The sequence below is a fragment of the Aristolochia californica genome, unplaced genomic scaffold, assembly GCF_029961685.1.
Source record: "Aristolochia californica isolate CCGP_79_NKW_82.1479 unplaced genomic scaffold, dmAriCali1.0.hap1 SCAF_5, whole genome shotgun sequence".
In the NCBI taxonomy this organism is placed as follows: domain Eukaryota; kingdom Viridiplantae; phylum Streptophyta; class Magnoliopsida; order Piperales; family Aristolochiaceae; genus Aristolochia; species Aristolochia californica.
In genome coordinates, this window is record NW_027182214.1 from 40,632,723 (window position 1) to 40,703,819 (window position 71,097).

Sequence of the window (71,097 nt, forward strand, 5' to 3'; positions counted from 1 at the left end):
CTTCAAAAAGACAAAAAAAGTCTCATGTGTGGTTGGAATTCAAAGAAGTATCACTTAATGGTACAAAAAAGGCTCAATGTGTTCATTATAAAATTAATTTGAGTGTTATTAGTAGTGGAGTGACCACACATATGAGTCGACATTTGAAACGTTGCACTAGTAGAAAAGTGGCAATGAGAAAACAAAAAACCTTAAACTTTCAACCAGTGGGAGCGGGATCTAATGTTGATCAGAGTCCATCTGGACTTCCTTTTATGGATTTTGGAGGAAAATATGATCAAGCTAAAATGAGAGTACTCATTGCTCATTGGATTCTTATGCATGAGCATCCATTCATGATAGTAGAAGAGGAGGGATTTAATTTTGTAATGAAGATGGCAAATATGAATTATGAGAAAATATCCCGTAAGACCATTAAGAAGGAGTGTATGGAGGTGTATGAGGCAGAAAAAAAGAAATTGAAATTTTTTTTAAAAGAGATTAACAAGATTAGTCTTACCACGGATCTTTGGAAGTCCCAAAATCAAAAGATTGAATACATGGTTATTACTGCGCATTTTATCGACAGTAATTGGAAGCTACAAAAACGAGTCTTGAGTTTTGTGCATGTTCCTCCTCCTCCTCGTGGCGTTGATATAGCAGATGTTATTTACAAGTGTTTGAAAGAGTGGGAGATCGAAAATAAAGTTTTTAGTATTTCAGTTGAAAATGTTGCATATAATGATGTTTGTATCAGAGTTTTGAAACAAGATTTTTCAAAAATTTGGTGTGTGGTGGAAAGTTGTTTCATGTGCGTTGTTGTGCTCATATTTTGAACTTATTAGTCCAAGATGGTCTTGTTCAGATTAAGGATATCATTGATAATGTGCGTGAAAGTGTCAAATTCATAAATCTGTCTGAGGCTAGACTTCGCACTTTTTTCTGAAATTGTACAACAATTAGAACTTGGTTAAAAGAGGTTGGTTATTGATTGTCCAACTCGTTGGAACTCCACTTATGACATGTTGTCTTCTGCATTAAAATTCAAAGATACATTTTCTAGATTTAAAGTTAGAGAACCAACTTACGATTGTTTGCCAAGTTTTGATGAATGGGAAAAGGTTGACATGGCGTGTGAGATCCTAAAAGTTTTTAATGCAGTTACTAATATAATTTCTGGGAGTGACTACCCTACTTCTAATTTGTACCTTAGTGAGGTATATAGGGTAAAAGAAGTTCTGGATTTTCATTCTACAAATGAAAATGTTTTCATTAGGAAAATGGTTAGTAGAATGAAAGAGAAATTTGAGAAGTACTGGGGTGAATGCAATTTATTGATGGTTGTTGCTTCAGTTTTGGATCCAAGGGTCAAATTAAAGTTGATCAAAATGTGTTTTCCAGTGATATATTCTAAGGAGGAAGCTACAATGAATATAAATGTAGTTCAACGCACCTTATATGAGATCTATGATGAATGTGTATCTTTTTATAATGTGGATATTAGAAATGAAGAGATTGTTTCAAGTACTAGCTCTATGGGTGTTTCCACAAGTCGTAGGCCTTCATCAAGTTCAGGTTGGTCAAAGTTAATGAGTTATATGAAACAAAAGGATATAGTTAATTCACCAAGGTCATAATTGGAAATTTATCTTGAAGAAGGTGTATATAGTTGTGAGGAAACTTCATAATATGATTTTGATGTTTTAGAATGGTGGAAAGTGAATCATATGAAATTTCGGGTATTATCTAAGATGGCAGCAGACATCCTTGTAATTCTCATATCCACAGTAGCTTCAGAGTCTACATTTTGTGCTAGTGGTAGAGTAATAGACTCATATCGTTCTTCCTTGGCACCAAATACAGTTCAAGTTTTGATTTGTGGCAGTGATTGGGTTCGGGTTCTTCACGGTGTAAAGAAAAATCAAAAGGTAAATTTCTTTGATTAATTATTTATAATAAAAAAATTTAGTTTATTTTTTAGTTTTATTTATTAAAATTTTGTTTTATGATTACAGCCTGAGAAGAAGAGTGTAGAGATAATGCTACCAGCTACATGATTTTTCATGTTCCTCTCATCATGGTAATTTTAATATTTTTAACGACATTAAGTTACTAGTAGTGGAACAATATTTTTTTTATCTAACAGTAACTAATTTTATTTTTTTTGTTTTTGTCATAGGTGGAGATTTTGCTCATGCAGGAACGCATATTATTTTCTAGCATTAAGAGAAACAACTATAGTTTGTAATTTTATAATGGATTTATAGTTTTTATTTGGGTGATTGTAAATTGATAGTGATATTTCATTTAATTTTGTTGTGTTTGATTATTGTATGGAGCTTATTTATAATGTTATACAATGTATGAAGTGTTTAGACTAGTTTATGCAGTGTATAAATAATTTCATGAAGTGTTTATGGAATGTATAAATAATTTGATGGAGTGTTTATGGAATGTATAGATAATTTGATGAAGTTTTTATGGAGTGTTTATGGAATGTATAGATAATTTGATGGAGTGTTTATGGAGTGTTTATGCAGGTATTATGCAGGTTGTATGTATATTGATTATGCCCAATTTTAAGTAGAGGTCATGCCGAATTTTATACTGGTATTATGTACATAGATTATTCTCAATTTTAAGAAAAAGTTATGCCTAATCTTATATATGTATTATATATATAGGTTATGCTTAATTTTATATAGAGGTTATGCCCAATTTTATGTAAAATGTATGTATAATTTTATATATAATTTATTTGATATATATTTTTTGAAAATTTTTAAATGTATGTTGAGGCTCGAGTTCGGCTCGAAGCTCGGCTCGAGCTCGGTTAAAATTTTTGGGCTCGAGCTCGATAACAATTTTAGGCTCGAGACGAGGCTCGGCTCGAAGCTCGGCTCGAAATATTTAAATCAAGCTCGGCTCGAACATAGGCAGGTTCGGGCTCAGCTCGGCTCGATGCCACCCCTAGCTCTAGCCATTTCGATTAAGGTTTGATTTCTTCTCTCAACAATATTTTTTTGAGGAGTTTGAGGAAGTGAGAATGTATGATCTATACAATGCTTTGTGCAATATTCCTCGAAATGTGAATTTTCAAATTCTCCTTCATGGTCGCTCCTAATTTTGTTGAGAAGTGACTTTATCCCAACTCGGTTAATAATATAACATGTAGTGTTTACAGCTTCAGACCAAGACCTATGTGGCATGTTGTATGCATGAAGCATAGTTCTAGCCATTTCGATTAAGGTTTGATTTCTTCTCTCAACAACATATTTTTTAGGAGTTCGAGGAGGTGAGAATGTATGATCTATACAATGCTTTGTGCAATATTCCTCAAAATGTGAATTTTCAAATTCTCCTTCATGGTCACTCTTAATTTTGATAATGTTATAGCCTTACTCTTTTTGAACTTTTTCACATAATTTAACGAAGGTTGGAAAATCATCATCCTTATGGGCTAGGAAATCTACCCATGTCAACCTTGAATAGTTGTCTACCACTACTAGGGTAAACTGCTTCCCATTTAGGCTCAAGGTTCAGGTAGGTCCAATTAAGTCTATGTAGATTAGTTGAAGAGGAAGAGAGGTTGAAACTACGTTCTTAGCAGTGAAAGAAGTTTTGTGTTGTTTTCCAAGTTGGCAAGCATCACAAGGTCTCTTTCTTACAAAATTTTTGATCTAGTAGTCCTCTCAATAGGTTCTTTTTCACTAATTTGTTCAAGGAATCTATTCCTATATGTTCACTGTTATAACCAAGATTCATCAATTTTGGACCCAAACAGATGGCACTAGTTGAGGTTATATTGACTATGTTAGCTACATTGAGATTTCTATTTCTATGTCCCTCTAGAACTAGTTCATTATTCTCATTCTTTACGAAGCATTTTTCCTTTTCATATAAAACTTTATTTTCTTTATCATATAATTAACTAATGCTAAGTAAATCATGCATCAATCCTTCTATGTAATACACATCGGATACGAAAGAGATTGAGGGACCGATTTTACCAATTCCTTTTATGGTACCTTAGTTATTGTCTCCAAAAGTTACATGACCTCCATCTTTGGGATTGATTTCGATGAACTTCTTCTTGTCACCTGTCATATGCCTTGAGCAACCACTATCCAAAATCCAAATATTTTTCGGTACCTTGGCTAGAAGACATACCTACACCGTGAGAGATTTAACCCTTTGAGACCCATTTAAGATTGGTTCCCTTTGGGATGAAATTTGAGGTGCTAGGTGACTTGGGTTTCCAAATTATTTTGTTCTTTTCAATTACCACAACCTTTTCGGTTGATTTGGGTACCCAAGTTTATTTTATGCCATTTTCATTCTTAACTTTGAAATATGGGCATAGTGACCCAATTCATTGCAATAGTGGCATCTAATCTGAGGAATGGGAGAGAACTTATTTTTCTTTGTGTTGTTCTTCCCAACTTTCCTCTTGGGTGTGGATTTGAGATATAGAAGTTTGACTTATTGTTCAAACTCTAAGCTCCTCATCTCAAAAGTAAGTCTTTCATGTGATAGCTTGTCTATCAATCCACTTTGTCTTGAGGCAATTGTTATATGATTTTCATTTCCTCATTCAAGACAATTAGCTATTCCTTGACCTTTGCAATCTCGTGTAGTTCAGCATCAAAATTTTATTTATACTTATTTATACTATGAATGGATTTTTCCAAAAGTAATTCAAGTTCATGTTCATAGTCTGAATCACATAAGTCTGAATCACATACCTATTCGGAAGTTTTCGACTCATTCTCAATGTCTTCAAAAGCCATGAGTCCAATATCACTTTCTTCTTCTTCCAAGTGGCTAGACTCTTCCTCTATTGCATGCCAAGTTGAGATGAAGATTTTCTTCTTTTTATCTTGGGATCTTTGCTTGAGGATGTTCTAATTTAGGACAGTTTTTCTTCAATGTCTCGGTTTACTACTCAAAACAAACATCGGTTTTCATTTAAAATTGTCATTTTGAGTTCTAAATTGGCCTTTTCTAAACTTCTTCTTCTTCCTATAGATTCTTTGAAGATGTCTTAAGAGCAATGTTCTTCTTTGTAGATTGCTCTTCCTCTACATCTTTTGGTTTTATCTCATATGTAAGAAGGATTTCTAGTAGCTCTTCTAAGTTTATAGTTCTAAAATTAGCATTCTCACGGATGGTTGTCTTCCTCATGTCCCATAACTTTAGAAGTGCCTTGAGAAACTTATCATTTTGCCTATACAAGGGAATCTTTTTCTCTTATGATATTCAACTCGTTGATTGTATGAGTAAACCTTGAGTTCATTTCAACAATTGACTCACCCGATTTTATTTTGAACTCATCATATTGGGCTATCAATAAACTGATTCTAGAGTCTTTAACTCTTGTGGTTCCTTCATGTGTGACCTCAAGTTTTTTCCCAAATTTCTTTAGTTTTCTTACAAGTGGAAACCCTATTGAACTCATTTGGTCCTAAGGCACATAACAAGAGGTTTATGTTTTGAACTGTTGCTTGTCTTCCCTAGTCAGCTCACTAAATTCTTTTGCAACCAGAATGACATTTTCAAGCTTTTGAGGCTCAAAAAGGCCATTCTTGGTTACATAGAAAATGCCTCAATCCATGGATTGAAGGAAGAATTCCATCCTTACTTTCCATTATCTATAATTTGTTACATTGACCAAAGGTGGACGGTTAACAGATTGTCTTTCGGGAAAGAGAAATTTATCTTGAGATCCTATTTTTTTTTTCCAGAATTAAGGGGATTTTTAATTCAATTATGTTTTTGGTTTACTCTTACCAATTGTTATCAACATACACACATCACAGGAACATATAGATTTTTTGTTATTGATGTTACCCTAGTGGTAGTCACTGCATAATAACCCTTGCTTGGGAAAACTCCACTATTATGCTCTAACAGCTAGAAAATTACAAAAGATATTATGGCTCTCTTTGGCCACGTGTAGCTCAATACACAATTTTACACAATGCCAATCTCCCTTAGAGATTATTGCTAGATTCTAACTCTATCTAGGTCTTTCTATCTAGATTAACAGGTTCCAAATGAACCTTTCACAAATATAAAAAAATAAAGGGAAAAAATTACACCCTTACTTGTAGAGTTGCTTCTCCTTGAGAGATTCAAACTACCTCCTCCTTTGTAGCACGTTGAAAAATGATCAAGGAGCATATACTATGATAAACACAAGGATTATTGAAAGAGAATAAGGTTTCAAAGTGTGTGACTCTCCCTTTTTCTCTCTAAAGCACTTCTGATGGAAATTTGCAAGATAAATGATAGTGGCTTGAACATATGCCAATAAATGCTCATTCACTCATTTGCTCACGGTTTAGTGGGGTATTTTTTGCTTCCCCAATTATAACTAGTCATTATTTGCTTGTTTGCAAAAATCAGTGCTTTGATTGATCGATAATTGTTAAGTGATTGATCGATCAATCGATCATAATGGTTACTTTTTTGTCGACAATAACTTATCGATTGATGGACTGGTCGATCAATATGTTACCATAGGTCCAAAAAAGTCAAGTTGATCGATCAATTGAGATTCCCACTGGTTGTGCAACACAAGTATGATCGATCAATGTATTTTCCTATAATCGATCATACTTTATGTCCCTTACTACGTTCTAAATGATCATTCAAGTAGGAGGGATGATCGATATAACATGAAATGGTCATGTCTAGGATGATCGATCAATCGACTATGGTTAATTGATCATGCTTTAAATTTTTGGCATGCACAGTTCTGGATGATTGAACATTACAAATGGTTGATCAATCATTTTCAATGGTTGATCGGACATTTTAATGCCCTCTTTAAAAATTTAAACTTTTTAAAGTATGGGAATTTTTCTCTGAGTGCTCTAACATGTTTCTAAATGATGCTTATGATGACCCTAAACATGTTTATATGCAACTTATAACTTAAAGCTCTGATTTCACAAATGTACTTAACGAATAAAAATTCGGAATGCTTTATTACAAAAGTGACTGAGTTTAAACATTTTTCTATTACATTTGAACTCTAGTCTTCCCGTTTTCTTCTTCCTTGTGGGTGCTTCTTTGAGAGATATTCTTCAATTGTGCTTGATTTCTTGAATATGTCTTTGACACTTTAGACCTTGAGATGCTCTTGAAGGTGAAATATCTGAAATAATTGGATTTTTAAGTTATTAGTTTATCATCAAAAGCTATGTGGGGGTCAACCTACAGTCAACAATATCAACAAGCTTCTCTCATAATGCTTGACCCATGGACTAGAGGATCATGCTATAAGTAGTCTTTCTCCCTTCTCAAAATAAAAAGTGCATCCATCTCTACAACCCCTTCCTTCTTTTGCACCCTTCTTTGTTCATTTGACAATTTTTATTCAACGTATTCTAGAGTGATGAATTTCAGACCTAAAAAGGCAAAACCTTCAATTCTAGCTAGCCGCTCATCAATGCTCCAACTAAAGAATGTGTAGTGCTTGAAAGAAATTAGCTCACTCGGAGGCTCAAAAAGTGGAGTTGGCTCTTATTCAAACTTCCATCCGAGCCTAGAAGACCAACAAGCAATTGTGTTGGTATCAAGACCTGCATTCTCATAGTTTTGATTATAACAAACAACATTAACTTAAAGAATAATAGGTGCTTTGGAGATTTTTAATACAAAAAATTACAAGAAAAAGCTTTGCAACACCATTGTTCGTGCATCTGGAAATATGTTTTAACAAGCTCCCAAAACAGAAAAGGCAAAGAGAAAAGCAATATTTGAACAAGGTGACATTGTTGAATAACATACACTGGGAAAAGTTCTAACAGAAGGAATGTTGTTCAAACAAGGGGACAAGGTGTATAAACATAGCTTCTTTTGATTATTATGATGCATCGATGATTACGAAAATGAAATAGCATTGATAGCCTCTACACATATCCTAGCTCGTCTAATAGCTAGATTCACCTCAATTATTTGTCTCTTGCCTTCGGCTTTACTCGAGTTAGCTTCAGCTATTTCAAGAGTTCATTGAGCTTCTTGCGGATCAATGTCACTACCCCTCTCACCGTCATTTACTAAAATGGTGATCTCATTATTGCCTATTCTAGTGAAACCACCCATCAGAACCATCGTTACATGTTGATCGTTAAGGCATATTCTCACAATACCTATATCTACTGTTGTGGTTTGTTCAAAGAATGAGGATCGGCAGAGAATTTCTGTTGGAGAGAATATTGTTTGACCAAGGGCATTGTTTGAACAATGTGAAGCATTTTTTTGAAGCAGTAGATGTTCATATGAACCAACAAAGACTTTTTTGGGTTAACAACAATAGAGTTCAAACAAATGCTCCTAGACTCTTGCATACATGTTCTTTAACACTCCCTTTCAAAATGACTCGAGCCCAGGAAAATACTTAGGAATTTGGATCCCCATCAAAAAGATGACTTGTAGCACCTATAATTGAGGGTATGAAAAAAAGATTAGAAGATTGATTCGGAAAAGTTATAAGCATGGCAGAGCATATAACTCTCATTAAATCAGTCCTCATGGTTATCCAAATTTATCAGATTAGCTATTTTGAGCTCAAAAATATTTTTTTTTATCAAATTGAGCTGATCATGAGATATTTTCTCTGGTCATACAAAGGTCAAACTAAACTCCAATGTGTTAGATGTTTGTAAATCTTTCAAAGAAGATAGTCTAGGATTAAAAAGTTTTTCTTCCTTAAACTAGGCCTTCATGACGAAGCTGGTTTGGAGGATGTTTACTAACTCAGACTCTCTCTCGGCAAGGATAATGCATGAAAAGTACTAAAATAACATTCACAACATCTCATGAAATAAAAAAAAAATGACTATTTCTTGTGGAAACAAATGAAGAAACCTTTTTGCCTTTAATTTTGAAACACAACAAACAAGGAATTGGCTAGAAAACTTCTTTATGGCTAGAAAATTGCATCCCTAAGTAAGGAGAACCTCTCATAGATCAACACTAGTGCCCTACTTACCAAAAATATAACAACCTAGAATCAAACTCACATCCATAGCCAATGGATGGACTCATATCCTAAACATCACCAATTCATCCAGACTCGCTTGAAGATGACCTTATCAGAAATCTTGAACCATTTGGATCTTTTTGAATTGAAGTTGCCTACAATGAAATTTATACATAGTCCCTCATCCGAAATCTAAAAATATGCTTATAGTCCCAAAGATATTATTTTGAAAAATCAATGTTTTCCTAAAAGTAAACTTTTTCTTTGGGTTCTCCTAAATCATAAGATTCCTCAAGTAGATCTTCTCATCATGCAAGGAATTCAAGTTCCAAATATTTGTTTTTTTTTGTCGAAACCATAATGAAGATATTCAACATTTTTTTTGTGATTAGTTACCCCTTCTCTACTCAAAATTGGAATTTAATCACCTGTTACTTCAAGAAAAAATATCGAAACTAAGTTCTAAAACTTGTTTTAAACTAGCTAAATGAACACTTCCTCCATATAAATATCACCATGGGTAAGAGTGGCACCAAGTCAAACCGGCTTGCAAACCATTAGAGGTCGACTCGAAAAAAGCTCGGATCAGTTCAATTTTTACTTGAGCTCGGCTCGAGCTAAAACTTGAAATAAGTCTCGTTAAGTATAACAAGCTAAGCACAAGATTTTCCAAGTTTGGCTTGTTAGCTCGTTAGCATAGATATTTTTTTACTAAAATACATTTTTCTCTAATTTCTCTCATCAATTCTCTCTCTAGTTGGTTGATAGTTACTCTTAGTTACCTCAAACCTCAAAGATAATTAATCATTCAACCCTTTTGGGTCCCTCGACATCTAATGTTGTTGTCTGCCAATGAAATAAATACTATTGATGGAGGCGTTTGTTCTTTCTTTTAGGTCTATTGAGTTGATTCTATTCATTAGTATACTCTGTTGCAAAATCATGGACTTCTCTATGATAGCTTGCAGTTCAATAGTATTAAGTTCATCAAAATATTCTCTTTATTTATTTTTGGTATTGTTTTATTTTTGTAGTTTAAATATAGGTTGGAGCTCAAACTCCGCTTGAGCTTGAGGTCAAACTTGGTTAAATTTTTTGGGCTCGAGTGCGATTCCAATTTTAGCCTCGAGGCTAAGTTCAAACTCGAGGTCGAATTCGAAGTATTCAGATCAAGTCAAGTTCGACCATATGTAAGTTCAAACTTGGCTCAGGTCGATGCCACCCCTAACCATGGGGAATTAGTACATGGGAAAGTGAATTACAAGATTTGCTTTCCCTAGCAAAAGTATTTTTCTTTGTGTTAGTCTACGCAATGGAAAGTGCAAAGAGAGGAGAGACAAGCGCAAGGTAGAACGACATGGTTGCGAGAGAGAAAGTGAACTCACTAGGAGACGAGAGGAATTTCATTTTCGCTCGTTTTTCATAAAAACAAGTAAAAGTGAATTCACCGGGCAATCCATTTTCACCGAAACATCCCTGTACACCAAGGAGTTTTTGTCACTTTCACTAGTGAAAATACTTTCACCATTAAAATTCCTTGCACACTAGCAGGATCCAATCTGGAAAATTATTCTACCCAATACCTTACCGAAGATTCTTGGATGCAGAGTCCAAAAGTCCAAGGATCATTATGAGGAGTATTCTGGATCAAACAAAAGGACATTGTCAATTTCAAAATCCTCCTCGCCGTCTTCGACCCAAACCAAGCTGTACTATAAGGGGTGGAAAGTCAGAATTTATGATAAACCATTAGTTGACTGAAGCCAGATATTCTGGAAACCCTGGGCTCAAGGGTACCTTTAAGCAAATTTTGATGGATCACACATTAATAAATATACAAATTGTGCTAGAGGTGGAGTTATTATTAGAAATTGGGAAGGTAAGTTCTCCTTTTGGCAGTCATCCCTCTCCAAAAGAACACATTTAGTGAAGGAGAAATAATTGCACTGAAGTTGGCACTCACTCTTCTTCTTCCTCCACAAGCAAACCAGGTTCTTTGCAAGGCCTTTCCAAATTGGGCTAGGGCCACGGTCCTTTGTAACCTCTAATGAAATCTCTTTTGGATAAAAAAATAAAAAAAGGTCGTAATTCCCACTCCATGAGGAGATTACATATGTACTGCTTTCCTTGTCTTTTTTCCAGTTGGATGTCTTGTTTTCCTTTTAATTTGGGACAAACATGAGGCTCTTTCTGTTCAATTAAATCTTTCTGGAAGAAAATATAGGTGATTAACAGAAGGAAACACTGCTCTTCAATTTATACAGCATCCTATTGAAAAGTTGGTATACAAAATACACTAATAAACACATGCGTGACATTTCTTGCCGTTTATCCTTTTTTTTTTTTTCATCATGTATACATGGATGTTGATAAAGGAGATCTTCATACACACTCCAGGTCATGCTGCTTGGTGCTATTCAAGCCCATAATCCTCCCCAAAGTATTTGTCAACTAAACCATTTGCCATAAGCCTCAGTTCGTCATTCTCATGAAACTGGAATCTTTCCATTGCATCGATCCCATCATCGTCCTCCACAAGCTTTACACCCTCCCCATTTGGAAGTCCTCTCATGACCTGCATACACAGTTTAATTTCATGCTAGAAATACGTGACCTTTTAGACAAATAAAACTTCATAAAACCCCCAAAGAAAAGTGTCGGAAAATACAGTCCATGTATAGCTGTGAATACATCATGTATAATATGTGAGAAAATACAGTCAGAATATAACTGTGAATACAACATGTGCAGCATGTAGGAAAATACAGTTCGTGTACAGGTGTGAATATTTGACTTTCTCTAGTGATTGTAATTCCTGATTTGTAGGGATTAGATTAGATTGGATTTTGATTTGAATCTGATTTGTATTTCCAAGATTAAGTAGTTACCTAATATAGTGACACTCCGCTGTACATATAAATCATTTTAATTCGTTATTCAGTTCAATACATTACCAAGTTCGATATATTTTGTCAAAAAAGGTAATGCATAAATGCTTGGAGAGAATTTAGATCTCAGAAGGCATGTTTAACTCCACCCTTTGGTCTCTTTGTACAGCAAAAAGGTCGTGCAAAGAGGTTTTTTAGGAAGCCACTCCTTTAAATACATAAATTTCACCTCTTTCAAGTAGCTACTTTTTCAAGAGAGTCGATTTTATTCCACTTATTTATAACTAAAACATGAAATATAAATTACTAATTGCTAAACCATTGAAGTCCTCCCAAAGAACTTAGCAAAATCCTAACCATTAATAGAAAAGAAGCCAAACAACTTATCCTACCACCAGAACAATGCCACCAACAAAGAGTGGCCAAAGATATGACCTACGAGACTCAAAATCTCTTTGAAAGGATAAAACCACACCATCCAACGTTTCCCCATGACACCTTCAATATAGGCTCAGCTGATGGTTGTACAGCAAAGTTATCCCCATGAGATCTTTTAACAGAGGCTAAGAACTTTGGTGTCACAATGTCATGTTTGGGTTATTTTCCTGTCTCGAGCATATTTATTTCCTGCTAAAACCAGCATTTATGGTCCATTTTTAAATAGAGGAGATTACAAACATGGTAGACACAGGGTTACGAATCTCTTAAAAATCAATTTTATTCATCAGGAAAAACAGAAGGAAACAAAAAAATAAAAGAAGAGAAAAGAATCACAAATGACAGAACAGAACCATAGCTCCATCAAAGAGAAATTCCATCAAGTGAACCAAGAATAATACCCAATAGAATCGTAGCTTCAATATCAAAGACAAATTCTATGAAGTGGTCAAGAATAATATCCAAAAAACAAAAGGCATCATAACAAAAAAGAAAAGAAACATTCACAAATGATATAATAGAATCATAGCTCCAATATCAAAGAGAAACTCCATCAAGTGAATCAAGAACAATATCCAACAATAAGGCATCATAACAGATTTCACTTACCAGTTCCAAAAACTGAAGTCCAAGTCTTGCTGCCTCAATATCAGGAGACTTGACCATACTTATGAACCCATGAAGGCATCCCTTGCGCACAATTGAGCTCAGGTGTTCCAAAATTACATCTGGAGGCCTGGCACCTTCTGTGGGAGCAACACAGAGATTTCCTAAGGCATATGCTACTTCCTTTTTAATGTCAAATGGTGCTGTAGAAAGAAGACGCAACAGTACTTGAGTAGCATTGCTAGAATAAACCAACTGCTTGTGGGCCAGGGATCCGGCTGCAATGTTAGACAGAACCCAAGCAGATTCCTACACCAATTTTAAAAAAAAGTTTTTCAGTAAGTTTGACAACAAAGATACAATGTATGATCATAGTAGACAGAAAAAATTACCTTCTTCAAGACTCGATGTTCACTTTTCAGACATTTTATCAGTGCCAATATGATGCTTTCTGAAATTTTAAGCATCAATAAATTTTAATTAAGAATTGAAATCAGTGCAGAAATTGTGCCAGATCCTTGTACAACTAAGAAAATGGTCATACCAGTGATACCATGTCCAGGAACAAGAATATCGGATGTTACTCGACCGTCACCAGCTACAAGATTACCTAAACTCCGTAGCATCTTGGATAAACAGAATGCAGAAAGAAAAATATCAGATAATACTCAGTGAAACAGCTGAATGAATGGGACATCCTTAAGAACCAGAAATCAGGATATAGTTAAGTAGAAACCCTTCTTCAGGATGCCTATGAATTACTAAGCCTATTGGGGAAAAATTTCGGTAATTCACTTTGGATATGATAAATCGTCTAGTCAATATTCTGGGACCATTGAATGTCAGAAGATATCCCTCAAATGGTTGGACTGCCACAATACCAACTGCCGATTGAAAGTTTTGGCCTGAATGCATACTTGTAGAGTAGTAGTAGGATTTACAATATGAACAAAGACGAATAAATACATGTACATGAGATTGGATGTTTTACCGGAATGAGCAATTGCAAACTGGATGACGTTTCTAGCCTTTCAACAAGCAGCTGAACACATTCACTTTTTACCAGCAAATCAGAAGCAGTATTTGACAGAGCTGACAGATAGACCACGACCCATGCTACCTCAGTAGCCAACTCCTCATCCCTGAAACAACTTCAGTAATTAAAGCTTATCCTTCTACCAGGACAAAGACAGCCATAATACTGAGTGGAACTGATCTCAAGTGGAAGCTCTGAAAGTACTCTACTAACTTATTTCACTTGAAATGACAGAGACAGATAGACTGTGATCCAAATATCTCCACACTGAGATATCCAAGCATTAGTCAGAGAGAATTAGCAAGCTGAAAAAGACATTATTGATTGGCTCACCAGAATCATGTGCTTCTTACAAAGGTAGAATTTTCTCTATTTTAAAATCATCAATACAAACCCAAGAAATCCTTTTTCCACAAATTTTGATCAAAGAAAAAAACTGAGAAACACTTACACATTTCTCAAATGTCGAACTATTGCATCCAGTGCACCTTCAATCCTGATCAGTTGGTTTGCAGCTTTCGGTTCAGGTCCCTACAGAGTAAAATACAACACATTCAAAATCAGCAGAGGATATATTATGCCATATGGGGAAAGGAAAGAAGAGATAGCATGAACCATTGGAAGAGACTACAACTATGGCAGGTGGAGTATACTATGTAACAGATGAAGTACAGACAAGCATCAAATGTTTCCAATCAACAGGACAATGAAAATAGTACAACTATTCAGGCTTTTCAGTGTACCACCAAAATTAGGAGAATATATACTTACTAAAAAGTGGAAAAAGAGGCTGGACCAAGGCTGGGTGCACCTAACTTTTCTTCTTTATATAGTTAACTTTATATACAGGAATGCCATTTACATCATCATATTTACAACAATGTCATTATCTCCATTTTATCATTAAAAATTAATAAAAATATCAAAATAACATAAATATGAATGCATAGGATAATTAATAAATGGTAGAATAAGAAAAATCAAGTTTTAAGTCATTAAATTCAATTTTGATAGTAAAAATGAAAATTGGGTGCACCTACGAGTATATGGACTTAGGTAATATTTCTTTTTTCCTATTAAAAAAACTCCCACAGGAAAAAGAAGACCATGGACCACTAATGGGCTGCACATCCCAGTAGAACATTCTAGCAATGTCATCATATAACAACTTTCCACAATTATGCTCAGACCAGAGCTGATTTTGTTAAAAAGCACTTATTTTGAGATGCAAGAAAATTGCAATTGGACCATCATAATAACAGAAAACAGAAATTTAGGAGTCTCTGAGAAAATTCTATTAGAAGCTCTCTGTTTTACAGTCCATCAGGATCAAGAAATCCTAAGAAAAATGTCAAAAATTGAAGCTTGTGCAGAAAGATTTATGAACCTAGTTCTGAGTAAAATTTTCTGGTCAAATTAGAGAATAAAAAGTATGACAATTTTGTTAGAACCATAACATAGTTGCTTTGAACATAACCTAGCAAAGGAAAATGATGTCACGTGCTCCCCCCATAACTCCATTTTTGGCAACATTACTTAGCAAGCTGCTTACTACACTCCAAAAGTTCAACAGTAATGATTTAATGAAAGAATGTTAGTGACAGAACTGATAGGAGAAACCTTGTTAAGAAGAGTGGTAGGTATAAATAAAAAATTTGCACAAACAACCAAGTCATCATCTTAGTAATGTTACATCCATGTACAATGAAATTCAATTCAACATATCTGACCTTAATTAGGTTTGACAAGCCCAAGCATCATCATAGTAATGCTACATCCACGTACAATGAAATTCAATTTGTTGAAGAACAAGTATGAAAGTGTCTTACATCACTCTCATAGCAAGAAGTTTCATAGAGCCAGAATTAATATGGTAGAGTCTAAGATGAGTATTATGGAAGGAGGTTTCATAGAAGAGTCTCGATTAAAGGTGTTTTAGTTATGTTAGGCTTATATTTATGTTAAGTTGTTTAATTGTATTAGGATTTTAAGTGCTAGACTTTCGATGTAAGTAAGACAAGGGTAGTTTAATTATAATTAGATTCTACTTTTTTTCTTTATTATAAATAGAGGCTCATTGTACTTAAATTACAACAAGTTAGTGTAGTATTTCTCTTTTTTAGAAATTCAACATGGTATTAGAGCGGGTTTTGTGAGTTGACTTGGTCAACCCATACAGATAGTGTGATCCTTTTTTTGTTTCATATTCTACCTTTTTCTTTTTTTCCTATCTCAGTGCCCATTTTTTCCTTGGTGTTTGCACCTCCATACTAAACTTTTCATATTGCAAATTATATATTGACAACAATATTTTTTTAGTCTACTTTCCAACTCGAGAAGAATTTTTGGCAATCAGAGTTTTTTACAAAAAGAAATTGATATTTGAAGCAGCAAAGGTCAGCCAACAAGAGAAGTTCAAGCAATAACAGAAATCTTCAATTTTCGAGGCATTTATGCCATCAAGAACAATATTTTATAAGGAGAATTATATATCAAAAGAAATATTTGTAAGTCTATTTTCTAATCTATCAAACAAATTCTCAATCTGAGTTTTCTAGAGGGAGATATCAATATCAAAAGAGTCAATGATCATGTTGGCCAAAGAAGAAAGAGCACTCAGTTCGACCAGAATGTAGAGTCTGAAATCTTTTGGATTCTTTCTCTCTAAAGAGGTATATTTCATGACGGAAAATATACTTGAATGAAAGATATTGAAGTCTAGTTTCAAAAGGAGTAACTTTCATGTCAATCTAATCTATATGTAAGGAGATATTTTCATCGGAAACGGGCAAGGTCATGCTACAAAATGAAGCAAATCAAACGGTCATAAAAGATTCAAGAACGAATCTTTTTATGTCAAATTAGGTATCAAATTAAAGCTCTTAGAGTTTAGTTTCTTGATCAACAAACCGTTTTTTATTATGAGTTATATTACGGGAGATATCAATATCAGAAGTACTAAATATCAGTTCTACTAAAAATCTCTCATTTTCCTATTTTCTCTCCTATTATCTCTCCATACGTTGATGTGATTTGTGTTTCTTTTTCTCCTAAAGTCCTAGTTTTTAAACAAATTTCTCTTCTAATTAGAGATTTTTAGTCAGTCTTAATCATTCATTCAAAGTATCGATATCCCGCTTTGATGTTTTTTTTTATTTTTTTTATTTTTGTTACTCGGTTGCGTATCTTCCGCATTGTCATCTGCGAAAAATTATGGTCAACCCCAAAATCATATTTGGTCAAAATTTTTTAAATTATTTCAGTTCTACCATTATAGTCTCCCTTAGATTTTGTTTTTGAAAATGTCATATTTTAGATTCATTTGGAAGTATAAGTGTTGCATAGTCACCTCCTTCCAATTAAAGTTGTTTTCCTCTAGCATTTCTTCAGTTTACCATCTTGTGTTTTTATCACTTCAGAGTAATGCCTAAACTCACTACCTAAAAAGTATAAAAGTATGCCCAATATCCAACTTGAGTCAAGTTTTTTATTCTTTACTCAAGAGATGATTTGTGTTTGAGCTACCCTTAAAAAGTAAAGTCTTTTTATTATGCCCTAAAGTTGGGCCGTTTTTTCGCCTTTGAAATTGAGCGAAGTGTGTTTCAAACTATGACCATTTTAATTGGTGTAAGGAGCTTTGTTATATGGCTATGAGTAGTTTCCTTCTCCCATCTAGTGTTTTATCCAAGTTGGGTCTCTATCTCTTTTTTATCCCCGTCTTGAGGGGGAGAAGTTGAAGAAGGAGTACACGAAAAGAGGTAATATTCAAGAAAATGGGAGAAATAAGATGAAGAATTAACATCTATGAAAAAAATTTAGCCAATAAAGATTGAAGACCAAGAATTTAAACTTTAGTTTGAAGGGGGAGTGTTGAAGAACAAATATGAAAGTATCTTATATGACTCTTGCAGCAAGATGTCTTATAGAGCCAAAATAAATATGGTGACTAAGAGGAGCCTCATGAAAGGAAGTCTCATAGAAATATCTCGGTTAAAGTGGCTTTGTTATGTTAGGCTTCTATTTATGTTAAGTTGTTTAATTGTGTTAGGATTTATTTTAAGTAATAGACTTTAGGTGTAACCGGGACAAAGGGTAGTTTAATTGTAATTGGATTCTACTTGTTTCCTCTACTATAAATAGAGGCTCATTGTATTCAATTTACAACAAGTTAGTGAAGTATTTCTTTTTTTTCAAAAATTCAACATGAAAAAGGTAATATTCTAGAAAAGGGGAGAACATAAGATAAAGAATTGACATCTACGAAAAAAATTTAGCCAATGAAGATTGAAGACCAATAATTTTTTATTGCAAGCTAAAGTTATAAACTTCAGCTTACGGGGGTGAAAAACAAACATGAAAGTGTTTTACATGACTCTCACAGCAAAAAGTCTCATAGAGCCAAAATTAATATGGTGGAATCTACAAGGAGTCTCGCGGAAGTAGGTCTCATTAAAGAGAAAAGAGTCTCGGTTAGAGGTGTTTTATTATGTTAGGCTTCTATAATTGTGTTAGAATTTATCTTTAAGTGTAATATTTAGGGTGTAACTGAGACGAGGGTAGTTTTATTGTAATTGGATTCTACTTATTTCCTCTATTATAAATAGAGAATCATTGTACTCAAATTACAACAATTAGTGAAGTATTTCTCTTTTTCAAAAATTCAACAAAGGAGACTGAAATTAATGTTCTTCACTCCTCCCTTTCTTCTCTTCTCAATTTCTCTCTTTCTCCTATTCAGTTTCAATATTTTTCACAATTCAAATGTATCTTACCTTAATTAGGTTTGACAAAGCCCAAGCAGCAGTTCTGGCAGTTGAACCTTTATTTGATTGCATCATTCGTGCAAGAGGTGGTAAGGCTCCCTGTGCTAATAAAATATTCCTCAGTTCCACACCTTCACCTGCAACATTACCCAAAGCCCATGCAGATTGCTCTGCAACAAGAGTGGAACTCTTCTCTGCCAATATTTACAAGATTGATACAGAAGTCAAATACTTGATAAGACCCCACATCAAGTAGCAAGAGAAAGAAAGAGAAATAAAACAAAATAGTTTTAGTTAAAGCATTGACTAACCATTTTTCAAGACGAGTATTTTGCCTAAGCTCCTATAAGTACTCCTACCACTAAATGACAAATTTCTTCACAGTTTATCCTTCATTCAATGGTATTGAATATTTTACAAAGCATATGATATGCTGTTTCAAGTATATCATACTCTTGGAAAAGCAACTTGACGGTATTCTGAAAAAATAAGTTTTCATTAAAATAATAGTAATAAAGTATGTTTTTATTTTGTTTAAATAATATAATTAGATTCTGAAAGAGTTTAGTTGGCAAATGAATGTTTTAAATGTTCTAACTACATGCCCAAACAGAAAGTAGGGAAGCCAACCTAATAATAAAAGACACAAATCAATCTAATTCGGCCACTGAATTGACAGAAAAAAAAATGTGAAATCAAACTTTAATCAGCAAAACTTGCATAAGTTGTGATTCCAGAGCACCCACAGGGCCTTCAAACTGAAGAGTTAAGCAAAAAAGAACAAATACCTCCAAGATGAGCTATAAGCAAAGGTAATGCAGGCAACAAAGCTTTAGTTTGCTCTGCTTTACCAGCTGCAATGTTTGTAAGGCACCAGGCTGCCTCAAGAATCTAAAAGAAAAATAAACAGTAGGATGAGATTCCTCGCAAAATATCCCATATCTCACATAATCAATATATGAAAACACCATAAGACCATCCGACTATATATCATTCACATGTCAATCCATCTTAGCAAGGCCAAGCATTTAAGCTGATTTTTCCCCTCCCTTTTTACTAACCAACATATTATAGAAAACATAGATTTGTACTTAGCATTTGATCTCTGACTTCAATATAAAGCTCCCACACAGAAAATAATATATCATGTATGGTGTTTACAGTGGTTCTTATCTTAACACCAAAGAGCATATCCACATTCCAGAAGAAGTTTTTAGATCAACTAAAGTAAACCGCCAAATCTACAAACACTAAAAGTCAGGGGAGTCAAACACTTGGTCTGCATTAAACATATATATATACATATATTTATATTGTCACAAGTCACTACACATCAAATAAGAAGTTCTTAGATAAACTAAAGTATATTGCTAAATTGATAAACACTAAACACTTAGTCTCCATTAACTTCCAACCTCAAAAACCTCCCACAATGCCACACAGGTACAAATAAAATTAATTAAAATATCGTCACATGCAAAGATAATTAAAGAGATGACTGGTAAAACAACATCAACCAAGGAAAAAGAAATTAACCAAAAGATACATGGAAAAACAAGAGAATAACATTTAAAAAAAATAGATACAATTGTGAAAATCTATTAACCTGTTCATCTGGGGATCCAAAAGAAAGACACTCAACAAGAAGGGGAACTACTCCGGCTTTAACTGCTGCTTCAACCGGAGGCACCTCAGATCTTGATAATATGCGTCTTAAGTCACGAAGTACTTCCACTTTCTTTTGACCAGAACCCTTCCCCCTAAATGTTTCAAAAAAAAAATCAGAAAAGAAAAGTGGCCTTTGCCAAAAAGAAAGCACACAAAGTACATATAGACCATGCAGTACAAGCAAATGTCACATATTAGGATTAGCAAAGAATTTTCACTGTCCCTTACACAAGAATGGCAATACAAACTTTCTCCAAAGCAGGTTGATAGTATGATAAGATAAACAACGTCAGCAAGTATGAGAATCAATAGCACAATAACAGTAAGTATAAACCAGAATGACCTTATATGCACCATATAAATCACATCACAGGCTACTTTAATAAAAGAAGGATATCAGAATGCTGACTGACTCTCCCTGAATTAGATAAAATCCTACATAAGTGACTGTGTATAATTATTACTGGGTTAAAACTACATAGCTATCCATGAAATATCATTCCTGCTAGAATGCAAAAGAATAATCAGACTATGATATTGTGCTTCAACATTCTTGGAGAAGCAACCGAGGATGCACACTGAATTTTAAAAAGTAAGGTCACTAGTTCAGTCAATAACAGAATGTCTATGTTGCACATGACTACTTTCCTTGCATTAAAGAACAATAGCAGCATAAATGAGAAAACTGCTGGTTACAAGACTCACAACCTTGTTTTGTAAACAGCAGTCACTCGAAACAGATAATGTCAATAGCCAGGGTGAGAAACAACATTATCCCACAAAGATTAAGAAGAAGAAAACATGCAGATATCATGTGAAAACTTTCTGAAGCAAGCTGATGTACCATTAGATAATTCCCAGCAACAGCATATACAAGGAAAAAACAGATAAAGACTTACTGAAGGAGAATTACACATTTCAATTCCTCAACAGTTTGAGAAGTTTGAGCATCCAACGCTGACTGTTTTTCATCAAGGTTCATATCTTGATCTTCTTCACTACCAAGCCCTTCTCTGCATAAGCGCTTGGTGCGCATCAAGGCTTCTCTTCGTTCTTTTCCAACATTAACTGCATACTGTCTCCGCCTACTCGCAGCCATGTTACCAACTGGAAACATGAATAGACATTGTTTACATAATTATCTAGAATGCAAACGGCTAAAACATAACAGATTGAACATTGTAAAGCACTTCTAAAAAGATCATGGAATACAAAAATTCACATATCAGCACCCCACCAATTCAGGTGGGCCTCCTTATTATTCCTACAGTTTTGAAGATAGCATCAGTTAAACAAGTTCACTATTAGGAGGCATATGACCAGGCTTGTCAAAGTTGCACACTTAGATTGATGTATCAACTGGCTTTGTACTTTCATAACCATGAATCACACAATATGCAGACAATCCGTTAATTGCGAAACTGTAGTCACATCAACAGTATACCGTACCGTATGGAAGATAGACACAGAGGATTTGCACTTGGCACTTGAACACAAAATAGGTATGTTAGAGACTTCAGCAAATCAAACTAACCATTTCCCTCCCAAATTGACAGTGGTTGTTTTTCTTGCATAAAAACTAACTCTATCAGAATAGTGCGCCCAGTTAAAAATTTGCTCATTCAAAAGCAAGCTTTGCTCAGGAGCTGACATGAGAGGCTCTATCTGGTCGAATCTGTAAGTTGATTCCAACAAACTCATGATTCCTTCTGGTTTTTAACTGTTTCTTCAGCGACGTTTTAAATTTGAAAAAATAAAAACAGGACTCTGTGAATTAAGAGGAGGAAAAAGTTCCAGAAATGCCTGAAGAAGATTAAGACATGTATAATAAATTCACATGCCTGCTGACTTGATGGGATCCCTTCTATGTGAGGCCAATCCTTCATCTGCCATTTTTCTTTATAACCCGAGATCGGCTCCAAGTCTCTGCAAGTTCGGATCTTTGTAAGAGAAACTCGAATAGAGAATCCAATAAACGGCTTCTGGAAGCAGAAAGGAAAACGAAACCCTTCAAAATTACAAAAATCGTTCTTCGTTTCCCTCTTTAGGAAGGATTTGGCGGCTGACTGGATTTTTCAATCTGCTTTTGTGGGCTCCAGCTCTATTGCGGTGAACCATGGGTGAAGTCCACGTCATGAAATTATGAGAAGAGCGAAACAAATGATTAGATATTTCAATGGGCTCACGCTGAGACCCACAATGTAATTGGCCCACTCAAAAGAAATTGAGCTGGTCCAAGGATTTACCTTCTATATCCTAAAATATGTCACAATGCTTACAATCCTTTTAGATATTGTGTATTTCTATATAATTTTTTTTTATATCATATTTTTACATTTGATGGTGAACTGAAAATTTATGAGAGAATTGCATAAAGTTGTTAATTTAAACTTTAATAATTGAAACAAATCTATTATTAAATTTTTTATATAAAAAATATAATAATCGACTCCCCTTTTGAAAAGCATCATCATTTTACGAAATGAGGTTCTATGAGCAAATCAAGTATATTACTAGGGGAAAAAACAAAGGGGTTTAGCCCATCTCGACCCTGGTTTAAGGGGTCTCATCAGTTTTCGCTCTTTTCTTTTTGTATCATGGAAGCGAGGGGAGGTGGAGGAACACACCTTGCTCGATGCTGGAAATAGGGTCCTACGTGCGAGAGTCTATTTATTATTTTTTATAAACCATATGTAAAAATTTTAAAAGAATGGCATATTTGAAAATTATACTTAAATTCACACCTAGTAATATTTATTATATCAATCAAAAATAGAAAGATATCCTTCTAGCTAATGTTGGTTAATTTTGATCAGTGAAAAAGTGCAAAAATCAACCCAAGCACCCACCCAACAAGGTGCCTAGGTTGGTTTGAGCATGCCAATGGACTTTGACCGTTAATTAACCTAAATGACATCACTTATCTATACAAAGATAAGAATAGATAATTAACGCAATATTTTAATTTTAAAATAATAGATAATTAAGATAACATTATTACTATGCTCAAAGAAAAATAAATTTTCACATTAATAATTTACTTAAAATTAATAAAAATAGCATATTAAAAACATGAGGGAAGGCCCACCTTGCTTCCTTGCATGTAGGGGTGAGTCGGCTCGAGCTCGGGTTGGTGTCGGCTCGGTTTGATTCGGTATCTCTAGATTTCGAGCTGAACTCGAGATCTGGGATCGACTCGTTTAAAGTAATGAACCGAGCTCGATCGAATCAAGGTTCGGCTCGACGGCTCGCGAGTCGGCTCATTAATGGGCCGAGTCAGAACCGGGAGAGGGGAGCGGAAGTGAGAGCGAGAGGGGAAAATTTTTTCCTCCCCTCGTCATTGTCGAGCCCCTCTTGTCCGTTGTTGTCGCCACCTCTATCGCCGTCGACAGCTGCTCGTCTGTCGCCTCTATAACTGTTCGTTCAATTTCTTCCTCCCCTCGCATTCGCTTCTGTTTTTGTCGCCACCGCATCCGACACTGCCACTTCCGTCGTCGCAGCCATCATCCCCGACGACAGGTCCTCGCGGGCACCGTAACCCCCTTCCCTCCATGTAGTCTCAGCGGAAAACTGAGATCATAAAGTGAAAAAAAAATTCTTTAAACTCTCCTTCCTCATGGCTCTTGAAGAAATTGAAAATACATTTAAGTACAAATAAGTTTCTAGGGACTATTAGTGTCTCATTGTTTTTGTAAACTTATTTCTAATTGAAAAATCTTACTTACAAAATCATATAATTTTCTAAGTAAGATTTTTTAGCCAATATTTCTGCCAATATAGGCTAGAAAACCATATAAAAATTTTTTGAATAAGTATTTGACAGTTGGTTCTGTAATGCTTTTAGCATGACGCAATTTTCATTGCAATTTTGTGTTTGATATTTTATTTGATTAAAAATTTATCTATAAGTATAGTAATATATTAATTTGATTATTAATTTTTATTTATTTCCCTAAAAGAGGCAATAAGTGGTCCATTTAACTTTCCTAAGAAAAATTTAAAATATTTCTTGTAATTTTCTAATAAGTCACTAATAGTAATAGGATTTTATTTAAAAAACTTTTTGGAAATATGTATCATAGGAAAAACATTTCTAGTTTTTCCTATAATATAAATTTTCAACCAGGGGCACTAAGGAGGCCATAATAGATTTATGGCCAGATTCAAAAATTACAAAACAAGCTAGACAACATTTGGAGTAAAACAGATTAATATTGGTGTGTTTTAATCTATTATTGAAATTCAATCTTAAACCTCCCCTATCATTTTTTTTTAAAATGTATGCATAATTTTATATATAATTTATTTGACATATATTTTATATAGAGTATTAAATGTAGGTTAAGCTTGAACTCGGCTAGAACTCGAGCTCGAGTTCAAAATATTTAAATCAAGCTCGGCTTGAACAAGGTTCAGATTCAGTTAGATTCGATGTCACCCTTATGTCCAATTTTAAGTAGAGGTCATTCCGAATTTTATGTAAAATGTATGCATAATTTTATATACAATTTATTTGACATGTATTTTTTGAAAAGTTTTAAATGAATGTTGGAGTACGAAGTCGATATATGTATTTTTTGAAAAGTTTTAAATGGATGTTGAAGGTCGAGCTCAGCTCGAACTCGGCTCGAACTCTATTAAAATTATTAGGCTCAAGCTCAATAACAATTTTAGGCTCGAGCTTGAGTTCGAAATATTTAAATCAAGCTCAGCTCGAATATAGGCAGGTTCGGGCTGGACTCGGCTCGGTTAGATGCCACCCCTACTTGCATGATGAGACTTTTGCGCCATGTGAAAAAAACGATAAAGTCACACTTCCCTACAAGTGACCCTTCTTTTATTGTTAATATTTTTTTAATAAATATATATTATCTATTAATAACTATTATACTCAAAATTTGGCCATAACGTCTCTCTCTCTCTCGCTCTCTCTCTCTCTCTCTCTCTCTATTTATCTATCTATCTATATATATATATAGGGTTGATCTAATACAAAAAGCCATTTGGTACGATGTGAAAACGACTATCTCAGTCGTCTGATCAATGATTATCTCCTTTCATATTAGATCAGTCGTGTATATATATACCATTTGATATGACATGTGCAAAATGACTATCTCAACCGTCCGATCAAAAGGTCTCAGCTGTCTAATCATGATCAGATGACTGAGAGAGTGGTTTCACATGTTTCGTATTGGATCAACCATCTATATATATGAGATATTTTTCCTTCTATTCCCTTTGAGGCTAGGGATAAAAAAAAAAGATATAGAGACCATACTTGGACAAAAAAAATACAAGAAAAGAAAATCACTCATAGCCATATGATAAAACTCCATCCACAAGTCAAAACAGCCACAGTCTAAAAAAACTCTAGTCGATTTCAAAGGCGAAAAAATGCCTAAATTGTCAAAACAACCACAGTCTAAAAAAACTCCGATGGATTTCAAAGGTGAAAAAATGCCTAAATTTAGACATGAAAAAGAGATTACTCACTTTTAAGAGTAGTTCAAACAAAAAACATCTCTTAGGTGAAGAGTAAAAGACTTGACTCACATGAGATGTTGGACACACTCCTATATTGTGTAGGTAGAGGATTTAGGCATTCTGAAATGATGAATTGAAGAAATACAAGAGGAACACTAGGATAGTAGCACATTATAATTCAGATGGAATGAGGCGACAATGCAACACTCTACTTCAAATCGAGTTTTTTTAATAAAATAATAAGAACTTTATTATCAAATTAATAATGAGTGTGGTTTTTTTTATAAAGAAATATAGGACTGTAACGATAGAATTGTAAAAATAACAAACAAATTGGACCATGTATAACCTGAAAGAAGTTTATGAGGGATGAGTATAATTTTTTAAGATGACGATCCACAATCGATGCGGATAAGCAAGATAACACTAGAGAAGAGACCCCATACCAAATTGCCTTGTGCAACTTCCCTTAAAATCAAATTAATAGATTCCAATATGGAGTGCTTAAATTTGACCAAAACTCTTTCTAAAAAAACTAGGACTATCAGAAAAGGAACTCAATTCACGTAAATGCATGGAGAAGTAATTGAAGAAAAAATAGGAAAAAAGAGATATTTTTTATAGAACTTACCTTTACTATTTCAAATATAGATTCCTCCCCAAAACATAACATAGAATTACAAATGACTTATTTCAAAAAAACTAGACTTAAAGATATTTTTTTAAAGATAAAATTATTTATATAAAGTCTCTTCTTTCTGATATAAAATGCCTCAAAAAATAAACCGTTCTACTATTGCTAAAACCTTTCCTGTTGTCTAATTTTTGCTACTTCAAATGTCTAATTTTCTTTAGAAAACTCCTATCGATAAAAAAATTATTTTGTGTTGGAAAGTAAACTCAAAATCCTTTTCATCAATATGCAATTTTTAGTATGGAAACAATATTATGGAGGTACTAACATCAAGGAGAAAATGGGTACTAGGACTTGAAAACATCGAAGACGAAGAAAAATAAGAACTCAAACCTAAACTAATAGAGATGAAAAGGGACAATATTATTTATGTGGGTTGACCAACTCAACTTAGAGAACCTGACTCTGACTCTGATACCATATTGAAAATCTAGAAAAGATAAATAATTCATGACTTGATTATAAGTCCTATAATTAAACAAATGAACATAAATAAAAGCCTAACATAACTAAAACACTTTTAAATAAGATTCTTTTGTGAGATTTCCTTCCCATGAGATTCCTTTTAGACTCTACTGTATTAATTTTGGTTCAGTAAGACTTGTTATTGTGAGAGTCACGTGAGATTTGGGTAAATGGATAGTAAATAAATGATTTTAATAAAATTTAAAATATAATACATAAAATTATGATAATAATTAAAAGTTAAACTATTGATAAAATATAAAAATATTAATTAAATATATAAATAAATTAAATTTAACTAAAAATTCTTTAAAAAAGTGTCAATGAGTAGGTTCATATCTGATTTTGAAATCCAAAAAAAATTGTTTATTTTTAAAATTATTAATTATTTTACTTCTAAACTTTATTGGTGTAATTAGATATATTTAAAATATATATTGGTAGAATATATGAGAGTCTCATATTTAAAAATCACTATACAATTAATTAAACAGAAGGAACATGAAGCTCTCTCACTTCTCAGGGAGAAATTTACTCTAAAAACCAAAATTCTGAATAGCTAGTTATTGTCAAAACTCGTGATGATCCTCTTGTCGATGGATAAAATTTTGGCTTCTCCGGCGTTCTTCTTCTCTTTTTCCGGTACGAAATAGCTATGGTTTTTGGAGGGCCTGATGCAAAAAACAAAACGGCCAAGGAAGTCTGAAGTCACAGCTGGGAAGCTACGTCAAATTTTACAATTTACAGAAGGACTTTGGGAGTTGCGGTAGAGAATCAAAACTCAAATCAATCAATGGAAGCTTTTATCTAACTTGACGATAACTCTGATTATATTCCTTTTATTATTCCCGAAGATTGATGATCTAAAGCAGTAGGCTGCAGCTGGTGGAAGGAGCTTTTATTCTTGTCTATCCTCTGCTGGTCTCCGCTTTAAATGCCTCTTTTCTCTCACGAAAGAGATCCGCTCGAGTATTTCCTCCTTTCCCTGACCGCAAAGGCCTCTTCATACCCTCGCAGACCAGAATGCAGACAGTCGTGAATCCTCTTATTCTTACCACTACCTGCGGTCTTCCTCTCTGTGCTACAGGGATCACGCATCGTTTTAATGCCTCCCAGCAGTATGTTTTCTTCTTCCTTTTGGTTGAAGTTCGAAACCAAAGAAAAAAAAAAAAAAGAGGGAAAAAGAAGAGAAGAAGTTTTCTGTGTCTGAAAAATCATGAATCTGCCTCCCACTTTCTTTTTCTTTTTAATTTTTTTTAAAAAAATTGCTGCTGTTTGTCGTCGTGCAGGGTATCAGATCATGAGCACCGGAGGAAGGCACTGAAGGAGAGGAGATCTAGGGAGGATCCCTCACCGAACGGAGAAGTGGGTTTTGCGAGATTGTTGGAAAAAGTGATGAAAGAAGCATTTGGTGAAGAACTGGAGTTGTGTTACAGGCTTTCCGCCAGGGCTGCCTAGGTTTGACCCCGGAAGGCTCCATATTTTTCCCTACTTATATTCCTTTCCCGTCATACTAATTTTGATTTTTCTTCATTTGTCTTCTTATTTTTTCTATATAATCTGATCTGGGTGTTTTTGATGCTTCTCGTATAAGATTTGGTTTTTAATATTTCACCTTCTAGCCATCTCCTGTTCTGCTTCAGACTCTGTGATACATGACTTGCTCTCAACACCCAAACTGATACCATCCAAAACAAAATTCTCCTCAAAATCATATTAAAATTTAAAACATCTTCTCTACCAAAAAGGAAAAATATAAAACCTCAAGAACTCCCAAGTACTGCATAATAAGCTTTCCTCTGGGATAAAGAAAAGAAGGATCGCTTCCTTAATCATATAAACAGGTTGCAGAAGCCTCCCTGGCTCCACGGAAACGTAAACAAACTTTTGAACTGAGATTCCCTTGTTTCCCATTTGTGAATATCTGCCAGTGATTTAGGTTCTATTAGTTGGAAGCACAAGGTTATCTTCAATTCTCAAATTGTCTCTTGCGTGATCTCTCTCTTCCCTCTCCGTGAGAACATGAGAGAAAGAGAAGAAAAAAAGGGTGGGATGAAAGGGTGAGGGGCCCTTACTGGGTGCCCAGCGACCATTGTTGACGTTGTAGGTGAGGGGAGGAGAGTCGGGCTCCTCCCCTGTCCTTTTCGCCGGAGAGGCAGGGGAGAAAGAGACTGACATAAAATGATGTTTTTGTCTTCTTCCCGTTCCAAGGAAAAAAATCATATGAGGGCACCAGAGATGATCGAAGTGACTCCAAGCATGTTTAAGCTTCCAAAAATTCTCTGTACCATGAAACTGTAGAGTGGGAATAGCAGGAGGATCTGGCCAAACCCGCCTACAATGACCTGTCTTCTCCAACGGGTAGTGACCAATGTATTGTAGCAAATACGTGGGAAGTGAGAATGCCTTTCGCTGGAATCTGTAATTCTGAATCCTCCATTAATTTCTGGTTACAGTTGTTTTTCCAGTTTTGATAGTGAATACCAGGGTGGGTAGATTTCTCAAGTTTTACATCAAAAGAGAAGACTATCATTGAAGATGTCTTCTGTGATGAAGACACATGACAGATATACATCAAAAGATGAAAGCAACTTCTTGCATCATCATAGTAAGTGAAACTTGTTCTTTGATACTTTTTCTAGTTATAAATGAAATTAGCAGAACACAAGCAGATAATGAATAATCGTCATTCGTCATGGATGACATATCCTGACAAGGGACCTTCCTCTGTGGTGCTCAATGGCTCATTCGGAATACAGACCCAGCGTCTGAGACGAGATTATCTTGGCTTTTTTTTTTTTCCTCAAGCACACAAATAACCGGTCTTACAGCGACAGAGGTAAGTATTAAAGCCCTTTTCCAGGAATCAGCACCAGAAATGCAAGCGAAGAAGAGACACAAAGTGAAACATTAATCCAGAAATGGATTGATCTCTGAAACGTTTACGAAAATATTTAATCAATTCACAGAAAGGAAGACTTGGCCGTCCTGTAAGTAGTCCTAACATGCTTCTGCAAAAGATCCGGCCTTCTTTGAATGAGATACTCCAATCACTCCAGCAGCAAGTCTCATCACTGTCATCATTTAACCAAAATCAATGTAACACCTTCGTAGCAGATTTTTCTGTAGCTATGCCAATCTCCAATCAAGCACCTTCTCCAGGCTCGTCACTGTTCACAAGCCGGCTCTCATATGGGTGGTCACAGGTTGGGTTGGAGATGGGTTTCCCAAAACCCGAACCCTGACCCTGAAACCCAAATCCCAAAAAAAACCAACCCCTTCCTCGCCTTATTCCCCAACTTATCCATGATAATGGCTCATTAAAAATTATTAATTTGTAAAATTATGAAAATTTAAAATAAAATAAAAATAAAAATTACTATAATAGAGTTAAAAGTAAAAACAACCTATTTATATACCATATATACCTGGATAGAATAACAAATAACTTATTCGAATTAAATTTATATGCATAGAAATACAAATAACTTGTTCAAATAATTGAATTCTATGATTCATTAAAAAACCTATAAACCAGTAAAAATTATAAAAAGTTCTTCCAAAATACAAAAAATAACAACTACCTTGAAAAAAATCAATGATAATATTGAATATTTCCAACGAATAGTCTTCCGCCACATCAAAATATGAAAATCTAAACTTCTAACATTTAAGGGCTCATCTAAGTAGAAATCTAATTCCGGTCTTGATACTTGTTCACTCCTGCTCTCCTTAATATATGGTTCAAATTCTAATAGATTGCTCTTTAATAGGAATCATGCTTGTGGAAGATATATTTATTTCTACATTGGAAATTCCCCTTTTCTTATGATATTCGCTCAAAACCATATACAAACATCCATAGACTTTGTGAACTTCTTCCCTCTCATCTATGTAGTAGAACCCAAGTATGTCCAGTTTAACAAAACTCCAATAATCAAAACTAAAGAATAATTCTTCCAATATTTGTCAAATTTTCTAAACATTGATTATGTCATAAAAAATAATATAATCCATGGACTCACTCCACCTAGTTAATGCTAACTTAATTTTGTTAATCCACGTTGCTTCTGAAGAGGGGGTAACTTGAGAATTGAGAATTAAAAATTTAATGGTTGAAAAAGAAATTAAGTGCAAGTAAAGTGTTTATCATACACACACCATAAAGGAAACAAAATTTTTTTGTTATCGATATTCCCCTATTAGTAGTCACTACCCAAGAACCCTTGCTTGGGAAAATTCCACTAATAGCTTTATTAGCTACAATTTACATAAAAGATATTTCAACTCTCTTTTAATTCATGAGTATGCTCAAATACACAAATACAAATTTCCTTGTGATCGATCGACTAGATTCTAGCTGCAAGCTCTCCTATCTAGATTAATTGGCTCTAGATCAACAATATGAAGAAAAACGATGAAAATACAAAAATAAAGGTAAACTTACACCCTTGAAATTTGGAGAGACAAGTTTGTAGCTCTTTTTTTCTTCTAAAAAATAGGTTTGTGAAGAAAATTTAAGTAAAATTAGTGGTTGAATGCAATAAATTGCCAATAAAGCTCTCATTACTGTTCACAAGATGCTTGGAGGGGTATTTATAAGTTTTTCCATTAAACTAGTTGTTTTTTGCCTCTTTTGACAAAGTTGCAAAAAATGTTGATAGATCATTGAAAATGTATCATCAATCAACCATGTCTAACGATTATATTTTTGTGTTCCTCAAACTTGTTGTTCAATCAGGCCATTGATAAGTTAAATTCTCAACTTGTAAAAAATAGTTGGTTGATCGATCAATCTAATTAGGTTGACCTTATCATACTTTATGAGGTTGGCTATGCAGAGTTTTGGATGTTCCATCATTGTACAATGTATAGTCGATCATACTTTATATCTCAATATGGTAGGACTCTAGATGATCAATCAATTTGTGACATTGATCAATCATGAGCTATATATGTTTCTACCATTTTGTATTATCTATGATCGATCAAACCTATGTAGGTTGATTGATCATGCATTATGCTAGATTGCGAAAATCAATTTTAAGGATGATGATGGTGTAGCCCAGGGGTTTTGGAAATTTAAAGCTTTATAATGCATCAAATAAACATGACTGTGAAACATATGCCCTAAAACTTCAAAATCTCTTATGTAGCTCAATATCGGAGTTTGGTGTTGTCTTCGTTACATGGTTAGAGTTCTTGAGATATTTCTATAAGGTCTAAACTCTAGTCTTCAAATCTTCACTTCTTTGCTTATCAATGCTTCTTTAAGATAGTCTGACATGGTTGAGCTCAAGGTCTTGCATTAAGTTTTGCTTGTTCTTTTTGTAGATCTTGATCTTTGTATCTCTTCAAGGAATTGCATCTGAAATGCTTGAGTGCAAATATTAATACAAACATGGTTAAGTTTTGTTATCATCAAAATATAGATTGATCTCAACAATCTCCCCCTTTTTTATGATGATAAAACCTTGCTCTAAAAAATTAAAGCAGGAGATCTCATGAGTTGATTTTAAGTGCTCCCCATAAATTTATGCATAGAATTTTAGTTTACTCTTTCTCGCCCTTTTTCATCATAAGTCAAAAAGATTTGCAATGTGAGAAATAGAATAATGCACACAAAAGAGTGGGTTAAGGTCATTTCATTTATAAATGAAGTGTGTACATGTATGAACAAACAAACAAAAAACCTTAAAAGATATACAAACTGATACAAAGTACAGTCAATTTTAGACAAAAAAAGTATGTGCTCGTCAAAAGGAGTCTAGTTTCCAACTCAAAAAGTAATTTTACGTTCAGAATTTTCTACATAAATAAATCGGCATCTAAAGTAGTAAAGGTCAAGTAATAGAAAAGTTTTGAGTAGTAGCAAAAGAAAACCTCAACTTTCTGAACGATTTCTACTAACATGAGTTAGAATTTATATAAGATAATTTTATCTAAAAAAAACTATGTGAGTCCACTTTCTCACCTAATAAACCGTTTCTCAGTAGATATCTTAGAAGAATCATAAGTCATGCTAGTAGGCATGCAAAAAACCAAATTTAAACAATTTTTTTGTTTCACATTTTAAGTTGCTAATCTTGGTTAAGTATCCTATTTATTTTCAAACTCTAGTCAAGTTTTAACAACTTGAATATTTTTCCTTCCTTAAGAGTTTCCTTTCTTTTATTTCGCATTACGTTAGTTTCCTTAAAAGAACTCTCTCCCTATATGAGTTTATTTTTCTTTTTTGACAAATTTTGAAAATTTTAAATTTGAAAATCTTGTTTCCTTATGCTAAATTTCAAATATTAGTATCATAAATCTCCCTTATTCCTGATTTTCTCTCTTAAATATTTTCTTTTCAACTTGATCAAGTTGTGTTAAAAAATAATTGCCTTATATAAGAAGTCTATTTTTATAAAGTTTCCATTACCATGCTCCATTTAAAAACTTTTTTATTTTTTATTTTTTATGTTTCATCAATCATTATGTTCAACTTGATCAAGATAAGAAGTTTATTATAAAGTTTCTATTATTATGCTCCATTTATGTCACTAAAACATGACAATCAGTATTTGTTTTTCAAGATACACAAGATAAAAATTTCTTTTCAAGCACATAAGTTTTTTTACCAAGATAAATTGCAAAGTGAAGTTATAGACACCAGCTTGAGGGTAGTATTAAAAAACACCCACTTATGTAGGATGTCATCATGGTAAATAGGACAACTCTTCAATAAGAGGTGGCATGACTTTGTAATAATAGAAGTTAGTGTATGTTCTTTTATGTCATTTTCTTCTTAAAAGGTGTAGCCCTAAGGGCATTATTGATATTGTAAACATTTTTCTATAACTATAAATACAACCTAATGGGCATAAGGAAGAGCATCAAGCTCTAGCCTCTTGGACCTCATTCCCCTCTTGGAATTCGTCCATTCTTACTCTCTCCCCCCATAAGTTATTCTCTCCACTCTCTCGAGAGCTAGAGTTCCATTCTTCTCTCCTTTATCCTCTCCTTCTTTTCTCCCATTCTTTTAGATCCCTTGTGTTTATGTGATGGCCCTAGAAATCAACAATTATTAACAAATGTAACACTATGTATCACTAAGTGATATAAAATAATATGGAGGGTCTTTTTGTCATTACATGTGAATTCTCACCTGCATTTGTTGCATTATACATCTAACCGGTGTGAATTCTAAACGTGGAGTGTAGTTCCAACTAAACTAATAAAATATTCAATTAAAAATACAGAAGCAAAAACTATTTCCTCCTATAATTCCCTTATGTTTATTGACACATGGAACAAATATACTAATATATTAGTTGCACACAAGAAATTAAATTAAACAATCATAAGGTACTATGTTATCAATGGACTAGGTACTAATATTACCCAATGACATACAAAAATACTTGGAGACTCTTCATGACCTTATATAGAAGAAAAGTAATGAGTAAATACAAGATATATATCTATATAGAGGCGTGATCGGGTACAAAACGTACAAGGCACAAGCACAAACCAAGACAAAAGTTACACTATGGGTTAATACAACCTATTTTCAAGGTTAATGATACATTAGAATTAAAATATCATGAATATGGGCTGAAGTTCCAAACAAGTGCATTTTACGTTGCACTAAACGGGTAAAATAAAACCCTAAACTCAAAATCAAATATCATTAAGGATCATTCCAACCCATTTCTAAACAATGCACTTTACATTTGTCCCCACAATGAAGGACAAAGGCTGAAATGTAATGCTCTTGGCCATAAATTAACAAGAAAGTCAAAAGGGAAATTAAACGTCAAAGAAAACCATAACATATGAAAAGTTATGAAAGAATCACATAAGGGAAGTCAAAAGGGAGATCAAACATGCCTAACAATATTGGAGAGCAAAGTATGGAATTTTTGAATGGAGAATAATATTTGTCGTGTTAGCATTTATAAGGAGCTATGTATTTATAGAATTACAACAAAGACTATAAAGATTACAACTCTTCAGTCTATTTGGTACTTGTATTTTGATCCTTGTTGTTATCTCTATTATGCTTCCTCAAGATGGAACTCCGAGAGGAGAGTCCAATCTTAAAAAGAGAAAGCGTATTCTTGGAAGTAATTTGGTGAGAGTTGTTTCTTTGGTAGCAGTTGAGAAGAGTAGCGACACTGGTAGGAAGCTGGGGCAGACAGAACTGCATCGTCCGATGAAAGAGTAGCAACACAGGTAAAGGTTGGAGTGAACGGAATCGTATTGTTGGGTGGACGAGCAACGATATTGATAGCACCTAGGGTGGGCGGAATCGTATTATCTGGTGGAAGAGCAACGACACTAGTAGTAGCTGGGGCGGATGGAATTACATCGTCTGGTGGAAGAGCAATGACACTTGTAAAGGTTGAAAAGAGCAGTGATATTGGTAGCGGCTGAGAATAACAGCGACACTGGTAGCGGACGAAATCATGTCATCCTGTGTAAGATCAACGACACTAGTAGCGACTGTGGCGAATGGAATCACATCGTCCGATGTAAGATCAACGACACTAGTAGCGGCAGGGGCAGACAGATCGCATCATTCGATGAAAGAGCTGCGGTTCCCGCAGGGGAGAAGAGGTTTTGTAGTGAGGTTTTTTTTTTTTGCATGTGTGAAACTTGCACTTGTGAGCTACACGTACGAGTTTGCACACTATGCCGGAACGTGCGCGGGACAGGATATCGATGGGGGAAATTATTTTTCCCCTGAACTTAGGTCTTCTATTCGCTGCTTATACGACACATGGGGTCTAGTGCGGTGCCTTCGAGAGAGGTTGCCATCAGAGCAGAATACGGGAGCGAGGTGACGGAGATGGGAGAGGATTCAGATCAGCTGCTCTGGCTGGGGTATGGCAAGGTGAGGGTGAGGCTACGAGACGAGGATGCGGGATTCGACGGGGGACAATGACGATGGGCTGCAGGCACCAGCGGGGTGGAGGGATTTCTCCGAGAAATTGGTGATGAGAGAAGAGTGATGGGCTGAGGGTCTAACTCATGGGGTGATGACTCGGGGGAAGGTCAAAATAGAGGAGAAAGAAGTTTTGTGGGTTGGCGCCAAAGAGACAGAAGGTGGTGGCAATGTCTCGGTGCAACATAGGAGAGTAGTCAGAGAGATGACCAAGGGAAAATCCTATGTGGCACGACACAGGTGTGCAACGTCGAGTGACGGGAATGGCTCAATAGTGATGGTGATGGGAATAGATCTTCCAACAAGGAACAAAATTCCAAGAGAGATTGAGAGAAGACAAAGAGGAGGGAGAGATAGGTGTGGAAAGGGGTGCAAGCTCTTCGCTAGTGACAGAGACCAACAACAATGGTGACAATAGACGAAAATTTCTAGTGACAACGAGTTGGTTATGATTAATTGATCGAAGCTCTGATACCATTATGAATTTAGGGACGAAGAATAATATTCACCGTGTTTTTATTGATGATAAGATAAATATTTATAAAATTACAACAAAGACTGTAGAGATTACAACTATTAAAAATTTGAGTTTGAGTCTATTTGGTACTTGTATTTTGGATCATTATCGTTATCTCTATCACATAAAGCTCTTTTGAAGATTTTAGAGAGATGGAGATAGAGAGCGAGTGAAAGAAATATTGTAGGAATGGACGGAGACCAAGAATAGAGAGGAAACCCTAAGGAGAGAGGGAGAGAGAGAAGAGAAGAAAAGAGAAAAGAATAAACCTTTAGTGGTAGGGATTGTTGAAGATGGAGAAAGACAATGATGACTAGATAAGGTTCCGTCGGTACGCTTAGTGAAGAGTGAACACATAAGAAAACGGGTAAATTGGAAAAGTAGGGAGACTAAATGAGAGACCGGGTTTGGAAGGGCTGGTTCGGATTATTTCAAAAATAAAAAGGGTTCAGGTAAGTGAAGGTCGAACACCAGGGCATTTTGGTCTTAACATCGACATTTCATAATTTAAGTGATGAAAATCGAAGAATCATAATAATGGAGCACATGCAAATAGATATTTTACAGGGAGCAATACCTTAATATTCTTGTCATCAAGGGGTAGAGTGTAAAACACATTAATTCACAGATCACACTACGTGCTGGCTGGGTACGAACTGCTGTAGCCGGTCTAAGGTAAACCCTAAGTGCTGTCCGCGACGTCCAAAGACAACGTCTCTCTTGGAGCTTCGGTGCGTTCAGGCATGGAGACGGCGAGAACAGTCAAGGACGTTTCTCCTCACGACTTCGTGAAGGCATATTCGGCTCATCTAAAGCGCTCCGGGAAGGTATAATGATCCCTCACCCGTTGTTGTCCTTTCTCTGTTTTTTTAAATCAGCTTGCTGCATGCACGTCTTTACTAGCTTTCTGAAGATTTAGGCCCCTTTGTTCGGTCTCGTTTTAAATTTTGTCTCTCAAATCGTGTGCGCTTGCTTTGAGGAGAGGTTTTTGCATTCTACTGCAATGGTCTAAATTTTTAGGGTAAAGATTGTGTACTTGTGTTAAGGATGGGTGGACCTTGATTTATTCGTTATTTAGTAGAGCTACGATTCACTGTGTTCTATGGTCTGCTTGTGGAGTTTGATCTTGAATTTTAGGACACAATAGGTGTTTGCGGTGGCACGGTTGCGATGACTACCTGATGATGAATATAACAACGGCTGAAACTTTAGTTTGTTAATAGAGGTTTTCAGAACTCATTCGAACTGGTATTTACATCAGGTTGTCATTTTTAGCTGTAAATGCATGTCTTTTTAGTGTATATATTTTGTTCAACATTTGGTCTTCCGAGTTTTCTTGGCAGTTGTAACTATAGCCACAAAGTCACGTCCTGGGTATGTGATTTTTTTGTTTTGGTTATTTAAGTGTGCATCTTGAGGTAGAAAATGGTAAAAAATAGCAGTTCAACTTAATTGATGTAATTAAAACCTTTGGCCCTTTGTTCATGGTCTCACTGCCTGATTATTTCCTTTGTAAATTTTTTTCTCTGGTTTAATGAGGGTGCTTTCCCTTCTTTAAAAATCATGTTGGCAAAGTAAACGTTAGAGTGGTTGTTGTAACTTTTGGACGATGGGTAGTTTAGTTGGGCCATTCTATTTGTTAATGTAGACATTGGATATAATGAGTAGAAACGCAAGTTTATGAGTGGACAATGTAGACATTGGTATAAAACCAATTTCTGCTCTCTGATTTTAAGTTTCTTTAATGTTTCTGTCTTGTTGAAATCTCTCTGATTTTAAGTTTCTTTAATATTTCTGTTTTGTTGTAACTTGGGGAAGTTATATTTGTTCTCTTTGTTTAATTCGGCCTTTTATTTTATTTAAACAACTGCTGCATTGTTTCTTGGTTTTGCTCCCTCCTTGTTACCTTCAGAGGTATGAGATGGTCAGCTCAATCAGATGAGTCTCATAGTGGCTGATGAAGCCCTCTACATATAGCTTGCTAGGTCTGACTCTACAGAATTTTATTTGAATCTGAAATTGTATGGATGTTTTTAGGAATCTGGAAAACCAGGGGGCAGATGCCTTTGATATCCTTAAAAACACATGTTACATCAAATATAGCAGGTTATTTCTTTTTGTACCCGTACTTCATAAACTAAGTTACTTGAATATCTTTACCTTTATCTGGAATAGCTATTTTGCTACAGTCTAGTAACCTACAAAATTCAGAGTACTAAACTGAGAGGCTTTTTACTCTTTTCTATCTGAGGGTAAAACATGTAATTCTTTCTCTGCAAATAGTTTCTATTGTTGCAATCAGTAGATAGTTTAGTATATTATTTGATATCTCATATTATTTGTTACCTGTGGCAATTCGTCAAAGGACATAAAATGGTTTTTTTTTTCAGTTATGTTGTTTTTTTAGTTTTTATCTGGTTAGTGATTTTTTGTTTGTTTAATTATGTTCATTAGATAGAGCTTCCTCACTGGACTGACATTGTGAAGACCGGGAAGTTGAAGGAACTTGCTCCTTATGATCCTGACTGGTATTATATCAGGGCAGGTGATTGCCTCATCTCTTTGCTTTTTTCATACCGCATCTTCATTCATGTTTTTTTGGTCTTTCTAATTGAGTGATTGCCTTGTAGCTTCAATGGCCAGGAAAGTCTACTTGAGGCAGGGAATTGGCGTGGGAGGTTTTCGGAAAATCTATGGTGGACGCAAGAGAAACGGAAGCCGTCCACCACATTTTTGCAAGAGCAGTGGGTCTATCGCTCGCCACATCCTTCAGCAACTACAAAGCATGGGTATCATCGAGCTTGAAGCCAAGGGGTAAGTGGTTACGGTCTTGATTTTACAACACATGATAGCATGGTACTGTTATTTGCGTGTAATTTTCAGAGATTATGAATTATAAAGTTGCATGTTTAATTTAATCTGCTAAAAATCCTCATCTTTATTCCTGCACCTCATGAAAGAATGAAGAGTATTGACTCTAAGCTCTCCTTGCCACTAATATTCATAGGGTTTTTTAATTTTATTGGCAGCGGAAGGAGAATAACATCCAATGGACGGCGGGACCTTGATCAAGTTGCAGGACGCATTGTTATTCCTTGAGTAAACGATCTTAAATTCTATGGCTTTTCTGTCTTTTGGGTTTTTTCAGTTTGGTTTTGCTTCAACTAAATTTGGGTTCCGTCGGTTTCGATTAGTTGTAGAGATCATTACAGCATTTTGACTCTTGAGTTTTGAAAACGAATTCATTGAGCCATATAAGTTGGATTGGAGACCTTAGACAACAACTCTGTTGACTACATCGCACCCTTCAATAGGTTTTATGAAACGGTGTGCTATTGGATAAATTCTGTTAACTCCAGTGTTATATATTCATAGGCGCCAGGATTGGACTTTTTTTAAATGGTTGTTCAAGCTGAAACCTGTAAATAGATTTGGCAGGGTTTCTGACTAACAGAGTCCAGAGGAGACCCGTCGTTGCATATGCTGGGCAGCTATTTGCTTACGCTGAAGTCAGATTTGTGGAACCAGTAACTAGTAGGGAAGGGGAGGTCTGGATTAGAGGCTCCACGATAATGAAAGGCAAAATGCTAGAAAGTCAGTGACCTCTTTAGTTTAAAGAAGATGAAAGGATACCTGTGTCGTCAATGGAAGCTGCAGAACTCTCTTGTAGGTGGCGTTGTAGCATCTGATGGAGAGATCGATCGTGATTAATAGTGAAGAAAAAATAAGGACAGGCTGAACAAACAAGAGAAACCTGAACTTGAGACATCTTGAGAGGTTGAAGGTTGCCGCTTTGGAGAAAAGGGTGTGAAGCGGACCCTCAGGAGTATCGTCAATGGAGTTTTGGGAACAGAATCAGAAATCCTACCTGTCTATTATCTTTAACAGGTTGGGTGGATTATCCGTTACCTTAACGGATAAAAAATCCATATCTACTCAGGCTTTTCCTTTTGTCTGTTTCTGTATCTCTCCTGTAGCTCTGTGCAGAAAGTGGGAGGAGAGGAAAGGGGTGGTGCATCTTCCCTTTCTCTCGATTTTCCATGAAGGGGTCTCGGTCTTTTCTCTCATTTATTTTTCCATGACATTTATCCTTGTATAAATTTACCCTCCTCTTCCCTTTCTCTATACGATGGAGAGAAGACCGAAGGGGAAACCCTCCGCTTCGTTTCCACTAATGAAGATGGAAACGTAGGGTTCTGAGACGTCCAACTTGCTGGGAATCTGAGGCTTCTCGATGATACGCGCGGTTCACCAAGCTCAACGAGATGCTTCGGCTCATACACAGACGTTTCCGTAAGATGCATCCCATACAAATTACCTCTCACAAGCCTCTGTTGTTGAAGCCGCCCACTAATTTTCTATTTATCAACCTAATAATTTCTCCTCTTCAAACTAATGAACACTTGGGTGAAGAGAGTTTCAGAACTCTGAAGAAGGAAGTACATTATCCTTATATATCATTTCCAAGACTAGTTCTGCTCACCAAACACCATTAAAGGCCTTGTAGCAGCAGTACAGAAACATGCAATAACCAACTCAGAAACAGTAGTGCTGCCAACCTTACTTGCTCCCATGTCATTTGATGGAGACAGACGTCCCAGGATTGGTTCAATTCAACTCGATAGGATAATGCTCCTCCACCAAATGTTTTCTTGAGTACCGGGTGTCAACGAAATGATAATCAGGCCTCGACTTTAGGACCCTTCCGAACATCTCCTTTAATGGGGATCCACAAATGTTTCCGTTCTGAAACCTCTGTCAGAGAGTGGTGGTGATGAACTAATCAGGGATTAACTGGGTTTTCAGTTTTTCACCTTCCGAAATCATAAATTTGGTGGCCCAGTTCCTCATCTGTAATTGGTGTCAGAAATATAAAAGGGCACTATCATTGCTGTGTGAATAAACTAAGATCAGATCATGGAAGTTTAAAATGAGAAACAAAGGAAATATTTGATCAGAAATATTTGCTTGCTTGGCTGCCAAACATTTAAAGTACATTCAAGTGTGATAATTGCTATGACTAATATAAAGTCACAACAACCCCATCCACTTTTCTCTGACGATTTTTTTAAAGATTTCATCTCCCACACTAGTTTTTATCCACGAAAGATTTTGTAGGAACCAGTTGGTGAAGACGTTAGATCTAGTGAGATAAAATGAGGGTCCCCTTGGCCCCATTTTCCCTCCTATTGATTCTCCAATATAATTTCAGTTCTCTTGTCTTCGTCTTCTCATCCTTTACCTTCAATTTCCCTTTTTGTCTTCTGTCCCTCGGTAGCTTCATTTTCTCTTTTGCAAAGCGGATTTCCAAAAGCTTTACGGCCCAACGGTTGTTTTAGTTCAATAAAAATGGTCCCATCTGTCTCCCCTTCACATTCTTTCTTCTTGAATCTTTGATTGATAGTTATCAGGAGCAGGCAGCTACAGCTCACATGTAACTTGAATACTGATATTAATTTCACGTGAGCAGATCATCCTTATCACGCCAATCTCATAAATGTCTCAGATCAGAGGTTGAGAATTGGGAATTCGAAATCGAAAACAGTCTTGAAAATGGGTTTGATTGTCGTTGTTTATCTGGTTCAGACATATTGTTCAGTTTTTTTTTTTTTAATCATTACAGTCAGAGAAGAATCGAACAAAATCCAGTGGAAAGCTGAAGAAGGGGAGTCGAGATTCGAATTTGCTGCTTCTTCTTCTTTTACCCTTTTTCAGTTATTTGGGTCCTGGTTTTTCATTTAATCAGACGAGGGAAGCCGGGGAATTTTCTGCCCCCGTGAGAATCATTTCCGTGGTCTAACTGAATGGAATAATAATAGGTGCTTAGTTACGGGGAAAAAGTAAAAGAGAGACAGCTCTGTTTTGTTGTCAATGCAGTTTTTTATTTCCGGGACCCACTACACTTCCAATTCGTGGCCCCCAAAAACCCAGCTGTTTTTTTCAAATTTCTTATCATCATTCAATTTTCTCCTCAATAGCTGCCCCGTTCTTCCATTACAAAGAGATTCCGGCTTCTGCAACGTTTCGATTTGTGGATTGAAGGGAAGAGATACTGCAGATACTCCTGTACTTGAATCACCTGGTATGCTCTTGTACCTTGCTTTGGATCAGCGAGAGTGATTGCTTCTGTTTTGGGATCTTTCTGTTGGTCATTTTGCACCTTTTTTCTATTTTCTTTTTCTTTTTCCGGTTTTTTTTTTCAATGTCTTCCTTTGCCCAACTTTTATAAATAAACTTCTGCGATTGCCATGGTTTTTTTTTTTTTTATTATTCTTATTTATTTTGAAGAATGACACAGTTACAGCATCTGCGTATTTGGGAAATGGTTCGGTTATGGATCTGCTGAAAGGCTTGAACTTTTCGAGTCCTCTGAGAAGTGGGCTAAAATGTTGTCGAGTTGTCTACTTATAAAGTTCTTGCAGCTTGGAAACTGATTGTTGGTTTTGGCTTGATCTTAATTTTTTTTGCTTGGTTTCTAGCATTTGATTGTGTATTTGTATCGCCAGTTCTCTGGGCATGACAGCCAAAGACTTTGCTGCATAGGGTAGATGGTCGCCTTTTCTTCTTTGCTCTGTTTCATTCTGTTATTACAATAGATCCCTATAAGAAATTTTGTTTCTCAGTTTTTCTTCATTAGACTTTGTTCTTTTGTGATTTTTGTCATTTCTGAGCTCATGCCGACCGAATGCAGGAATGAAAAGAAGATGGGCAAGAAGTCAAACTGGTTTTGTGCCGTAAAAAAAGCCTTCAGCCCTGATTCTAAAGAGAAGAAAGAACTCGTAGGTCCTCTTTCATTTCTCTTGATTATAATCATAAAAATTTAAGATGTCTGAAGTCTATTTTTACTAACCCATTCTTCTATTCCTTTAGAGTACAAAGAAATCGAAGAAAAAATGGGCTTTCGGAAAATCGAAGAACTCCAATTCTTCCTCTCTAGAAACCATTTCGGCGCCACCTGTACCCACCGAAGAGGTGAAAGTGACTGGGGCAGAAAACGAGCAAGACAAACATGCTTACTCCGTGGCCCTTGCAACCGCCGCTGTTGCTGAGGCAGCCGTTGCTGCAGCTCAGGCCGCTGCTGAGGTTGTTCGCCTCACAACTGTAACAAGATACTCTGGTAAATCAAAAGAAGAGATCGCTGCGATCAAAATTCAGACAGCTTTTCGAGGATACTTGGTAAGATTTTTATTATTTAAATTTATTCTTGTCATTTTCTTCTGCTTTACTGGAGTTTATCATGGATATCCGAGTTAGTTGTAGTTAAAAAAATTCTGGAATCCTCACCAAGCTATGGTTGGTTATTGACGTTAACACTCTGTCAACTGCATGTGTGAGATAATGCTTATCTGCAACATAATTCTGGATGAAACTTCTGAACTTTGTTCCGCAGTTCTCATTTTTATACAGTTCCTTTTTTTTTTGACTTCGAATCATGTGATCTCTGGATGTGCTGGAGTTTTGGGAGTCCACCATCTTAACAGAGCTTATTAAAGACCATGTGGTTTTTAAGCTTATTAAAGACCATGTGGTTTTTAAGCTATTTAAAGAAAAATAGATATTCTCTTGGCTGTTCAATCATGCAAAAATTTGTTTGCCCTTTGAAAGTGATCTCCTATTGTAATTTATCTATGGGTGTAGGCAGAGATTAGCAATTGGACTACAACTAGGATGGATTTGTTTCCTCTTTTCCCTCAGCAATGGGTGTTTTGCTTCAGTCTTTTGTCAAGTTAGTTTATTTAGCACTTTGATGTATAGGCGTGGGTAGGGGTCGGCATGGGTCGGTTGTAAACCTGAACCCGGAACCTGATCCCCGATCCCAAAAAAACCCGATTCATCAAACCAGAACCCGACCCGATCACCATCTTCGTAACCCCATTCCCGCCCCCTCCCTGTTGTCTCATATGTGGGTCAGGTTTGAAAAAACCCGTCCCTGACCCAAAACCTGGTGGTTTTTTTGTCCCCTCCCTGTCCCCGACCCGCAGGGTGAAATTACAAACCCAAACACGCATTTTTCAAGTCGGGTTCCTCGTAAAACCCGACCTGATGCCCACCCCTAGTCATGGGCTCATTCTCTTTTTTTTTTTTCTGTCCCAATCAGTACTGTCATTGATTTATTATTAGTTTCAAAACATAAGGAAGGTAAGAATTGGCTACTCTTCCTCGACGACACTAAATTTCCATGCCAACTGTGATTTTTTGTTTCCTGGGTGAATTGCATGATTGAGTAAGCGATTCCTATTTTGCCTCTTTGCAGGCAAGGAGAGCATTGCGGGCTCTAAGAGGACTAGTCAGGTTGAAAACCCTTGTACATGGAAATTCTGTCAAACGCCAAGTTACAACCACACTCCGTTGCATGCAGACTCTTGCCAAGGTTCAGTCACAGATCCATTCGAGGAGGATTAGGATGTCTGAAGAGAACCAGGCTCTACAAAAGCAACTTCAGCAAAAGCATGAGAAAGAGCTTGAGAAGTTGAAAGTAAGTTTTCCTTGTGACTGTACTACTTGAACATGGTTGACTGGTATCTTCAATTTGATTCACTCTTTGTAATTGTGTTGCCACCCTCCCCCCCCCCCCCCCCTCTTCTTTTTCTTTCTTGGTGGATGATATTTTATGAGCATTTCATTCGTCCATCTTGCCTTTCATATAGTCCATAGTCTGGATTGGTTCATGTGGACTTAACTATTCATTTCAGACTGATTTATAGAAAGTAGAAGTTTGTAAGTTATGTTAGCAAGTTGCTTCTTTAGATTGTTAGAATTGTCGTGCCAGCAAATCCAGGTTTTGATTGTTCTAGAGGTTAACCGGTGGTTGGGTGATCCAGATTAATGGTTAGGCATCTTGATAAAGATTAATGATATTTCTTGATATTAGGAAGAAAAATCATAAAATATCATACTTTTGTCTCTTGATGTCTATTGCAAATTTATTGCCAGATCTTTCTCTTGAAAAATTGATGCCATTGTTTATCAAAGTTTTCTTATATACATATCTAATCATGTCTGTTGGTATTTGGTGTAACTTGCAATTTGTAATCTGGATTATGGTCTAGTTATCTAATAGAGCTCTCACACATCATAATATAAAATCTGTTATGTGACGATTTGTTGATGAGTTGAAGAATATGATTTATATGTTCCTTAGCATACAACAGATTCCCCCATGTCTTTCTTCTTCTTCTTCCTTCTTTTTCTGTTTGGTTGGAAGTTAAATGTAAATGTCTCTGTCCTGGTTATGCTTGATACTAGCTATGACTTTATCAAAGATAGTTGGTGGAAAGAGCCCATAGGATTGTCTGTTGACTACGATATTTTCCCACCACAGGAACAACATGTAAAATTGATGGTTTGCTACCTACCTAGAAGGAAAAAGACATTCCAAATTCTTTAGGTTAATTAAGTTACTGCTTTTTCTTCTCTTGTGGATCGCCATCAATTTCTCTTCTGTCTCTTCGCCTAAAAAGACATGAGGTCTTTGGAATTAAAAGATAAAGCTTTGGTTTGGTCACTTTCAATATAAAAAGTTGTCTTTTTTTTGCGTCCTTTTTTGGTGGCAAAAACTTTTCTCTAAAAGAAGGTCTCTGATATTACTTTCCTTTGGCAACTGTTACTGTTCTGTCAATCAGTTTGTTTCTTTGCCTCATTCTAAAAGAACTGCCGAATTAGGCTGGATACGAAATCCTGCACATGGTGTTGTGTCTTGGAACCTACGACTTCCTGCATAAGTAATTTCTATGATAAATCTTTTTGTCAACATGTACTCAGTCTCCCTGTACAAACATAAGTAATTTCAGTGATAAATCTTTTTATCAACAATTACTTGGTCCACTTGTTTGTCCAATCTCTGAACACTATAATGAAATGTCACTGTCATTTTTTTTCCCATTTTGAATTAATACCTTCTACATGTATTGGTACTCTGTTACAGCTAGGAGAAGATTGGGATGACAGTTTCCAGTCCAAGGAGCAAGCTGAAGCAAATCTTCAGAACAAACATGAAGCTGCCGTTAGAAGAGAGAGAGCTCTTGCCTATGCATTTTCTCATCAGGTGTCTAATAACTCTAATTTTCTCCTGTTTATTTGTTGGATACAAGATTTGTGTGTCAGACATCTGAGCAAATTTAATGGTTTTCAGCAACAGTGGAAGAACTCGAATAGGTCTGTTCACCCCTTATTTACAGATCCACACAATCCACACTGGGGTTGGAGCTGGTTAGAACGATGGATGGCTGCAAGGCCATGGGAGACACGAACTGTGCCCGAGAAAGATTTCAACGATTCTCACTCATCAGTAAAGAGTGCACCTCGAAGTACTGTTGGAGAGGTAACCAAATCTTATGCTCATCGTGATCTAAGCCATGATAGAACTTCTCCTGGAACAAATAAACCTAGCCGCCCAGCAAGTCGCCTGTCTCCCTCGACACCACCATCCAAGGCTTCATCAGCAGTCACTGGTAAAAGCAGAATAGTGAGTCCACGAGGCAGCTGGGTTCCAAGAGAGGATGACTCACAGAGCATGATGAGCTTGCAGTCAGAGAGGCATAGGCGTCATAGTATTGCAGGATCTTCAGTGAGGGATGATGAAAGCCTCGCCAGCTCCCCTTCTGTGCCAAGTTACATGGCGTCTACAGAATCGGCAAAAGCAAAGTCACGACTACAGAGCCCATTGGGAGGGAGCAAGATTGATACTCCGGAGAGAGGGTCGGCTGGGTCTGCCAAGAAGCGGTTATCTTTCCCACCTTCGCCGTCAGGTCCTAGGAGACATTCGGGTCCACCCAAGCTGGACACCAGCTCTATCAAAGACATTAGTATCTACTCAGAGAATATGGTTAGCAATGGAGGGAGCAGGTAATGGAATAAAGTGAAAATTGGGAGAGATGGAAAGGTTTGGTAAGTGATCTTCTCTTCCCTTGAAAAGGGTCGTGTGTATTTAAATTGGATTTATTTGAGTAAACGTGTCCTCCATTGAAAATGTTTTGTTGGTATTTATGTTTTTTTTTTTTTTAACTTGGGTTGGGACTTGGGAGGATCAGAGGATGCCTTTCCCCCTTTTTCTTTTCCACTTGTATTGGATGTTCTCTCAAGATAAACGAGTGCATGTTTTGTTCAAATGATTGTGATGTAGTCTTTGTTCTTTGTATTCTTTTTTCCCACTTTGGTAAGGATCCAGAAATTCATTATGTAAATGTGACTTAGGTTGCTTGTAATGTAAGGATTTTAATGTCAATGGATGCTTTTGGGAGTGTGGGATTTGGACTAAAACTCAAACACGCTTTCTACTTATCTTTCCTGAATTATATGAGACTAAGAAGATGGGACGACATATAATTTGATGACATAGGTGAGAGAGACGACAACGTTGGAGGAGGACATATAGGGTGAGAAGTGACTCACCATGTGGAAGAATACAAAGTCAATGAGAGGCATTTGGAGATTTCAAAGCTTGGATGGAGTTTAAGGCTATGTTTGGTAGAATAGAAAGAAGAAGAAAAGAAAAAAAAAGTGCTTCTCATCTATTGTTTTGATGTTGATGGAAAATGGGAGAGAAAGTAAAATTGAAACATAGGTTCTCTCGCTGGGATGGCTATGGAAAATGAAAGACAAAAGGAATACTAGAAATCATTTAAAAAAATTTAAAACATCAAATGAATATTAACAATAGACTTTGAAGAAGAGAATGAGACATTATATGTGTTTGACAAACAATGCTTTCTTCTCTTGTGGATCGCCATCAATTTCTCTTCTGTCTCTTCGCCTAAAAAGACATGAGGTCTTTGGAATTAAAAGATAAAGCTTTGGTTTGGTCACTTTCAATATAAAAAGTTGTCTTTTTTTTGCGTCCTTTTTTGGTGGCAAAAACTTTTCTCTAAAAGAAGGTCTCTGATATTACTTTCCTTTGGCAACTGTTACTGTTCTGTCAATCAGTTTGTTTCTTTGCCTCATTCTAAAAGAACTGCCGAATTAGGCTGGATACGAAATCCTGCACATGGTGTTGTGTCTTGGAACCTACGACTTCCTGCATAAGTAATTTCTATGATAAATCTTTTTGTCAACATGTACTCAGTCTCCCTGTACAAACATAAGTAATTTCAGTGATAAATCTTTTTATCAACAATTACTTGGTCCACTTGTTTGTCCAATCTCTGAACACTATAATGAAATGTCACTGTCATTTTTTTTCCCATTTTGAATTAATACCTTCTACATGTATTGGTACTCTGTTACAGCTAGGAGAAGATTGGGATGACAGTTTCCAGTCCAAGGAGCAAGCTGAAGCAAATCTTCAGAACAAACATGAAGCTGCCGTTAGAAGAGAGAGAGCTCTTGCCTATGCATTTTCTCATCAGGTGTCTAATAACTCTAATTTTCTCCTGTTTATTTGTTGGATACAAGATTTGTGTGTCAGACATCTGAGCAAATTTAATGGTTTTCAGCAACAGTGGAAGAACTCGAATAGGTCTGTTCACCCCTTATTTACAGATCCACACAATCCACACTGGGGTTGGAGCTGGTTAGAACGATGGATGGCTGCAAGGCCATGGGAGACACGAACTGTGCCCGAGAAAGATTTCAACGATTCTCACTCATCAGTAAAGAGTGCACCTCGAAGTACTGTTGGAGAGGTAACCAAATCTTATGCTCATCGTGATCTAAGCCATGATAGAACTTCTCCTGGAACAAATAAACCTAGCCGCCCAGCAAGTCGCCTGTCTCCCTCGACACCACCATCCAAGGCTTCATCAGCAGTCACTGGTAAAAGCAGAATAGTGAGTCCACGAGGCAGCTGGGTTCCAAGAGAGGATGACTCACAGAGCATGATGAGCTTGCAGTCAGAGAGGCATAGGCGTCATAGTATTGCAGGATCTTCAGTGAGGGATGATGAAAGCCTCGCCAGCTCCCCTTCTGTGCCAAGTTACATGGCGTCTACAGAATCGGCAAAAGCAAAGTCACGACTACAGAGCCCATTGGGAGGGAGCAAGATTGATACTCCGGAGAGAGGGTCGGCTGGGTCTGCCAAGAAGCGGTTATCTTTCCCACCTTCGCCGTCAGGTCCTAGGAGACATTCGGGTCCACCCAAGCTGGACACCAGCTCTATCAAAGACATTAGTATCTACTCAGAGAATATGGTTAGCAATGGAGGGAGCAGGTAATGGAATAAAGTGAAAATTGGGAGAGATGGAAAGGTTTGGTAAGTGATCTTCTCTTCCCTTGAAAAGGGTCGTGTGTATTTAAATTGGATTTATTTGAGTAAACGTGTCCTCCATTGAAAATGTTTTGTTGGTATTTATGTTTTTTTTTTTTTTAACTTGGGTTGGGACTTGGGAGGATCAGAGGATGCCTTTCCCCCTTTTTCTTTTCCACTTGTATTGGATGTTCTCTCAAGATAAACGAGTGCATGTTTTGTTCAAATGATTGTGATGTAGTCTTTGTTCTTTGTATTCTTTTTTCCCACTTTGGTAAGGATCCAGAAATTCATTATGTAAATGTGACTTAGGTTGCTTGTAATGTAAGGATTTTAATGTCAATGGATGCTTTTGGGAGTGTGGGATTTGGACTAAAACTCAAACACGCTTTCTACTTATCTTTCCTGAATTATATGAGACTAAGAAGATGGGACGACATATAATTTGATGACATAGGTGAGAGAGACGACAACGTTGGAGGAGGACATATAGGGTGAGAAGTGACTCACCATGTGGAAGAATACAAAGTCAATGAGAGGCATTTGGAGATTTCAAAGCTTGGATGGAGTTTAAGGCTATGTTTGGTAGAATAGAAAGAAGAAGAAAAGAAAAAAAAAGTGCTTCTCATCTATTGTTTTGATGTTGATGGAAAATGGGAGAGAAAGTAAAATTGAAACATAGGTTCTCTCGCTGGGATGGCTATGGAAAATGAAAGACAAAAGGAATACTAGAAATCATTTAAAAAAATTTAAAACATCAAATGAATATTAACAATAGACTTTGAAGAAGAGAATGAGACATTATATGTGTTTGACAAACAATGCTTATGAAGCTTATAGTGTGTGATCTTTGTACCATTTTTCATGACAGATGCTCGACCTCCCGTGCTCTGCCACGGAGGTCAAGAGGGAGAGGGGGGGGGGGGGGGGGGGGGGGGGGGGGGACGCCGAGAGAGAAGAGAAGCCGTTGTAGAGCCTCTCGGTTTCCCGTACTCTACAACAGAGGTCGAGAGGGAGAGGCCGTAGAGAGGGAGATTGGAGAAGGACGGTGGAGATGAGAGAGGGAGCAGAGAGCTAGGGGTTTAGGGAGACAACAGAGCTGCGGGAACGAGAGAGGGGTGCGCCAGAGCGAGCCCCGCACGTTAGTCATGTACATGATTCTCAAAATCGGGCAAAAATCACTTTCCGCCGTTTACTCTTGGGACATGAACTCCTACTTCATGGATGATCATGTACATAACATGAAGTTTGACACTCTCTAACGACATCAGGACATGAACTGAGTAATGCGCATGAAGATCATGTCCTGAGTCATATTGACTAACCCCCCCCCCCCCCCCCCCCTAACTCCCCTTTCGGGGGGTTAGTCCACAATGAAGTGGAATGAATTCCCCTTACATTACCTAGTTCATTAAATAAATGGGTTAGTGTAGAATGAATTAGTCTTCAAGTGAATCATGTCACTTCATTGTTTTAGGCAAAAATCGGGGAAATTGGGGAATTTGGATTAAGCCCTATTTTCCGAATCAACCATGCGCGTTGCTGCCCCCCCACCCGATTACCTTTGATTTAACCTATTCTGGTTTCGATATCCTTCGATTTTTTACATTTAGGCGTCGATTTCTTTGATTGGACTTAGATTTCCCCATTCGGTGGTGGTTTTCCCCATGTTTCAAAAGGTAAGCTGAAACCCTAATTTTTTTCAACTAATTTAGTATTGTATTTGATTTAATTTTAATTTGTGTGTGTAATTTATCTTGATTGTGGCCTAATCGTGGGATTTAGGGTAAGGGTTTATGGGATTTAGGGTTTAATTTCGTCTTGATAGGGTTTACTTTCTAGATAAGAGTTGGGGTTTGGGACTTTTAGGGTTTTAAGGTCTAGGGTTTAGTCGTTAGGTACGGAATTAGAGTTTATGATTTTTTTTTTTTTAAAATAGGGTTCTAGGTTTTTGGGGTGATAGTGTTTTATTGGCTTAGGGTTTAGTGTTTGGGGCTTTTAGGGGTTTTAAAGTCTAGGGTTTATGGTTTGGGACTTTTAGGGGTTTAAAGGTCTAGGGTTTGGGAATTTTAGGGGTTTTAAGGTCTCGCATTTAGGGTTTGGGGCTTTTAGGGGTTTTAAGGAGGGTTTAGGGTTCAGGGTTCATTTTAATTTGTTAGGGTTCTCGGTTAGACTTTAGGGTTTAGCGTTTGCAGCTTTTAGGGGTGTTAAGGTCTAGGGTTTAGGGTTTGGGGGCTTTTAGGGGTTGTAAGGTTTAGGTTTTATTTTAATTTAATTTGTTAAGGTTCTCGGTTAGGGTTTAGGATTTAGGGGGTTTAGTCTAGTTCAAACATGGCTGAGTCGCCTACACGGACATCCATTAGCCAACGAAACCCGATCCCCATCACTGATGATGTACGGTTCGTAGTGACTGAGAAGTCATATGGGGCTGTACCAGCGGTGTTCGGGGAATTTGGACTTGAGGAGTTTGTTTTCACATGGTTCTAGTCATCTGCAATGAAATTAGTTCAATTATTTTTGAAATATTTTAGAATGTTGTTGAATATGTTTGAAGTGCTATGGAATGCTCTTGCCATGTGGTGAGGAGATTTTGGTGTTATAAATATCCACCACATGGTATTTTGTTTTTTGTTGGTTGTGTTTCTGTGTGTCCCTAGTTACTACGACGGGTAATGGTTGTATGATAAATTTTTTTTCCATGAGGACCATCTCAGATTTAGATTATAAATTGATGGAAGAAGACAACAATCTCCTCGATGATATGACATTTGGACCTTCGATAATGACAACAAAATGCTCCATCTCTTGTTTGAGCAAGTCAATATGACGAATAGGATGCCCAATGGGGTTTAGAAGCATGAAGTGTATTTGGACTATGTCAATAGGTTCAATGAAGACACAACTAATAAAAAAATTGTTGAGCAACTCAATAATTGAACAAGATCATGGAAAAAAAACTTACCAAGCAGTAACAAGCTGTCTCAACACTAGTGGGTTCGATTGGGATGCAACCACACATCGAGTTACTGTATGTCATTCTATATGGCAAGACTATATCAAGGTCAGTAAATTATGATGTACTGTAAAACATATTGTATGTTTTTCGCATTACTAGAACTCTATTTCAAGCCGTCTAAATGATGTTTTATTCTTGTAGGAGCATAAAGAAGCTGAAAAGTATAGACAATAAGGCTGCCTCCTTTATGACAAATTGGCTTTGGTAGTGGGATACTCAATAGCCATGGGGACAGTAAGTCAAAGTCACGAAGACATGTGCAATGATGTCCAACATGAGAAAGAAAATTCACACTTGGACATGCCCGAGGATATCGATTTAGGTATAGATACTCCTCCGCCATTCTTTACAGAAAATGAGTCGGCACCTGATCAGTCTCAAAGTGCTAACCCGTCAACTTCAAGTCATCGTAGAAAGAGACCGAAAATGTCCACCGACGACAGTTTCATGTCCCTTGATACAATGAAAGAAATTGTTGCGGTATTGCGTGAAGCTATAAAACCTAAATATAATAAAACCGCCGAAGAGAATTGGTATGAAGCCCTCACGGAAATCCCGAACCTGTCAATAGAGTTGATGTTTCACACTCCTCTATTGTTAGATACGCAAATGAAAAGGGATATGTTTACGAAGCTGCCAGTGGAACGATGACTCAATTGGCTTAAATATTGTGTTGGTGAAACGTAGTCATTAGTTTTAAGTACACTATTTATTTTGGTATTTGTGTTTTTTTTTTTTTTTTAAACTTGGGTTGGGACTTGGGAGGATCAGAGGATACCTTTCCCCCTTTTTCTTTTCACCTTGTATTGGATGTTCTCTAAAGATAAACGAGTGCATGTTTTGTTCAAATGATTGTGATGTAGTCTTTGTTCTTTGTATTCTTTTTCCCACTTTGATAAGGATCCAGAAATTCATTATGTAAATGTGACATAGGTTGCTTGTAATGTAAGGATTTTAATGTCAATGGATGCTTTTGGGAGTGTGGGATATGGACTAAAACTCAAACACGCTTTCTACTTATCTTTCCTGAATTAGATGAGACTAAGAAGATGGGACGACATATAATTTGATGACATAGGTGAGAGAGACGACAACCTTGGAGGAGGACATATAAGGTGAGAAGTGACTCACCATGTGGAAGAATACAAAGTCAATGAGAGGCATTTGGAGATTTCAAAGCTTGGATGGAGTTTAAGGCTATGTTAGGTGAGAGAGAGAGAGAGAGAGAGAGAGAGAGAGAGGCATGTGAGCTGATTGTTCAATTATAATAGTCCCATTTATGAGTTTGTTAGGTATCAATAATTAGATCCTTAATATAGGGTCAAGTTCAGGTAGGTTTCTAAAATCCTAAATCCACCCATTGACTGCAATACTAAAAATTATTCCCCTTAAAAACTATTCCCTGAAATACATTCTAGCATAGCTATTGCTTACCCTCTAGGGATACCCCTATATAAGGTATTGAAAGTGCCGTAGGTTGACCCCCTATGGTCCTTGAACCATGAGTCCATGGTGGTCCAATGCTGTCAAAATGTAGCACCATGGAGCTCGTGCCACCATATTACTTTGTATATCGACGCCAAACTTATCCTTTACAAAAAGAATAACACCAAATAAAAAATCTAATCTAGTAATTTGTAATATTTACCCGGATATTTGAGCGAACTCAATCTTAATAGAAATAACTAACCTTATGTTTAAACCAAATGACAAACTCTTTTACGTATCGTTGGTCCAAGTTGGTTGTAGCATCGGTTTGTAAAATGAAGTTGACAAATATTTATAAGATAAATCTTCAATCTTGTTATAGTTGCATAACCCACAATATTTTTTGGTACAACTTTGAAGTGTTAATTCAATTTTTCAGTTAGCTTGTGGCCAGTGTGTGCAAAAGTTGATTTTTTATCCTTTGAGGGTATTACATCTTCATTGTAATTTTGTTTTATTCTGTTAAATGTTGTTTCAACACCATTTAAGTACACAGAGTAGAACGTCAAAACTTCATTATTCATATACTCCTCAACAATTGAACCTTCTAGTCGAGTTTTATTCCATTCCAATATTTTCAATTTTTGAGGAATCCATAGATATTGAACCGGGCCAAATAGTAATGTTTCATGAGGTAGATGAATTCCCATGCTTAAAAAAAGGAGGGTGGAAATATCTTTTCCAACTTACATAAGATCATCACAATGTCCTCTTACAATTTCTTCAACACATCAAGTTAATTAGTGTTTTTTAGTACTAGAGTTTGAAGAATAACCCCAATTCAGTAATTGGAGTTGTTACATTATTTGATAGATCCTCCTGTAAAATTGTTGGATTTAGGATCCCTTTTCCAATATTCCGAGGAGGGAAGAGAGAAAGAAAAAGGAGAAAAGGGGAAGAAGACTCTCAGGTAGAGAGAAGAAGAGAAGAGGAACAAGGTGTGCGCCAACCAAAGAGAGTGAGAGAGATTTACTCAAGAGAGAATTGTAGCACTTTATTAATTTTGAATTACAATACTTCTATTTATAGTAGAGGAAGTGATAGAGTCGTTATATAATTAACCTTTAAATCTCCTAATTACATTCTAATTCTAACTCTCTAAGATAAGTCTATCATGATAGTATAACACAATCTAATAGAGTTCTAATATAAGTTAAACTAACGAAGTAACCCTTGTAATCAAACCCCTCTTTGCATTTGTTGAGAGAAATGCAAAAATCTCTTTGAAGGTTAAGGCTGGCATGCCTAGTGAGCTACTACAATTGATTGGGTCTAGGATCGCGTTTGTTCTTGTAAATTCATATAAAAGCGTTGTAGATTTTTTAAATCGGTTGTTAGAGTTATTAAATGGTGTAAGGCACCATGTGGATATTATTGTAATTAGCTTTAGAAACAACTTATTATAAGTGTCGGTTGATAATTCAAATATAATAGTGAATTAACTTTGAAGTACAAAATATCTTGCGGGTGGATTAACAATTCACATAGAAGATTGTAAATTCATTTGGCACATTGTATTAGCAAATATATTCACCTCTTCCTAACAATACCATCAATATTATCTTGAATTAAAGAAACATATTTTATCTAATCATGATTAATATTTATTTAGATGTTTTTATTTTATTTTTAATTAATGATTATACAAAGACAATTAGAAAGAAAAATATTCATATAAGTAATTTTTTCAAAAAGAAAAAATAGTGGACTAAAATAAAGTGGTTTGAATATTGAAAAATAAAAATCATTATTCGCCATCTTACAGAATTGCAGTCTCCCACTTATATATATATAAACAAAAAAAAATCATGAATAAAGAAATAAATTAATAAATAACCCTTGTCCCCTCAGCCATCGAAACTAGCAGAGGATGAAGAAGCAGAGATCCTCTGATTGGCATTGCAATCGGAGACGCTGTCCTCCAAGCTCATCAGCAAGCTAGCAGTATCAAAGCTCAAGCAAGGCTTGGTCGTTGGGACGTAAGGCAGTGCAGCTTCACCACCCAGCATCTGCAAAACATTCCTCGTGTTTGGCCTTTGAACTGGGTCTGGATGTGAACAAATGAGTCCCAGCAGAAGCACCCTTCTCATCTCCCCTTCCTCATACTCCCCCGCAAGCCTCGAATCTGCGGCCTCCAACAGTCTCCCATCTCTGTACAATCTCCACACGCACTCAACCAGGTTTCCCCCATTGTTATCCTTCTCTATAGGCCTTCTGCCACAGACCACTTCAAGGATCACGGCGCCAAAACTGAACACATCGGTCTTATCGGTAGCAATCCCCGTGAGTAGATATTCTGGTGCTAGGTACCCCATTGTTCCTGCTGCAATGGTGGCCTCAGGTGACTTATCGTGCTCGGCCTGCCGAGCCAACCCGAAGTCTCCCAATCTAGCATTGTAGCCTTCGTCGAGCATTATGTTGCTTGCTTTCACATCTCTGTGGATTACCTGGTTCTCGCACTCTTGATGGAGATACGTGAGCGCTGAAGCCACGCCCATAAGGATCTTGCGTCGGTGAGTCCATGGTAAGGACGTTTTAGCTTCAAAGAGAGCCTTATCGAGGCTGCCATTCGGCATGTACTCGTAAACAAGAAGGATTTCCCCCTTTTCATGGCACCAACCACGAAGCCAGACTAAATTCCTATGCCTAAGTGTTCCAATTATCGAAAGCTCTGAGAGGAATTCCTCCCTCCCCTGAGCTCCTCCATGGCTGCATCTTTTGACGGCAACAATGGCGCCCGTATCGGGGATTATGCCTTTGTAGACTGTTCCAAAGGCTCCGTGACCGATTACACGAACAGGGTCGAATCCCCTAGTTGCAGATTTTAGCTCCTTGTAAGCGAACTCTCGTGGGCTACGGATTGCCTCCGAAGGCAAAGACTCTGCATTCTTGTCGGATTTGAGTCGTTTTGAGAAAACCCAGACGAAGACTCCGGCTAAAATTGCCAGAAAGAAGGTCCCTGCGGTTACAACACCCGCGACGGCTGCAGGGTCCTTTTTGCATAGCTGGTTATGGCAATATGAACGGCTAGTGTTTTGTGGACTAGGCGGAGCCAAAAGTGGAGCAGACGAAGAAGGTGGCGTCTTTGAAGAATCTCCAGCAGAGCTATAGTAAAAGGAGGGTTGTGCAGGCGGCGGCGGCGGCTGTGCCGTAGCTGGTTCTGACGATGAAATCTCAGTTTTCTCCGACGAGAAGCTCCACCATTCAATGCTATGAATCTCCGTACTCCCTTGCGTGGACCCCGAAAAACCCACAAACATATACTCATTGACATACTGATCAAGACTAAGATTAAAGGATAAAAGCGGACTAACCGGCCGGATATTGGAATACGAGACGGAGACCTTGCACACCTGAGTCGCCCCGTCATAATCTATCCACGCATTTACCAAATCTCCGCTCTTGAGGTCCACATCAATGGAATCCAAATCCGCTACTTGAGAAGAAACCAAACTGTTGAGATCAAAACCGGCGTGATTCCCATTTATGTCTGTGAATTCCTCATCCATCAGCGTATCAAACTCCACCGCAATAGTAACCCCAGTAGCATCCGTAGAGTTCACCAGACCCAGGTATCCTCCGGCGTCTCCAACGGATTGCTCATCGGAAGTAACGATGAAGGCGAGTCCGCCGCCAATCGACGAGGGGTTAAGATTCGTAATCGAGAAGGAGAAGAAGGTGGAGAAAGAAATGGGGACTTTGGAGTGGAGAAATTTGATGGGTTTAGCATAGAGAGCTCTCCCAGCGCCAGAATTCGGCACCGAGAGGTCTGGAGTGAGCCGGATTGTGCTGTTTTTGAGGTGAGCGTCTCCTAGGAGTTTCAAGCTGCCAAAAGTCAATGTCCCGAAATCGAACTCCGTCCCTTGGGCAAGACCGGAGACACAGAGGAAGATAAATACAAGAAACCAAAGACCGGAAAGCTTCCACATTTGCTAAAAATTCCGGCGACCCATCTGAAAACCCCTACCGTAGACAGAAATGATGTACTGGAAGGCCAATATAATTGCAAAAAGGGTATATCTCACAAAGCATGAGAGTTGCATATTCCTTAACACAAAAAAAAAAAAAAAAAATTGAAATGAGACGTTGAAGGAGAAGATTCAACAATAGTCGAGAGCAAAAATATTTCACGAAAGGAGAGATTCTTGGGGTTCCGTCGTCACTGTAAATCGGATAGAGATGCGAACGGGCGAAATGGGCGAGAGATTGAGAAAGAAAAAAGAGGGAATCCAAAGGACAAAAATTGACGACATGTATCTCATGTTAATATCCTCTCACCGGATTGAACCCCTTTCCGGTCTCAAGATGGAAGCCTGATGACGTCACCGTACCTTGACTTGTTTCTCCGCGATTATTAGATTTGTCGGCATCATCGGAGACTTGGACTATACGCGGAGTGCGCTCTACGCATCCTCCACCCCCTCCACCTTTGCCTTTCCGCCGACACGAGTACAGGTGTCGACTTTTGGGGCACACTCGCTTGAGAAGCAAATTTTGCTCGTATCCAATCCTGACGGTGATCATCAGATTCACATCTCTTATCATTAATAATGTGGGCCCAGTCAAGTTATAACCGATCTGTTTTCTCCATTAGGAGGAGGCCCCTCCCCCTCTTTTCGGATGTAAAGCTGCAAAAGCGACTTAACTATTTTTAGGGTTTATTTATTTATTAAATAAAATAATTATTTAGTGTGACAAAATGGAAATAATTTAAATTTTTGTGTTTTATTTTATCAAAAAATTTTAAATTTTGCTTTTCAATGTATATTATTAGAGGCAAAAAAATAATTTCATGCTAAATAGCTTATAATTTTATTTTATTGTATAAATGTTGTCTTATAATTTAGCAAAAAAATTCAAATTTAGCCTAAAAACGTATAATATTACCAACAAAAAATAATTTCACTAAAAATAACTTATATTTTTAATTTTATTTTTAAATATTTATCTTATTATTAGCGGAAAAAATTTATATTTATATTTTTTTTAAAATAATTATCTTATCATTTAGCGACAAAATTTAAATTTTTTCTTAAAATTTATACTCTTAATAAAAAACAATTTCACCAAAAAAACAATTCAAATTTCAACGACAAATATCTCCTATTAGCAATAAAAATAAATTTCTTAGTAAATAAATTATATTTTTTATTTTTATTCCATAAATATTTATCCCACCATTCAATTGTCATTAGGGGAGGGGAGAGAGGAGAGGCCAAAGGAGGAGGGAGATGGGAGGGGAGAGAAGAAAAAGGGCTCCCCCATCCCCACTACACATTGGAGAGGGCCGGTGTTGGCCCGCATGCGGGCCGTGCTCCCCCCCTCCTAATGACAAGAATATAACTTTACTTGAAAATTATTATAAATAGCCTCTCTCTCTCTCTCTCTCGCGCACACGTACACACACATACCCCTCTCAACCATCTTCTCTTATTCGTTTTTCTTTCACATACACATCTAAAGGTCTGCTCTTTTCTAGAAGTTTCTGGAAGACTATTGAGTGAAGTTCTTCTAATAAACATGTGAGTGATTGAAAGAATAAACGAGGAAGGTAACAACCAACAAGGAATAAAAGTACTTAAAGAGTCTTAATTCATGAAAATTTTGAAACCATGCAATTTATGTAGATGTACAAACATAAGGACACATGGAATCTACTGGAATTCAAACTCTAATCAATTTGGAAATTTGAGACAACTACGCAATTTAAAACGAGTTTTTGACAATGCAGATTTTTTTTTGCGGATTACAAAAAAAAAATAGCAAGGGGACATTTTTTTTCTTTTTTCTTCTTTTTAAGTGAAAAACTTATTTGGAATCACTCATGCAAGGAAGAGAGTAGAATGTGGTCAAACAATGATAAAGAAGGATTGTGACATATTGACAACCAAGGTAAAGCAGCATACATGGGGATGGAAAAAAAGGATTCCATGAGCACATGTAAAAGGATGAAAGTGGAAACAATTTAACACATATATAATAGAAGCTGCCATGGAATTTATGTAAGAACAAGAAAAAAAAATGACACTCCTCCTCTGAAACCATGGAACCCTAAGACCCCTCCTCTGAAACCATGGAACTCTAAGACCCCTCCTCTGATACCATGTTAGATCATAAAGTTCCATTAATAAATTTCTTGAAGGCCTGTAGTAGAGTATGCGAAAGAAAGAAGAAGGGAAGATGGGTGGGATTGTGAGTGACATGGAGGAGAGAGCTCACATGAGAGGTCATTTTATGTTATGGTTTATACCCAGTTGAACAATACCCTTACATGTGTTCTTAAGGTCCAATCATTTTGTAAATAACATTGGCATTCTTCATCATACATAATGTGTTGTTGAATAAAAAATAGACACTAGAGGTTACTCAGTCATGGCTACATTGTATGAATGTTGCACAATTTTACTCTCCAAATGATGTTCTTATTGTTGGCTACCTTATTAATTGTATGCCTTCATATATTCTAGGCAGTCGTTCTCTTTATTCAATACTTTTTCCTTGTGATAATCATTTCTCTCTTCCTCCTAAGGTTTTTGGTTGCATATGTTTTGTTCATAATATGTCTCCACACAAAAACAAATTTGCCACCCCTATGTAATCAAATGTATATGGTTAGAATATTAAAACTATGTATGTTATAGTCCTTCATCAAATAAATTGTTTATATTAGGTAATGTAACTTATATTGAAGAACAACCATTTTATCTAGCCATTTGTGCTCCTCCAGGTTTTCCATCTTTTATTAGTATGCCCAAGCTCATGGTGCCACTTGATGATTTTTTTCCAAACATGTGTCATGCTTTTTGCCACAACATCCTTCACTTGAGACTTCTACTCCATTGGTTGATCACCCACCTATAGAGTTTGAATATCCTTTGAGGTAAATTATGATCTTAATTCTCCTCCAGTTATGTTTGGTCCTTCTTTTGATACAAGACGTATAGGTATTTGTAAGAAACATCAAATTGCACTCAACAACCCTATACTTCTCATCCAATCTTGAATTTTATGTCCTCTCATCAATTGTCTCCTAGTTGTTCCACTTTTCTTACAGCCATTTCCTCCATATCATATGCTTAGTCATATCAAAATCCCTTAAGCATCCTGGATAGAGTGCAACTATGGAAGAAAAGATGGATGCCTTGCATACAAATTAGACTTGAAAGATGATTTCCCCTTCTAATTTAAAAGAAGACTGTAGGATGCAAGTGGGTATTCACAGTCAAACATGATGCTAATGGTAATATTACTAAATTGAAGGCTAGGTTGGTCGATAGTGATGGTATTGATTATGAAAAAATATTGTCTCCAAATATTGAACTTAAATCAATATGTATTCTTATCCCAGTTGCTACTAACTTTTAGTGGTTCATTCATCTGTTCAATGTAAAAATGCATTTCTTAATGGCGACCTCTAGGAAGAGGTCTATATGGACCAATCACCTGGTTTGGTGGTTGACATATGGAGGGTTGGGGTTGTGTGTAAGTTAAAGAAATATCTATATGAGTTGAAACTATCACCTAGAGCATAGCCTAATAAATTCGGCAAGGTGATGGTTAAATTTTGTTTTAAAAGATATTATGGATAATTTTATATTTGTGAAACATACTAATAAAGGAACCATACTTCTTGTAGTGTACATAGATGATATCGTTTTGATAGTCAAATGATATTCAACAAATATTAGATGGATCGTGTAGAGAATTCCAAACTAAATATTTGAGGCTACTTAGATATTTCCTTGGAATTGAGGTACTATAGTCCAGGTATGAAGTCATTTTATCTCAGAGGAAATATCTACTTGATTTACTCAAAGAAACAAACATGTTGGGATGTCCACTTGTGAACACTCCAATGGATCTGTGTGCTGGTTTTGGAGAGGATGTAGGTGTTGAAAAATTTCAAAGGGTGGTAGACAAGTTGATCCATCTTACAGTTAGTAGACTTGACATTTCTTTTGTTGTAAGTATTGTTAATCAATGTATGAACAAACTTCAAGTTTTTCATTAACAAGCATTAGAACACATACTATAGTATTTGAAAAAGTCTCTTGGACAAGACTTTTTGTACAAGGGTCATGGACATGTTAACATTGTAGGATTTGCATATACTGACTGGATGATAGAAAATCTACCTCCGGTTATTTTAATCTTGTTGGAGGTCATTTTGTAATTTGGAGAAACAAGAAGCAATTTGTAGTTACCAGATCTAGTGTAGAGGCAAAATATGGAGCAATGATACATGCAGTTAGTGAGACGCTATGAATTAAGTCTTTTCTCTTTGAGATCATATTTTATACCGACACTCCAATCAAGCTCTCCTTATAAACTTGCGGTCACATTGAAGGGCACTAAGCTAGCTTTAGTTGAATCATACTAGCAAAAGATAGCAGAGTGCATCTTTGTGAGGGGCCTAGATTTCAACAAAACATATTGAAAATGGAATAATGATGACTTTACGTTTTAATGAAACAATAATTATTGATAGCTTCATTTATTTCTATGTGGTCTCTCCTAGGAAAAAGTTTTACATCCACCCATTAGAATGATAATTGGTTTTAGATTCACATTAACCTTTTTTATTGTCCAAAATCTATTATATTTTAATGAGATACTTAAAATTTGTATTTTTAATCAAATAGAAAATTATATTTTTGATTGACACTTCAATGTAATAATAATTACAAATCGAACTACATTCAATTGAAAGCACGTGTTGTCCCTCAACATGAAGAAAGCTTGCAAGTATCTCAAAGTTTCTCATTGCGTCTTGCTACAGATTGGATTTTAGATCCATTTTCACTCTCTTTTCTCCTCGTTATTTCCCCTTGATCCAGACCTTCATCCAATTTACGAAATTCTCTAGGTTGGCCCTTGCTCCACAATCAAGATATGATGTTAAACTTTCCTAGAAAAGTAACACCCATCACATTCCCATAAAACCTTCGGATATAATTCTATTAGTATCATACTAGGAAATTATATGGAAAATATTAGAAATTTTCAAGGAAAATTAAATAGACTTGTTAGTGCCTTTTTTAAGGAAAATAAATAAAAATTAATAATCAACCTCGTACATTACCACACTTATTTGATAACTTTTTAGAAAAATAAAATATCAAATACAAATTACCATGAAAATTTGCCTTGTGTTGAAAGTATTACAACATCAATTATCAAATACTTATTTCAAAATTTTTATATGGTTTTGCGACCTATCTTGGCTGGAAAATCTTACCAGGAAAATTATATGATTTTCTTGGTAAGAATTTTTAGCCATAAAAGTGTTTCTAGAAAATATGAGATACTAATGGTCCCTGAAATTATATTTTTACTAGAAATACTTTTCCAATATTTCTTGGAAAAAACACATTCTATTTAATAAAAGCCTTAGGAATTATCCTTAGGAATTATCCTTTTCCATTCACATTCTATTTAATAAAAGGTGTATAAGTAACCTAATGCAGATAAATATTGCGGTAAAGTAAAAAAGTAAAAGTAGATAATCAGATAAAATTTCAATAATGGTGCAGCTACAAATCAGTGATACAACACAAGAGTTACCTCCAAGGCATGGGACAATTGGATCTAAATCCTTAAGAAATATTATTGAAAACATTCATGACATGCTTGCCATCTTATTCACACTATGGGTGCAACAACATATTTTTGCAATGTCACAAGCTCCTCTTGAAGACCCATTAACTTCCACACTCATCCTAGCAATCAGCAACACGGTTGCAAATAGCTCGAGGGGGTGGGCATGGTATCAGATTTCATAGCAAATCCGACTCAATCCGACCAGAAAATCTTAGGTTTGGGTTTCAGGTTTGGGAAATTTAGATACAATTGGAATGGAATTGCAAAATCAGTTTTTTTTTTCTCTCAAAACTAGGTTTGAATAGAATTTCAAGTAAAAACCTATTGAATATTTTTTAGTTTGCAAGTAAATATAAGAGACATTTGGTGGGTTATTTATAAGATTCTCAATCAAACTAGTTATTATTTAGTTATTTGCAAGTAAATACTCAATTAAAATTGTAAGAGACATTTGGTAGGTTATTTATAAGATTATCAATCAAACTAGTCATTATTTAGTCGTTTGCAAGAAGCTTACAAACACATTGATTGATCGATCAATGCACTCATCAATATGCTTCTTTCATGCCTTCTAGAAAATCAAGGTTGATCAATCAATCCTACCTAATTGATTGATCATGCTCGATGGCCTTGGCTATGTAGCTATGTAGAAGTCACTATGATTGATCATGTGAAGGGGTATGATCAATCATGATCTTTGTATTTTTATAACATACTTCTATTTAATCAATCAAGTTAGTTGGTATGATTGATCAAATATTATAGTTTATTATACTTGGGCTTAGTATGGTAGATCCATCCAATCTAGATGATCGATCATGATTTATAGCTTATTCTGACAGGATACAAGTCGTCAAGTCTTCTTATAAGTACTTCTTCTATATCACTTGACACTTATTTGAACTTTTGAGGTCTTGAGATGAATTTATCAATTCCTTTGCAAAGACCCTTGAATGGTATCTCTCAAGGGCATAGAATTTGAAATGGTTTATTCAATTTTGTTATCATTAAAATATGGATGAGAATAGACCGAGGGTAAAAAGGGTTTAACAGGGTTTAACGTTTATAGGGTTTCGTGACTTAGGATATATCATTTTTAGGGTTTAGGATTTTAAAGTTTAGTAATTCAAGAGATTTTACAATTTAGGGTTTTGGACAAGAATTTGGATTCAAACCAACAAACCTGATTCAGATCCAAATCCAAACCTGTAAACCGATTTGGATCTGAATTCAGACCCAGATTAGAATTGGGGAAGGAGAGGGGAGAAAGAGCTGATTCTGGTCCAGACTTGGATGTAAGTCTGCATCTTCCTCCCCCTCCCCCTGCGGGCGCAACCTTGCATGCATAGGCGGGGTGGCTGCTCCCTCCCCTTCACCCCCACGCCTGGTTCGCCCTCTCACCTCCGCCCGCGCGCTTGTGCGCAACTCTCCTCCCTCCACTCCTTGCACGCACGCACGGCACCTTCATCCATCTTCGGAAACGACAGAACAGTGAAAAAAAAGCTAACCATACTTGTTGCTGAATGATAGGACATGCAGCGGCGACGAGGGTGGTGAGATGCTCCAAGGCGGCAAAGGGAAAAGAATGAAGAAGGAGAGAGAAGTAGATGAAGGGAAGAGGGAAAGAAGCAGAAGAAGAAAATGGGAGATCAGAGGAATCTCAGGCAGGAGGCAGGAGGCAGGGGAGAGGGGGGAGAGAGAAGGAAGAATGCAAAGATCAAATAAGAAAAAAAAAAAAAAGAGGAGAAGGAAAAATGCAAAGATCAAATAAAATTAGGAGAAGAAGAAATAAAAGAAATGGAAAAACAAAAAATAGGAAGAGAAGAAAAAACGTGGAAAATGAAAAATTAATTTATTAATTTTTTTATTAATTACTTTATTGGCTAATTGTTTATATAATGAGTTTAAAGTTTAAAAATAAAAAAAGTGTGTAAATAAATTACTTTAGTGACCCAATTGATAATTGGTTAAGTTCAAGTTAAATTATCACCTTGATCTCTTCTTGAACCCTATTATCCCTTTTCATAAATATTAACACAGTTAATGATAGCACTAATTAACCAATTAATGGAAGAATTAAGTAATTTAATAATGACTAATTATGTAAATAAATAAATAAAAACTAATTCTTGAGTCAATTAATCAATTAATAATGATTAATTCAATAATAAATAATTATAAAAAATTAATTAATTAACAAATTCTTCTACTAACTAAAGAAACATAATTAGAGTAGCAATTATTTATTTTTTCTCATTATTAATTTAATTTCATATTAGTTAAGTTTATTCTAAAACAAACTTTTATATAAATACAAGTTCATGTAAATAGAATAAATTATTTAATTAAAATAAAGTAAACAATGTCAAATGTTTGTAATAAATTATGCTATTTATATTTAACTTGCCAGTGAAATTAAATTTGCTAGTAGAAAGACCAAAGAGATAAAATTTCTCCCAACAAACTACAAACTCTCTTGCAGAAATCAGTTTTTGTCCACAAATTTATTAAATCACTCAGAGCTATCAAATTTTAGAATACTTTATTAATAAATTAATGAAATTCATTAGGAGGTTTAAGGGAGCATGTATCCATCCTCTCTCAACGGATTACAAAAACATTGTTGAGAGTTCTTCCTTCTCTTCTCCTATTTTCGTATTTCCTTTTTCTCCTTCTTTCCTCATTTTCCTATTTCTCTTTTTTCCTTGTAGAGGAGGAGGGCATAAATGGAATTAGGTTTCTCCCATCAAATTTGGGAAATTTGCTAGGAGATTTTTCTTTCTTGTTTTCCTTTTTTTTTTCCCCTTTCCTTCCTTTTTCTCCATCTTTAAGTTTCCCTCTTTTCTTCCTTTCTGTTATTTTCCTCTTTTCTTCCCTTTTTTCTTCTTGTCCTAGTTTTTGTTCTCCTTTTCTTCCTCCTCTTGTTTTCCATTTCCCCCGGGGGGTGGGGAAGAACAACATTAAGATTACAAGCAAGATGCGAGCAAGATGAGACTAAGGCAATGAAAATTTGTTTTAAAAAAACATAAGTTTTTTTACCAAGATTATTTGCAAGTGAAGTTACAAACACTATGGAGTATTAAGAGATACCCACATCTATAGGGGTGGCATGACTAGTAAATAAGGAGAACTTTCATAAAGATAACATAGACTTGTAATTATGCAAGCTAGTGTATGTCCTCTTATATCTTTTTCCTTTTGAAGTATGTAGCCTTAAAGACATTGTAATCATTGTAAACACCTTCACACAACTATAAATATAGCCTCAAGGCATGAGGTAGAGCATTCAAACCTCTTCCTCTTGGCTCAAATTCATCCGTACACCTCTCTCTCATTTCTTGTTCTTTCTTTTCCTTGGTTTCTTCTCTCCTCTCTCCCAAGAGCTAAAGTTCCTTTTTACTATCATTCCCTTGAGATCTCTTGAGGTTATGTGTTGGCCCTAGAAATCAAATGAGGTGGTTTATTAGCTAATTCAAGTCCAAATTGGTGGCTACAACGAAGAAATGAATGATAGAAAAAATAAAAAAAAATTGGTAAGGGTTCCAAAAGAATTAGGATGAGGATAAGAAATTAGAATCGGTGCCAAATAAGAATCGGGAAAAAATGAGGAAGAATAGGGTAATCCAAACCCTCCCCCTTAAGTTGTATTTATAGATATAAAAAAAGTATTAATATTACAAAAATACCCTTCATCCTAATAAGAGTGAAGAATGTACAAAAAATATAAACTAATTACATTAGTGCCACCTTAATTACATCATATCTTCCAACACATTTAATACCTGAAAATTATTTTTTGAAATCATTCATCTGACTGAAATTGAAGGGGGGGGTTAGTCAACATGACTCAGGACATGAACTTCAGTCGCATTACTCAGTTCATGTCCTGAGGTCGTTAGTGGAGCGCCAGACTTCATGTCATGTACATGACCACCATGACTCAAGAGATCATGTCTAAAGAGTAAACGGTGAAAAGTGTTTTCCACCCAATTTTGAGAAGCACGTACAAGAAACGAGCACGCCGTTCTCTATGCACACCCTCTCACGCATTTCTGCTCATTTCGTTCCCACACCCTTTCTATTGTCTCCCTAAACCTCAAGCTCTTTGCTCCCTCTCTCGTCTCCATCGTCCCTCTCCAGTCTCCCTCTCTCCAGTCTCCCTCTCTACGGCCTCCATCTCTCGTTGTGAACGTCCTTCTCTCCATCTCAGACTCGCTCTCCCTCTGAATCTCCTGCTCGCTTCTCCCTCTCTCTTATCCCTCTCGGCCTCCCTCTCTTCTCTTTATCTCTTCTTCATCTCTTCTCCCTTTCGACATCTCACTCCCTTCTGCCTCTCGCTATTATCTTTTCCCCAAAATACCTTCTGATATCCTGCGATTTTCCCTATTTCGGTTTCGATTTTCTTCAATTTTGACATTTGGGCTTTGATTTCTTAATTTCTACTTCGATTCAGCATCGATTTTCCCATTCAGCTTTGATTTCAGCCGTCGGCTTCGATTTTCCCCAAATTTCAGAAGGTATGACTAAACCCTAATTTTTTTTTCTGATTAAATGAGTGTTGTATTTGATTTAATTTTAGCCTAATTTGGGGTTATTTGTGCATATTTGTGGGATTTAGTGTTACAGTTTAGGGTCTAAATTTTTTATTAGGGTTAGGGTTTAGTGTTTTTAGGGTTTAGTTTTGTTTTTCAATTTTTTTTTCCGTTAAGGTTTATTGGATGATAGGGTTTAGGGTTTAGGGTTTGGGGCTTTTAGGGTTTTTAAGATCTAGGGTTGTTTGTTTTTAAGTTCTGGAATTAGGGTTTAGGGTATAGGGTTTAGGAGGTTTAGGGGGTTTAGGGGGTATGGGGTCTAGGGTTAGGGTTTAGGGGGTTTATGGTTTTAAGGGTTGGGGGTTTAGGGTTTATTAGGGTTTTTTTAAGGTTCTCAATTACGGTTTAGAGTTTACGATGTTTAGTCCAGTTCAAACAAGGTTGAGTCACCTACACGGGTGCTTTAAAAGCTCTATTTCAAATGTTGAAAGACACTCCATTTTCTTTTAAGATGCAACGGATGATACAGACAGCGATGATAGCGATGGTCTTGTGGAAGAGGATACCCAATCAACAAGCTTTCGGAGGCAGCGTGCATTAGAATCCACAAGAGCTGCACAATTTTGAGATAACATAGCGACTTGCATGTGGATTGATAACTGATGATTGTATCTTTTATTGTGTTTGAATATTAATAAAAATTTTATGTACTAAACTTATAATTTGATGATTTTAATACTAATAACTAACTAGTTATTACAATAAAACTTTATTACGATAGTAATAAAGTTGTATATTTATTTATATATTATTTTTATTAAATTTTATTACTATATTAAATTAGATATTTAAGTCTGGTAAATAAAATATAGTTACAATATGCATTTGATCAATTGATTAATTTCAATTTTTTGGAAATATATTATTAATTAATACTATGCCATACTACGTTTTTAATAAAATAATTCTTTATTTACTCATTATATTTATTTATTTATTGTATTATATTAGTGATTTAATAGTGGTAATATTTTGTACAAATATATAGTGTATTAAAGTTATGATTAAATAATTTTTTCCTCTTAAATTATTCATTTTTAGGTTATAGTATATCATATGTTATTAATAAATTAATAACTAAACATATTACTTTCGTTTTTATTATTTATAATATTATTTATTTACTACTTGTAATTAATCATGTGTGTATTTCATTGGCTCACGTAATTACCATATTAATGGACAATAAAATATCTAATTCAATTAATGAATTTATTAATATATTTTAATTATACATTAAATAACTTATTCGTGTAGTAATAATGTTTGACCAAATTTGGGGTTCAAAAATTATATTATAATTAAGTATACTGTAAATATTTAGGGATTCTCTTGTGTTTTATGTTTTTCTAATGAGTGGGCACTATAACACTGGAAACTATTTTCCTGTACATAAAGTCGTCAACACTAACACCAAGTGCGAAGATGAAGTTCATGTACATGACTGACATAATCTTCATATTGGACATGAATATGAACTTCAAAAATCCATTTTGTTAACTAACCCCCCCTGAGGAGAAAAGTTGATCATTGGGATCAAAGAGTTGTCGAAGAGAGAGAACTAATCTTGTGGGAAATAAATCTGAAACTCTAAACTAATTAATACAGGCGGTTTTCTGATGGCAATGGAAATAGTCAAAGAGTCGGTTGAAACTTTGGAAGTTTTGAACGAAGTTGACAATGTGAATGATGCTTTCAAGTCCTCACAAAAGTCTGTGTTAATGGTAACTGAATACACAATTTGGTCCCGCCTTATTGAATTGTTTCCACAACTTGAACTAACCATTTGTCTTACATTCTTTGATAATTCATAAACAAGTATAGAAAGGCGATTCAACCCACATTGTATTCAAATTGTTGGAGGAAAAAATGAAGATTTTTTGAGTAATGGAGCAGGTACAGGCTCTCACGTTCCTTGGTTTTCTCTCAGATATCATATTTTCTCGTTTCTTTTCCAAATCCCCAAAGGAGATACAGATACATTGCCACTTGCTTAATTTTCTTTCTCGACTCCATTTTGATTCCGTCCTTGTGAAACTTTCAACATCAATTCAAAATCAAATAAATCAAAGAGAAGGACGACTCTGAACGTCGACTTGTTTACGTTTTTCTGGTAAAGAAGCAGACACAGATTCCGTCGTAGGACAAACCCACAAAACACCCATTTAATTTCTATCCAAAACGTTTGAATTCCTTTTTTCCTGTGTTTTCAACCTCTCACTTAATCACTAACTGACTTAATTCTCCTCCAGTTTGATTACATGGTGGCTGCGAAAGATGGGTTCATCTTCCTAATTAGCGAGAGAGTCCAGTCCCCTCGTCGGTTCTCCGTCCATTTCCATTACCAGCAGCCTTTTAATGAAAACCGCTGCCTGCACCAGTTGTTAAACTAATTCTAGCTATAAAACAATTAAAAAACTCAAATCCCACCTCGAAGTCGTTTCCTGAGATTAAACAAGCTACTGGGTTCGCTCTTAAAAACAGTTTTGCGGAGAAGTGAAACACGGAGCGTTGGTAGAGGGTGGGAGAAAGTTAGATTTTGTAAGGTATCAAGATTAGGAAGCAAATCGATAATTTTTTTTTCTATGTTCTTTGAAAGATTTTCTTGCTTTCAGAGATTTTTTTTCTTGAAATCGTCATCGTCTTTGGGTCTTGCACTGCACGGATTGAATATTAAAGAGAAAATTGGGGTCTGTGTTGCAGGACCTAGCCCTAATCCTGTAAATATAATAAACCAGAAAAAGGCCCTCGAGCTTTTT

At 36.0% G+C, this 71,097-nt stretch overlaps 6 protein-coding genes and 1 long non-coding RNA gene across 8 annotated transcripts in view; 5 read left to right on the forward strand and 2 right to left on the reverse strand.

Moving 5' to 3' along the window:
* Positions 1-11,204: 11,204 nt before the first annotated feature.
* LOC137966075 (importin subunit alpha-9) lies at positions 11,205-22,399 on the reverse strand. The gene is made up of 11 exons (XM_068812547.1): positions 22,212-22,399; positions 21,270-21,477; positions 20,309-20,462; positions 19,491-19,593; positions 18,712-18,896; positions 14,391-14,470; positions 13,895-14,045; positions 13,448-13,529; positions 13,296-13,354; positions 12,907-13,212; positions 11,205-11,546 (listed from the first exon to the last, which is right to left on the reverse strand). Exons 1-11 carry the CDS (start codon positions 22,261-22,263, stop codon positions 11,385-11,387), a joined length of 1,542 nt encoding a protein of 513 aa, XP_068668648.1. The 5' UTR covers positions 22,264-22,399; the 3' UTR covers positions 11,205-11,384.
* Positions 22,400-27,884: 5,485 nt separating this feature from the next.
* On the forward strand, positions 27,885-28,595 carry LOC137966705 (uncharacterized). Its single transcript, XR_011116236.1, has 2 exons — positions 27,885-28,134; positions 28,306-28,595. It is a non-coding gene; the product is annotated as an uncharacterized lncRNA (long non-coding RNA).
* Positions 28,596-37,105: 8,510 nt separating this feature from the next.
* LOC137965788 (small ribosomal subunit protein eS19z) lies at positions 37,106-39,815 on the forward strand. The gene is made up of 4 exons (XM_068812134.1): positions 37,106-37,289; positions 38,917-39,007; positions 39,093-39,276; positions 39,492-39,815. The coding sequence occupies exons 1-4, from the start codon at positions 37,206-37,208 to the stop codon at positions 39,559-39,561; spliced, it is 429 nt and encodes a 142-aa protein (XP_068668235.1). The 5' UTR covers positions 37,106-37,205; the 3' UTR covers positions 39,562-39,815.
* Positions 39,816-42,227: 2,412 nt separating this feature from the next.
* LOC137965750 (protein IQ-DOMAIN 3) lies at positions 42,228-47,721 on the forward strand. Of its 2 annotated transcripts, none has more exons than XM_068812082.1 (6): positions 42,228-42,544; positions 43,154-43,241; positions 43,333-43,638; positions 44,717-44,938; positions 46,388-46,507; positions 46,595-47,721. In XM_068812082.1, the coding sequence occupies exons 2-6, from the start codon at positions 43,167-43,169 to the stop codon at positions 47,309-47,311; spliced, it is 1,440 nt and encodes a 479-aa protein (XP_068668183.1). In that variant the 5' UTR covers positions 42,228-42,544; positions 43,154-43,166; the 3' UTR covers positions 47,312-47,721. The 2 variants fall into 2 exon arrangements, with proteins under 2 accessions (XP_068668183.1, XP_068668184.1); XM_068812083.1 differs by lacking the exon at positions 42,228-42,544 and adding an exon at positions 42,989-43,006.
* Positions 47,722-48,614: 893 nt separating this feature from the next.
* LOC137965329 (protein IQ-DOMAIN 2-like) lies at positions 48,615-50,020 on the forward strand. The gene is made up of 2 exons (XM_068811639.1): positions 48,615-48,806; positions 48,894-50,020. The coding sequence occupies exons 1-2, from the start codon at positions 48,615-48,617 to the stop codon at positions 49,608-49,610; spliced, it is 909 nt and encodes a 302-aa protein (XP_068667740.1). The 3' UTR covers positions 49,611-50,020.
* A 5,860-nt stretch (positions 50,021-55,880) lies between these two features.
* Positions 55,881-58,466, reverse strand: LOC137965940 (L-type lectin-domain containing receptor kinase VIII.1-like). The gene has a single exon (XM_068812345.1). The coding sequence runs from the start codon at positions 58,073-58,075 to the stop codon at positions 55,994-55,996; it is 2,082 nt and encodes a 693-aa protein (XP_068668446.1). The 5' UTR covers positions 58,076-58,466; the 3' UTR covers positions 55,881-55,993.
* A 12,606-nt stretch (positions 58,467-71,072) lies between these two features.
* The window catches only part of LOC137965899 (putative serine/threonine-protein kinase-like protein CCR3), a 2,923-nt gene continuing 2,898 nt past the window's right edge, over positions 71,073-71,097 (forward strand). Inside the window, exon 1 of the mRNA XM_068812278.1 lies at positions 71,073-71,097. This exon is cut by the window's right edge and continues 2,898 nt beyond it. The gene's annotated coding sequence lies outside the window, so the exon portion shown is untranslated.

Excerpts from the sequence above, each read along its gene's own strand:
- LOC137965329 (XM_068811639.1), top strand. The coding sequence starts at position 48,615 with ATGAAATGTCACTGTCATTTTTTTTCCCATTTTGAATTAATACCTTCT. Across the intron at positions 48,807-48,893 it reads CCTATGCATTTTCTCATCAG|CAACAGTGGAAGAACTCGAA; the intron begins GTGTCTAATAAC and ends AATGGTTTTCAG.
- LOC137965750 (XM_068812082.1), top strand. The coding sequence starts at position 43,167 with ATGGGCAAGAAGTCAAACTGGTTTTGTGCCGTAAAAAAAGCCTTCAGC. Across the intron at positions 43,242-43,332 it reads CTAAAGAGAAGAAAGAACTC|AGTACAAAGAAATCGAAGAA; the intron begins GTAGGTCCTCTT and ends CTATTCCTTTAG. Across the intron at positions 43,639-44,716 it reads CAGCTTTTCGAGGATACTTG|GCAAGGAGAGCATTGCGGGC; the intron begins GTAAGATTTTTA and ends GCCTCTTTGCAG.
- LOC137965940 (XM_068812345.1), bottom strand. The coding sequence starts at position 58,075 with ATGTGGAAGCTTTCCGGTCTTTGGTTTCTTGTATTTATCTTCCTCTGT.
- LOC137965788 (XM_068812134.1), top strand. The coding sequence starts at position 37,206 with ATGGAGACGGCGAGAACAGTCAAGGACGTTTCTCCTCACGACTTCGTG. Across the intron at positions 37,290-38,916 it reads ATCTAAAGCGCTCCGGGAAG|ATAGAGCTTCCTCACTGGAC; the intron begins GTATAATGATCC and ends TATGTTCATTAG. Across the intron at positions 39,008-39,092 it reads CTGGTATTATATCAGGGCAG|CTTCAATGGCCAGGAAAGTC; the intron begins GTGATTGCCTCA and ends ATTGCCTTGTAG.
- LOC137966075 (XM_068812547.1), bottom strand. The coding sequence starts at position 22,263 with ATGGCAGATGAAGGATTGGCCTCACATAGAAGGGATCCCATCAAGTCA. Across the intron at positions 19,594-20,308 it reads TTGGATCCCCAGATGAACAG|ATTCTTGAGGCAGCCTGGTG; the intron begins GTTAATAGATTT and ends TTTTTCTTTTAG. Across the intron at positions 14,046-14,390 it reads GTTCGACATTTGAGAAATGT|GGATGAGGAGTTGGCTACTG; the intron begins GTAAGTGTTTCT and ends AAGTTGTTTCAG.